Genomic DNA, 55,252 nt, shown 5'->3' with positions numbered 1-55,252 from the left:
TAAACGAAGTTGATTTTAGCAAATCTATTTTGCTGCTAGATTTGCTGAAGTTTACACTAAAAAAAGGGTCTGATTTAGGTTATCACTATATGTTAGAATCCCACTTTTCTAAGGTATAAAAATATTGTTGAAACAGTTTCCTTTATATAGCCTAAGCATCATAGTATTAGAAGAGTAAGATAAAATCATATTTACAAAGAAAGAGAGTAAATTGCTCAGACAATATTTTTTTGGATAAGTTGAAAAATACCCTTTTTATTAATCAATTAATTAAATTTGCCTCTAATTTTATATTTATTTTAAACATACCTCTTTTTATATATATTGTACCTAAAATATCCTAACATAAGAGAGTCACATAGAGAGTATCTTGAAGTGACAAGGGCAAAATTGGTACAATATTTAAAAAAAGAGGTAAAAATGATAGACTTTAAAAAAGAGAATAAAATAAAAGAGTGCAATATAAAAGGGTATTGAGTGTAATTTTGACTTTGATATTGGACCTGAAATAAATTGCAATTGTGAATATTTTATTGTGGACGTACAATAATGGTAAAATTTAGAAAAATACTATTTTTGTAATTCTGGTATTAACTTGTATGAGCTCCAAATCTAATAATTGGTTGATGTTCCAAAAGAGTTCTCATAATCTATGAGCAAAAGTACTCATTCAATTTTAAAATAAAACTACATTTAGCAAATTCATTTAACTTTTGAAAATAATGTTTAGTGAATATGAAAATAAAAAGGTGTTATTTGGAATTATGATCTCATTGCTTAGGTATTGATGAAAATAAAAGGGTAATCAGAATTTTTTTTCCATTTAATATGTACTAAATCATGCCCCTAAACTTTTTTTGCCGTTAAAAATTTCTCCTAAATTATTGAGATGGTTAGACTTAAGGACTTTTGTTTAATTTCATTCAATTTTGATTGTTTATGTGCTAAATCATACTCCCCAGACTTTGATATCTACTAAATCATGCACCTCGAACTTTGATATGTATTAAATTATACGCCTAAACTTTGATCTATGTTAGAATTTTTTTAATTAAAATTAGACAAAAATCCTTAAATTCAACAATCTTAATAGTTTAGGGAGCATTTTTAACGATCTTAAAATTCGGGGGCATAATTTGATAGATGTCAAAATTTAGGAGAAAAAAATCTTAATTAACCGAAACGAAAATATCCAAATGGAACTGGTAAAAGAAGACAAAACGAATAATACAATTTGTTATATAATTATTTAGGATCAAGCTGTTGTTTCTATCGAAAAAATAATTATTTAAAATTATTTTAATCTATATCATTATTTAACTTTGCAATTGAATCTACCATCTTTTTGTTCAAAAAAACACTTAACATTTTGATTTTTCTCTTAATTGATTTTATTAAAATTCCAACAAATATAATACCATATGCATGAGCGTTGCTTGGAATTATGATCTCATTGGCTACTTATTGATGAAAATGAAAATATTCAAATGGAACGGTTGGTAAAAGAAGACAAAAGGAATAATACAATTTGTTAAATAATTATTTAGGATCAAGCGTTATTTCCATCGAAAAGAATAATCATTTATAATCTATATCATTATTTAACTTTGCAATTGAATCTACCATCTTTTTGTTCAAAGAAAAAAAAAACAAAACAAAACCTAACATCTTTATTTTTCTCTTCATCCTTTTGTTCTTTGCTCTTTATTTTTCTCAAATAATTATCACTATTAATAACCAATTCTTCATGTTTGAGAAGTAGTTAGGTGGATTAAACCAGCAGTAGAGCAATCTTCTGACAAGAACACAGGCACGCACAATGGAAAATGCATCACGAAAGAGGTTGTTATGGCTAGACATTTATTTCAAGATCCTTTACATTTCCCTAAAATCCCCTGACCAGAGTACCTTTTTTCCGTTTTCTCCCCTTTGATCAGATATGCAGTAGTTACAGGTTCAAACAAAGGAATTGGATTTGGGACAGTGAAGGAGTTGGCTTCAAATGGGATAGTGGTGGTGTTGACTGCTAGAGATGAGAAAAGGGGTCTTGAAGCTGTTGAAAAATTAGCAGAGGCTGGCCTCTCTCAACTAGTCATTTTCCATCAGCTTGATGTGACTGATCCTTCTTCCATTTCTGCTCTTGCTGATTTTGTCAAAACAAAATTTGGAAAACTTGATATCTTGGTATCATATCTTTGAAACTTAATTTATATTCTGCTTATCCCCTAGTTAATACAAGTCAACAATAGAAAAATGTTGCCTGAGGCTTGAACAAAAAGAACTTAATGTAAAACTACTTTGATATGATTCTAATTTAGTAACATGCAAAAGGCCAAAAATGTTACAACAATATTCGGTTTGCAACTTTATTATTGTGATACTTTCAACTTTCTTCACATTTTAATGAATAATGAAAGTTTTACAGATAAACAATGCAGGGGTACCTGCAGGCAAACTAAACCCTGAAGCTTTTAAGGCTGCCCAAATAGAAAAGGTACATGTTCAATCAAATATATAGTTTATTTCTTGGCAAAAAATGTTCAATTTCAATATTTGATAACCATGCTTTTTATATATTTCATTTTCTCAGCTTATTCTAGAAGGTTAAAAGATAATGAGCTTAATAAACTTTCTTTTAGGTTTAATGTTTGTAGAAGGAATTACAATAGAAGTAAACACAAATTATGTCTGAACTTCTATAAAATAAAAATAAATGATTTGAACTTTGAATTACATGCTGTCATATAGCACACCAACCAGTGATTTGAACATTTAAAGCAATGTACATGTATCATTTTTCTTCAACTTAAGAGGATCACAGTTTTTAATGTTTAATGCAGAAAGGGGCAGATATTAAAAGTTGGGGTAAACTTTTGACAGAAACTTATGAATTAACTACGGAATGTGTCAAAACCAATTTCTATGGTGCCAAAGCAGTGACAGAAGCACTTCTTCCTCTCCTCCAGCAATCTGATTCACCCAGGATTGTGAATGTTTCTTCCTATGTCGGAAAGTTAACAGTAAGAGCAACAATAATTCTTTTGAACACAAATTTCAAGTTAACCAACATTTTAGCACAGCATAAAAGCTTGTGAAACACTTGCTTATTAGTGAAAACAGTGAAAGAGATTTTCTTAAACAAACAAAATGGAAATAATGTCTTAAATGTAGCACGATTCCTGGATTTGTTTCAGTTTATACCAGGTGAATGGGTCAAAGGGGTGCTTAGCGATGTTGAAAACCTTACTGAGGATAAAATTGATCAAATGTTGAACGAGTTTACAAAAGATTACAAAGAAGATTCTCTAGAGAGCAAAGGTTGGCCAACTTCTTTTTCTTCATACATAGTCTCCAAGGCTTGTTTGAATGCTTACACAAGAATAATGGCCAAAAAGTATCCCAACTTTTGCATCAATTGTGTAAGTCCTGGTTATGTGAAGACAGACATAAATTGCAATGCTGGGGTGTTGACTGTTGAAGAAGGTGCACAAAGTGTAGTGAGCTTAGCTTTGCTCCCTAACGCCGGTCCAAATGGCTTGTTTTTCAATCGACATGAAGTTATTCCTTTTTAGTTTCGCTTTTTATTTTAGTGTTTTCATAATTATAATTAGGTTACCTTTCCTAATTACCTTAAGCATATGAGACTAGAGTGGTGTTCTCGATATACCTAAACAAATGGTGTGATTACTACTGTTTCTCCCTTTAAATTTTTACTCTTTCCAGGAGTAGAAAACTCCTGTGCTGTTTCTATTTTTTTTCTTTCTCAAATCATCCATATACCAAGTAATCCGCAACCGCAATGTTGAACATTAAGCTTTGTTTTGGTTACCTTAATCTGATAAATGACAAATATATTAGGCTTTTGTTTATAATCTCCGCCGTGTGGATTTTCATGGCTGGCTTAAATCTCTCCGTACGGCATCATTTGTCCACACTGTACTCGATAAATTGTCTTTGCGTGGTTTCAGAGGAAACTCAATCATTACTAATCTCAACTTAAAAACGACAAGATATATCTTATAAAATCATTCCTTTGACAACTTTATTTTATATATCAAGTAAATGGGACCAAAGGGGTGCTTATAAAAGCATCGAGCGAGAAGGTTCCAAAGCAGATATAAATTGCAGGCTGGGGTTTTGACTATTGAAGAAGGTTCTGGAAGTGTAGTAGTGGGATTAAGCTTAATTTGTTGCCTGTCAAGGATGGTCCAACTAGCTTGGTTGGTGTTATTCGATCTCTATGAAGTGTCACCGTTGTGAATCACTGCGTGCATTGCATGCTGTTAAGTGTCAAGACTCTTCCCAGACTGACAGCATATATTCAAGTTATTCTCGTTGGTAGTTAGATAACATTAAAGATTGATCTATGATTGCTGAAAATAATAATAAAAGAAGTCAATTTGGCTAACTACAACACTTTATATAGGTGGCGCTTTACTTGGTTTGCAATATTTTTTAAAAATTATTTTTTTTTTAAATTATATGAAACTGATACTTAATTATATCAATTACGGTATCTGCTAAGATTTCTCAACTATAAATATATATTTTCACTTGGCTCTGTATATATTGAATAATTGGGTTCCATCATTTTGAATTTTCTTAGTCTCAAAATGGCTCTAGACTTCTAGTGTGCAACAAAAAGAAAAAGAAAGTATTACAGTGTAGAAAACAAAGAATAAGAAAGAACTTTATTGATTGGAAAATATGTGATTGAAAAATAGAGCAGTACTAATGGTACAGTATTTATATACAAGGAAATAGAACTAAAAGGACCAATCTACCCTCCTAACTAACTAACAGAAAATAACGGTCTAAGAGGCCCCCTCAAGATGAAGTGTAAACATTGTTGATACTCATCTTGGAAACTAAGCTATGAAACTGTGTAGGGAACAGGGGTTTAGTGAAGATGTCTGCGATGTTAGACTTGGAGGGAACATGGTTTGTTTTTATCTTGCCATTGTTGATTTTTTCACGGATTAGGTGACAATCTATCTCAACATGCTTCGTACGCTCATGGAATACTGGGTTTTCTGATATGTGAAGGGCTGCACTGTTATCACAAAAAAGAGTTGATGGACGCTTGAAGCTGATGCTGAGTTCATTCATGATAGAATGAAGCCAAGAGAGCTCACAAGTGGCATTGGCCATGGCTCGATATTCGGCTTCAGCTGAGGAGCGTGAGACAGTGTGTTGCTTCTTTGATTTCCAGGAAATGAGGGAGTTGCCAAGAAAAATGCAATACCCTGAAATTGAGCGTCGAGTGTCAAGGCAAGCACCCCAATCTGCATCTGCAAAGGCGTGAAGTTGAAGTGGTGTTGGTGCAGAGGCATGGAAGAACAAGCCTTGGCCGGGAGTGCCTTTGAGATATTGGAGAATTCTGGTGGCAGCATGAAGGTGAGGTTCTCGAGGTGTTTGAAGAAATTGGCTTAATTTATTGACTGCAAAAGATATATCTGGTCGTGTAATTGTGAGATATATTAGCTTGCCAATGAGACTACGATATTGTGTAGGATTTTGTAGTTGTTTTCCTGTCTCATTGTTGAGTTTAAGGTTTGTTTCCATGGGAGTGGAAACTGGTTTGGTGCCAATGGTGCCAGTATCTGTTAATAGTTGAATGGTGAATGGGCGTTGAGAAACAGAGATTCCTTTTGTGGAATGGGAAATTTCAAGCCCAAGGAAGAATCGCAGTTTGCCTAAGTCTTTAAGTTTGAATTGCTTGTCGAGAGTGGTGACAAAATCAGATAGTTCTGTAGTGTTATTTGTTGCCACTATGATATCGTCGACATAAACGAGCAAGGCCATGAAGAACCCTGCTTTTTGTTTAATAAACAGAGTGTTATCATTTTTTGATTGTTTGAATCCATGAGCTATGAGTGTGGTGCTTAACTTTGCATACCATTGACGGGATGATTGTTTTAAGCCATAGAGGCTTTTCTTTAATTTGCATACAGCATTTGATGGAATGGTGCCTTTGGGGGTGTATCCTTGGGGCAATGTCATATAGATATCTTCATTGAGATCCCCATGTAAAAACGCATTGTTGATGTCCAAATGATGTAAATGCCACTGTTTGATTGCAGCAAGAGCAAAAAGTAGTTTGAGAGTGTTAAATTTTGCAACAGGAGCATAAGTGTCGAAGTAATCAACACCTTGTTGTTGTGTGTAGCCTTTGGCAACCAAGCGTGCTTTACATCTTTCAACAGAGCCATCTGAGTTGTATTTAATTTTATAAACCCATTTATTACTAATTGTGTGTTGTCCAGGTGGTAACGGAACAACAATCCATGTTTCATTAGCCTCTAAAGCATCGATCTCATTATCCATTGCATTGTTCCATACTTTATGTTTGCATGCTTGTGCAAAAGTTTTGGGTTCAATGATGTTGGCAGTAGCCAGTATTGCTGCTCGAAAAGATGCAGATAATCTATTATATGACATATATTTGGATATTGGATAATGAGAACTTGTTGTATTATTTGTCATATTGCAAGTGTAATCTTGCAAATATGTAGGCTTGATATGTGGTCTGCCAGATTTTGTTGTTGCAGGTGCAACTTTATTACTGGTATGGATAGTTGTTGGTGTGGGGTTATCAGAGGCAGTAGTTGAATCCAAAACGTCTGTGGACGGTGTGGTGATGGATTTTTGAGGGTGTTGAGGGGCTGGGGAAGGTATTGTAATGGGAGTGTTGTTGTGTTGTTGCTCAGGGAAAAAATGACGTATTTCAGGATTAGTGTTGTGAGTGAGCAAGGGATATATATTCTCATAGAAGATAACATCTCGAGATTGGAAAATGTGTTTAGTTTCGAGATCGAGTAATGTATAGGCCTTCATGTGGTCTGGATAGCCTATGAAGATACATGCTCTAGCTCGAGGAGCAAATTTGTTTGGATGTCGAATGTGGGATGCATAAGCTAAGCATCCATAGTTGCGAAGATGCTGATATTTGGGGATTTTATTGTATAGCAATTCGTGTGAAGTCTTGTCTTTTAATAAGACTGAAGGTGTACGATTGAGAAGGTACACAGCAGTGTGAACCATGTAACTCCAGTATTGGAGAGGAAGATTAGATTGAAATGCAAGTGCTCTTGCAATGTTCAAGATGTGTTGGTGCTTGCGTTCCACTACAGCATTTTGCTGAGGTCGACCAACACATGAATTGTGATTTATTGTTCCTTGACTGGAATAGAAGGTTGTTAGTTTTAACTCTTTAGCATTGTCAGTCCTAACAGCCTTGATTTTGGCTTTGAAATGGACATTAACATAGGTAAAGAAGTTTTGAATGATGAGTGGTGCTTCTGATTTAGTTTTTAATAGATGTAACCATGTGTGCCGAGAATGGTCATCCACAATGGTTAGGAAATATCGATATCCTTCAATTGAAGGAATGGGATAAGGACCCCAGATGTCAAAATGTATGAGGTCAAAAGGAGCCTCTGAAAAATTATTATTGGAAATAAAGGGTAATTTCTTTTGTTTAGATAGGTGACAAGTTGGACAATTATGAGAATGATCAACAGGAAAATTCAGTTGTTTATTTAATTTGTTTGTAATGGTTACAGATGGATGACCAAGGCGTGTATGCCATTGGTTTTTGTTGATATTTACATTACAAGCAACTGAATTGACAATATCCTGTTTGATGTAGTAGAGTTGTCCAATTCTCCTAGCTGTCCCAATCTTCAAGATCTGAAGGGGGTCCTGAATAGAACAAATGTTAGAAGTGAAAGAGATTGTATGATGAGAATTAGCTAAATAGGCACTAACAGAGAGTAAATTGTATTGAAATTGAGGCACAAAGAGGACATTGTATAATGTAATGTTAGCAGTAAGTCTAACAGTACCAATTTTAGCAATATTGACATTTGTTCCATTTGGGAGAGTAACAGATTTATTATTAGGTGTTGCTGTAAAAGAAGAAAAGCAAGAAGTGTGACAGCAAACATGGTGCGTTGCACCACTATCAATAATCCAAGTAGTGGGGGAAAGAGGATCGAAAGTACCTGTAAAATTGTTTATTGCAGCAACATCCGATGTTGATGCATCAGTTGTTGGTTGCATGGATTGAGTGAGTAAAGAAATCAACTGTTGGCATTGTGCTGGTGTGAATTGTGCTTGCTGTGATTCATTCTGAGAGCAAGATGCTTGCATGGTTTGGGGAGGCATTCTTGAGTGGGAACCATTGTCAGACTTGCGGTTGTTTGTATGTGTTGGTTCATTTGTTCTTGGTTTTCCATAACCAGGGGGAATCCATGCAAGAAGTAGCATTTATCTTTGTAATGCCCTGGTTTCTGGCAGTGTGTACAGTGGGGTCGAGGCCTTTTATTTTTTGATGTATGGTTAGCCATTGTATCAGTAGATGGTGGGGTAGGGGTGGTAGTGGCTGCTGCAATTGTGGGAATGGTTCTATGGCCCAAAGTTCTTTGCCTTTCTTGGTGAATAACCATAGAGAAGACTTTATTAAGTGAAGGGCAAGGATCAAGGAGGAGAATCTGGTCACGAACAGCATGAAAAGATTCATTGAGGCCCTTCAAGAATTGAAGAACTTGGTCATGATTGAGGTGGGCATGATTTTGTGTTGCAGCTGCACAAGTACAGGGAATCTTGGGACGAAGTTGATTAATTTCATCCCAAATGGCTGTAAGTTTTGTAAAATAGGCTGTGACCGAGTCATCACCTTGTGTGAGGTAGGTGAGATGTTCATTCAATTCAAAAATCCGAGGGCCATTCCCTTGGTTGAATCGATTATTTAGAACTGTCCACATCTCAGATGCAGTATCCAAGTACATTATACTGCTTTTAATTTCAGGTGACACAGAGTGTAGAATCCATGACATTACCATTTGGTTACATCTCATCCAAGAACTGTAAAGATTGTCAGTAGGAGAAGGTTGAGGGAGAGTACCTTCAAGAAAAGGGGTTTTGTTTCTGGCGCCAATAGAAAGTTTGAAGTCTCTTTGCCATGGCTGGAAGTTTCGATCTGAGAGAACAGGTGTTGCGAGTGCCAAGCCTGGATGATCGGCGTTGCTGAGGTAATATGGAGATCTGATATCTTCATATGCTGGTCGATCTGCAGCTGGAGGAGCTCGAGGAACCTGGAGAGATTCAGATCGAAGAGATGGATCTGCAGAATCCTGAGAAGGATCGATTTGAGTTTGCGTTGGTGCGGAAGTATGAGATGGTGGCTGAGCTATGGTGGCATCGACCACGGGATCAGTGGTGGTAGCTGATGTAGTTGCTCTGGTTCTCACCATTGTTAAGTTCTTTGAAGCATTCAAGGGAAATCTTGGAGCTTTATGTCATCTGATACCATATTACAGTGTAGAAAACAAAGAATAAGAAAGAACTTTATTGATTGGAAAATATGTGATTGAAAAATAGAGCAGTACTAATGGTACAGTATTTATATACAAGGAAATAGAACTAAAAGGACCAATCTACCCTCCTAACTAACTAACAGAAAATAACGGTCTAAGAGAAAGACCCAGTATAAATATATATTTTCACTTAGTAATCATGACTTATAGCATTTCTCAACTATAAATATATATTTTCACTTAGTAATCATGACTTTTTTTAATAAAGAATAAACAACTATGGTGGCTCTGTATATATTAATAATTGGGTTCCATCATTTTGAATTTTCTTAGTCTCAAAATGGCTCTAGACTTCTAGTGTGCAACAAAAAGAAAAAGAAAGACCCAGTATATATTAAATCCATTTTGCAGCCAGATATGCCTGAAGTTTCCACTAAAAAAAGGTCTTATTTAGGTTATATGATCTCATTGCTTATGGACTAATGAAAACAATAACCTTTGAAAATCATGTTTAGAATATGAAAATGGAGCAGTGGATTATGACCTCAATGCTTACATATTGATGTAAAAGAAAATATTTAAAAGGGAACAGTTGACAAAAGTAGTAATACTATTAATAACAAACTCTCCATGCTTGAATCAGTAGTAGAGCAATCTTTTGACAAGAACACAGACACAATGGAAGAAGCAGTACAAAAGAGGTTTTTAATGGCCAAACATTTATCTTCATGATCTTTTACATTTCCCTAAACTCCCCTGACCAGAGTAGTTAATTCCTTTTCTTCCCTTTGATCAGATATGCAGTAGTTACAGGTTCCAACAAAGGAATTGGATTTGGGACAGTGAAGGAGTTGGCTTCAAATGGGACAGTGGTGGTGTTGACTGCTAGAGATGAGAAAAGGGGTCTTGAAGCTGTTGAAAAATTAGCGGAGGCTGGCCTCTCTCAACTAGTCGTTTTCCATCAGCTTGATGTGACTGACCCTTCTTCCATTTCTGCTCTTACTGATTTTGTCAAAACAAAATTTGGGAAACTTGATATCTTGGTATAATATTTGAGAGCCAATTTTGATTAAAATTTATTTAAAATTATGCTTATTCCGGTTTATGCAATTCAACATTAGATAAATGTTGTCTAAGACTACAAAAAGAACACAAGCGTGTAAAACTAGTCAGGTTTGTCAAAACTTTTGGATTTGATTCTAATACAGTTTGACATGCAAAATGCCAATAAAAATGTTGCTTAAGTTTTGTAACAATCTCTGGTTTGCCTTTTTAGTATTATGATAATTGCAAACTTTCTTCACGTTATAATGAGAAAAATGAAACTTTTGCAGGTAAACAATGCAGGGTTACCTGGAGGCAAACTAAATCCTGAAACTTTCAAAGCTGCTGCTCTTGAAAAGGTATATGTCTGGTGTTCAATATGTGATTCATTTCTAGGTATAATATTAATTTAATCTAGAGGTTAAAATTAATGAGATATTTCTTCTGAGAGGTTTAATGTTTTCAGAAGGAATGAAATCAATGGATTATAATACAATCCATTTGAGGCTAACTCAAGTGGCAAAAAAATTCAGTGATAAAACACAACATGGTTTAACAACTCCATAATCACTTCAAATATAACATGTTGGTTTCTATGTCACTGTATTCTATCTCATAAGTGTGTTGCCAACCTGTGATTCAGGGCCATTTCTTCACTTACTGAAACCACATTCAGAGCAATAACATTTATACAATTTCTTCTTTCTTTGATTCAAAGAGAACAAGTTTTAATGTTTAATGCAGAAAGGGATACAGCTAAAAAGGGCAAGTGAATTTATGACAGAAACTTATGAATTAACTTCGGAATGTGTCAAAGTGAATTTCTATGGAGCCAAAGCAGTGACAGAAGCTTTCCTTCCTCTCCTCCAGCTTTCTGATTCACCCAGGATTGTGAATGTTTCTTCCTACCTTGGAAAGTTATCGGTAAGAAAACAATATTTATTGGAACACAAATTTCAAGTTAATCCTCATTCTTAAAACATGTTTGAAATGTCCCCTTTATTTCCATAAAATAAAATAAATGAACCAATAAATGATAAATGTGATAAATATTAAAATGATCCCTGGATGTGTTTTCAGTTTATACCTGGTGGATGGGCCAAAGGGGTGCTTAGTGATGCTGAAAGCCTCGATGAGGATCAAATTGATCAACTTTTGAGTGAGTTTCTAAAAGACTATAGAGAAGATTCTCTAGAGAGCAAAGGCTGGCCGGCTTCTGTTTCTTCGTATATAATCACAAAGGCTTGCTTGAATGCTTACACAAGAATTGTGGCCAAAAAGTATCCCAACTTTTGCATCAATTGTGTAAGTCCTGGTCATGTCAAGACAGATATAAATTGCAACACTGGGGACTTGACTATTGAAGAAGGTGCTCAAAGTGTAGTGAGGTTAGCCTTGCTGCCTAATGCTGGTCCAACTGGCTTGTTCTTCAATCGCCATGAAGTGATACCTTACTAATTACAGTTCATTAACTTCGTACTTGTATTCCCCCACCAAACAAGTACCATTTAGCATTTTCTATGTATTTACATGTCTCCTGTTTCATTCATATTGAATAATAATCTATTGCCTCTTCCCCTGTTTTATTTTAGTTGTTCTCATGATAATTAAGATTACTTTACCTATCATAATTACCATAATCATATATGGGACCCGGCTATAATAGTGTTACTTTTTAATAGGCAATAGGCATACTAGAAACAATTGTTTCATGAGAGTCATTGGCTGATGATTGAAATATTTGGGCCCTTTTTATATAAATAGGCAATAGGCACACTCGAAAGACAGGTCCTTGTTAGTTTCTATTTGAAAAAGGTATGAGAAATTTCCTTTCCTCCCGATGAAGTTGCAAAGTCCAAAAAGTACTGAAATGGACTGAGAAACCATCTTCCTTGAACATTCACTAACTATAGTCCAATTTTGTGGTGGATACAACCTCTAATAGCGGCTTCCTAACAACACCCGAATGAGTACACTAACTCAATGATTTGTTTGTTTGTTGGTTTTTTCTTTTCCAATGGTTGATAAAGTTACGGTATATCACTGAAGTGGATTTTTTGTACATGGGCAATATAACACCCATGCTCCTCGACCAAGTTACGATATCTGATCATGCACATTGCACACTCACCACCAAACTTATGTCAACATAAAATTCTATATTTTGGCATAAAAAAATTAAAAAATAATAATAAAATTATATTAAAATAGTTTAAAAGAAAAATTATAAAATTTGAAATCTTTTTTCTCTGAAACTTGACTATTCTAACTCTCTCAAATTTCTTATCTTTGTTTGGCCCAAAAAAATAAAATTCTTATCTCAAAAAAAAAAAGAAAAAAATTCTCTTCTCTATTACGGTATTGCCCCATTCTTATCAGGAGCTGCCATTGTTGAGTTCTCTATACTATTTTCAATTTTCTTTCCGTTTAGGTCTGTCAAGTTTTTTTTTTCCTTTTAATTTATGTATTTATAATTTTGATATACAAACTAGCGCCGATTAGGTCTGTGTTATTTCCTTTTCATCACTAATTTCGTTTGTTTTTCTTATGCTACACATATAAACTCCAGAATATTCCAATACTTTTTTTTTCTATGTGACAATGCATAAGGGATGATTGTATAATTTAGTAACGCAATCCCATATGTATAATAACTGGTTTTGGTTGAGGATTTACAGCAGAGGAAACCCCAGATTTTGATTTTCTAACTGATCTTGTACTATTGTATATATATGATGCCTTTGATTTAAATTTTGTAAGCATGTATTCTTCCTTCTAATGACTTTGATTGAAACTATATAATGCCTTTTAGATTGAACAGATGAGGTACATTCGTATTTACGTTCACTTTTATCATCACTGCTCATAGGAATGTGAATACTTTGATTTAAACTGCAACTGCAAGTAATGATAATGTGTACTGAGCACACTCAATTTACGTCAACACACCTTTGTCTTAGTTTTTGATTTGTGTAAAACAAATAATATATCTCATTTAAAAACAAACAAAATACTATACCGCTGGTCATTGTATGTAATCCCAGATCTGGAAGAGTAGGTTTATTTTCTTAATGTAAATTTTCCTTAAATATTAAAAAATTTAATATAATAATCCAAGTTAGGGAAGAGTCATAGTATGGGGAGATCTACCGTAACCGCCTACCAATATAAGAAAAAGGAATTTGCTAGGCAAAGTCAAGATGTTTCATGATTTGGCCAAAAACTAACGGTTCAGATGATGGAGTACGGATAGGTTAGAGGGAAATTTTATACTTTACATATATACTCTTCTGTAGAAGATCCTTAATATTTATGTCAAAGGAAAGGATGTCTTATTATTCTGGACAGAGTGGAGGAGATGCGAGACCTGTTTAGACTAAATTAGCAGATTTAGATTTTGGTGTGCGTGTGTGACTCTGTGTGGGTGACCCAATTCTAAAATGGGCGGGTCTGGTTTCCGACCCGAACTAATACGAATATTCTCTATTCAATGGTTGTCCACGTATTTGCACGGATCTCCATATCTAAGCTCTCCTCTCACTCTGAAGCTACTGTACCCCTCACCCCTCACCAATCACCAATCTATATAATCCCCCCTACACTCTCCCACTAAACAAGATCTGCAACAAGTTCCCCAACTCTCAACTTTAGCTTTCTCTTTTGTAAATTCGACTTTGCTCTTTATTCACCTTACCTCTTTACGTTTCTTTTGATTTCTTCGTTTTCGATCAAATTAGTCTAATATATATTCCGTGTAATTCAAAGTTCAAAACTTTTGGACTTGCAGCTGCATATACTTGATCTTGGATTGCTATTTGCCATAATAACATTGTCGTAATTGTTCCATTTAGCAGCTTATTGATAATATTTTCAACCAGAGAGAATGGCATTGAGGAAACCTGGTGTGATTGCTTTGTTTGATGTTGATGGCACTCTCACAGCTCCAAGAAAGGTAATTTGATATTTCAATTTTCCACTCAGATTGGTTTAGTTTTAATTCTAGTGGCTCTTTTTATATATTTATTTTATGGGCAATATTTTTAGGAAAAAAATCTTTAATAATTATGTTCCCGTTAAATTGTAGGAGGCTACTCCCCAAATGCTTACATTTATGCGTGAACTCAGAAAGGTACATGATCCATTTGTGTAACAGTGTGAAGTTTCATTTGGGTCTCTTTTGTTGTTATGAATTTGTGGATAATGAGACAACCTTATTATTCTGCAGGTCATCACAGTCGGTGTTGTAGGGGGATCTGACCTTAGCAAGATAACAGAGCAACTTGGAAAGACAGGTATTTATGTTAGTCATTAGCCATACGCTATTGTCTCGTTTGTGAATGCAGAATTCTTCTTCTTCCAAGTTTAATACCTTTACTATGCTTTTGAATATGAGCTATAGTGGTTGAAGTTCATCTTTTCATACTCTTTATGTAGACGAGGACCACTTTATTTACAATTAATCTCAGTAATGAATATCGATACACATATACCCTACCATTATTGTTGCAACTAGATCTATTAATTCTTTGAGGGGAACAAAAGTTGATCTTGATTCAGTTGATCTATTAATATATGCTTATTGTTTTGTTGCAGTTATTGATGATTATGATTATGTTTTTTCTGAGAATGGCCTCGTGGCTCACAAAGATGGGAAGCTAATGGGCACCCAGGTATAGGTTGATGAAGTCTGTATAAACAAGTTGTGTGTTGTAGTATGTTGATTTTCTTAGATTTATAAATAAACCTAGTAGTTAGTGGGGGTAGTAGTGGTAATAGGTGAGAATTGTTGAAATTGGTTCATACTCAGGTGGTCCCAAGAAACAAATCATAAGGTTATTGTCCGTTTCTGATCGGTTTATTTTATGGAAACAAGAAATAGAAATTAAATATACTTTTTGATGCCCTGCATGTGAGCAAAAAAGAATAGTTTAGTGTAAAGGTGGAATCTTTTGTTCTAAAAAAAGTTATCCAAAGTAATAAATGATATTAGTTAAAACGTTCTTATCGTTGTTCTCAAAAAAAAAAAAAAGTTCTTATCGTTTTGTGCATCTTTAGAGTTGTTATACGTATCAGTATGAACCTGTATATACAGACTGCATAGCACGTACTAGAGATAATTCACCTGCGGTAACTTGCATGTTTACAACCTATAACAAAGTTTTGTTGACTTTCTTTCTTATTCCCTTCTAATAGTTTGTTTATATAGATTCAATTTAATTAAATTCTAGAGAAATTTTCACTTATGTTTTATGCATTTTTCTTTGCTTAGAGCTTGAAGTCATATCTTGGAGAAGACCAGCTAAAGGTATAACCCTCTCTATCTTCTGCAACACCTTTTAATTTATAGAAGATACCTGCGGGTAGTATGATATGAACTCTGGAAACAGATGGAGCCGATTTAGTACATATTTTGTTCGAGTTCAAGAATTTAGTGATGAAATTTTACCATATACAGTAACATCATGAAATCAAAAGCACAAACTGTTGAAAAGTTTGAAGAATCTATTTGTTTCCAACTTGTTCTTGGGAAGTGGTGTTGTTGTAGTGATATTTCTATAGGTTCAGAGTTGTATGGCCAATTGTAGAACATATTCAATATGCCTTTTTTTTAATGAAATTTCAAATGGCTGCAGGAATTTATCAATTTTACTCTTCATTATATTGCTGACCTGGATATCCCAATAAAAAGGTTTGTTAATTGATAACCACTATTCCTTTTCATGTACTGAAATGGTTTTTAGACTAACTTGCTTTCCTTATTGTACATTAGAGGAACATTTATAGAGTTTCGAAGTGGGATGATCAATGTCTCACCAATCGGGAGAAACTGCAGCCAGGAAGAAAGGGATGAATTTGAAAGATATGACAAGGTAAAAGCTTCATCTTCAACTACATAACATTTTACTAAAAAAAGAACTTCAATGACCAAAACAATGATTTGGCGAGGAAATATTGTTCTTGTTTAATTTGAGTTTATTGGTTTCAGGTTCAAAATATACGCCCAAAAATGGTTTCAGTGCTAAGGGAGAAGTTTTCTCATCTCAACCTGACATTCTCCATAGGTGGACAAATTAGCTTTGATGTAAGTTACTTATTGTTTATGACTGCTGGTAGTATTGCAGTTAATCTTCAAGCACAGACACCTATTGCTTGAAATTTATTTTATTCATGTTACATGTCATAGGTCTTTCCCCAAGGTTGGGATAAAACATATTGCTTGAAATACCTTGACGACTTCGAAGAAATCCATTTCTTTGGTGACAAAACTTACAAGGTTAGTCTGCAATTTCAGTCCTTAATTTTTTGCATGTTGCCATAAGTTTGAATTTATATATATATTTTTAACTATTTTATAAGATTACATGATTTGGGTTTAATGTTTTCACATCCCTTGTCTGGCCTTGCAAACAAAAAAGATTTAAAGTATTTAAATTTTAATTATGGATTAATTTTCTTGTTCGTGTCTGTCAGTAGATCAATTACACTGATTCAAGCATAACTTATGCTATGTTTTATTTTACGCAGGGTGGAAACGACCATGAAATTTATGAGTCAGAAAGAACTGTAGGTCACACAGGTAAAGCTCTACTGTTTATCTCTAATTTACACAATCATATTTTTCATATATCCAAGTTTAAAAATGAACAGAATTCCTAAAACAATACTCGTACAAAAGGATTCATTTGTCATATGTCTCAAGTCTTCAGACTCATTTTATTGGCTTTATGAAAAATAATTGAGAGAGTAATTGATGGAGATGGATAAAAAAGAGACTGCGGAATATTGTTGTTGTTCTTGTATATTCACTATTATTTAAACAATTTGCTTTACTTAATTTTTTTTTTTTTTGTGCAGTTACTAGCCCTGAAGATACAGCTGAGCAGTGTAAAGCTCTATTCCTAGCTTAACCATGAGATTGAGCTAAAGCTGTTGGTTCTTCAAATACGTGCCATTTGTGATTTCCGTGAGAATAAATATCAGGCAGAAATCTAAAATGTGTAATTTTATATCATTTTCTTGAAAAGGGACAAAAATTGTGTTGATTGAGAACTTGCCATTGTAATTCTTTTAGTATCTTCATAATTATTCTAATGTATCTGTTTTTATCTTATTGAATAAAGCCATTCTCATTTTCATTGCTTTTTAAATTTGTTCCCAATTCAGATGTTCTTTATTACAGTAATGTCGATAATGACTGATGATTATTATGTCAAGACTAAAATGTATCTCTTCTAAACAAATTGAAGGAAATAGTGTAAAATTGAGTCTCATATTTATTTACACTTTTATGCGTATAGTTCTTCCAGGAATTTGAGAACTGCGCTATTATTGTCACACATGTAAATGTAATATTAGTGATTTTTCCTTTGATATTCATATACTCGTATCCATTGCTCGGATGAAACCTTTTCTTCTTTTTTATACAAATGAACGCCCTAAGCTAATTTCGTATTTATTTCTTATAATATAATAAACGAAAATAATATTGAAGAATCTACCCGCGCTTTTAAATTAAAGTTTTGAGAAGCCACAGACCTGGACGGGATTTAAAGGAAGCTTCCGGCGGAAAAGGCACCGTCGATTATTTGAATTTGACATTTCACAAATCAGGATTGATCGATGGCATTGGATCAAGTCGAAGGAGATCAAAACCCTAGGTTCTTCGTTGCAGTTCACGTAGGCGCGGGATTTCACTCGCCGTCCAATGAGAAAGCCCTCAGGTCCGCCATGAAACGAGCTTGTCTCGCTGCTTCTTCAGTTCTCAAGGTTTCGTCTCTTTTTAATTTATTAGGTTCATGGAAATCGTTACCTTATATCTTATATACTGGTTATGCAGCTTTATATCGAGCTTGTTCATAAATCCCAAAAAGTTTAAGCTTTTGTTTATTTGTTTATCTTGCTTAGGACTCTGGTGGATGTGTCGATGCTGTTTCGGCCGCCATTCAAGTTTTGGAGGTACATTTATATGAATTTATAAGTATTGAGTAGGGACTAAGTGCTCCTTATCATTACGGATGTTTTTCATTGAAAAAAACGAATTTGATGTAGCATTCATGATTCGAAATGTTACATCTTTTTGATAGATTACATATTTTATAGATCTTTGTTAGAATTATAGCTTATAGATTCACTTTGATTTTTTTTTTTTTCCAATGTAGGATGATCCAAGCACCAATGCTGGCCGAGGCTCCAATTTGAACGAAGAAGGTTCGGTGGAATGTGATGCCAGTATTATGAATGGTGATACTGGAACATTTGGAGCCGTTGGAGCGGTTCCAGGTAATCTCATTATGGCTCTGATGCATATTCTATTAGTTATATTGTGAAGGCTGATATCATTGCGTTCGTTATTGGTTTGCCTGTTTCATTTTATCAATATATTAAAACTGTTGGTAGTGTACTCTCTTTTAATGTATTACTGAACATCCACTGCAAATGTTTTAGACCAGGCGTTAAAAACGCAATCCAGATTGCAGCTTTACTGGTGAAGGAGCAAATGAAGAAATCTACTTTGCTAGGTCTAATACCTCCCATGTAATTAAATACTGTCTTCTCTCTCTAATTTTAGTTTACATGCATGTTTTTACGTTTCTAATTACGTCTCTTGTAATAAATAAGCATGCTTTGAACTCTGCTTAAAAGAATTGCTTCTTCTAATTTTGTCAGTTGTCTTTTCCTTTTTATCCTTTTTAAGCAAATGTGTACTTGAGTGAAGTGTTTCTGCCTACAATTTGTATAAACATCATCAGTTCAACTTAGGACTGTCTGCTGTTGACTTCTTATATGCTTCTCTTTACAGACTAGAATAGATAGATTAGTAGGCGTGCCTATTCATTCATTTTATTTTTGTTTTACTTAGCAAACTTGAAAACAACGTTTCTTATAACACAGGTTCTTGGTTGGCGAAGGTGCTCGTGAATGGGCAAAATCCAAGGGTATCGCTTTGCCAGTTACTTTGAAAGAGGCTGACGAGGTCCTTATATAATTTTCTTTTCCCATTGTGAGCGAATTATTCAACTTCTTATATCTTAGTATTGTCTCAACTGACATTGTGAATTTCGATAGTGGCTGGTGACAGAAAGGGCAAAAGCACAATGGAAAAAATACAAAGCTATGATGATTGATGCAAAATCTGGAACAGATAAATCTTCCTTTGAGTCATGTAGTCTACAAAATTTAGGTACCTTACCTCATCTTTCTTTCTATTATTCTACTGATATTACGTGCATATTGCTTCAGAAAAAAGAAGCTAAACCTTGTTGTCCTTCAGAAAGGGATGTGCCTGAAGCAGATTGCGTCATGGACACTGTTGGTGTTATTTGTGTGGACACTGAAGGACATGTGGCATCTGGGGCCTCAAGTGGAGGCATTGCCATGAAGGTAATGGACTATTATAGTATAGACTACTATTTTACTCACCATCTATTTTAAGAAACCCAACATTTTGTCTGTATATTGTTAATAATAATAAATACACACATATATTACAGGTGAGAGGACGTGTCGGATTAGCAGGACTTTATGGTTCAGGTTGTTGGGCATCTTCTAAAGGTCCTTTTGGAGCTCCATTTGTGGTTGGTTGTTGCGTAAGTGGTGCTGGTGAATATCTAATGAAAGGATTTGCAGCCCGAGAGTGCTGTGTTTCTTCATCAATGTATGACTGCCTTTTAATTTCTCCTTTTTTTTTCTTACTTTTCCATCACATAAGATCTGTTGCTATTGACTCCTCTCTCGGAAAGTATGTTAAGATTCAAAAACTATTCTCTCTAGGAACGCTGTCATTAGATTAGTAAAATATGTAAGGATTTAGGGGTAGAAAAACTCAACGATTTTGTTACCGAATGATTTTGTTTCCTGCTTTGGATTATGTTGAGATGGCAAAGTTGAATACACTGCTTTGTAGAAACTTAGCTGAACTTAGATTTTGCCCCTGCTAATTCACAGGCAGACTCTGTTTTTATGTCTGACACAGTCGTATACATTGCATAGTTCACAGGTTGGTCCTGCCTCAGCTTGTAACAAAGTTTTACGGTCTTTTATGCAAGAGAGTAACCATAATGGAACGGACAAAAGTGCTGGAATTTTACTTGTACAAGCGGACACAGGGGTGAGTTCCAGGCTCTTGATTGGAACATTTTTTAGTTTAGCTTGTCCGAAAACAGTTATGTAGTAGATGTTTACTTTAGATTTCTGGAAGTACTCCGAAACTGAAAGCTATTGAGATTGCGGCTGCTTATTCTTCTTTATCCTTTGGGATAGGATATTTTGGAAGCTCCATGGAACGCCCCAAGGTACTGCTAATTTGATCATTTTTAGCCGTTTGATGGTTTTATCTTTTCTGTACTCGGGGTTTAATATGAATCTGAAGTAATTGAGATGCAAAGCCGGAACCAGTTAACCGTTTATTCCATTGATAATTAATATTTTTTAGTTATTGATAGCAATGTCATAACTGATTTCTGGCAACATTTTGAGAACCGTAGTAGTTTTCACAGTTGAAGCTTTTCTTTTTTTCCCAGGTTTCGATTCTAAGGAGTAAAAATCAGCAAAACAAAACAGAAATAGAACGTTTTGAAGCGAGAGTTGATCTTTCTTGTGAAAAACGACTTTGACTGCAGAGAATTCTGTAAAATGAGCCAACACTTTTAAGTTAAGTGGAGTGGGTGAAGTTTAACAGTTGAGGCTTCGTATATGTACCTTTTTCTTTTATCTGTAACTTAAGAAGAGTAATGATATGTGTTCACACACATGTTACACACAAACATGATCCACCTTAAATGAATATGAATGGTTGAAAAATTACCATAAGTTTGCAAATATCATTACTTGTATCCAATGTTGATGTTGTGTGAATCGAATATTGGTTCGGAATAAATTGGCCATTAGGTTTTCCTCATATTATTTCTCAATAATTTAGACCTAGACAACCAAAGGTGAAATTTTGGAACTCAAGGTTTTGTTCCCACTTATATAGTAATAGTATGGATGAGACAATTTTTTACCGTAGGCATGGCACTCGAAATTCGATGATCTCATTTTTTTTTATCTCAACAAATCAATTGTATCATTGATTTGATCGCCACAAGCTCAGGTGTGCTAGTTCGCAATTTAAATCTTGTATAAGTTGCCCCAACAGTCATTTACAACTTAGCAAAATCTTTAATTAGAAAAGGAGGGAAAGATTGAACCATAAATGCATACATATGCGAGATTAATGGTGCTGCAATGTTACAAAAATACCAACCTGTATTCTATCGCAATAAGGAAATGAAAAAGCAGATGCTCTGTTTACAAAGAGCTCTACAATATTTTCTAATATAAACTCAATTATGGGAAAGGAATAAATATTGCATCAAAAAGTAGGCAACTATCAGCCTTGTTATTTACAATCAGGCAACTTGCGAAACCCAATTATCTGTTTTAGATCCTCTCTTATAAAATAGAAAAATAGAAAGTAATACAGAGAAGCTCATCCGTAAGGGGTTTAGAAAAGCTGCTAATTGAAAATTTTGCTCAAGGACCACAGATTCTGAAGGTCTTACTTGAAGTTATATGCCCTCTTAGCTGAGATGAGCGTATTATCAAGAAGCATGGCAATCGTCATTGGACCAACTCCCCCTGGAACTGGAGTGATGGCTGAAGCTACCTTGCACGCTTCTTCGTAACACACATCCCCAACCAGCCTATAACCTCGAGGGCTCTTAGCATCCTATTAGAAGCAATAATTACAATATTTTGCTCAAAAACATAGAATCTTCAACTTGACTTATAATAAGACATGAAATTTAAATCCAAATGAAGAATTCAAGTTTATATAATAATAGAAACTAGACACTGCGGCATCTAATTCACATGCTTCAGCGAAGGAAAAGAGCAACAACTCTAGACATAACCACAAGGGAAGGGAGAACAAACAAGCTCACCTCAACTGGATTAATTCCAACGTCAATAACGACAGCACCAGGTTTTATCCAATTACCCCTCACCATATTTGGCACACCCACAGCTGCAATTACTATATCTGCCTGCCTGGTTAGCTCCTCAGCATTCGGGGTACGGGAATGGACTATACTAACAGTAGCATTTTCATTCTACAATATTGAAATGTCAAGTCATTCAAATAAGCTACAGAGCGAATTAAAAAAGATCAATATTAAGTAAATGAAATATCACCTGCAGCAACAAAGCAGCTGGCATGCCAACAATATTGCTCCGACCAACTACAACTGCCCTCTTGCCTTTGATACTGACGCCAGATCTATGCAACAATTCTATGCATCCTTTTGGCGTACAAGGAACGAACATTGGTTCCCTATCACGCATGGCTAAACAACCCATGTTAAGCGGGTGGAATCCATCAACATCTTTCTCAATGTTAACAACATCTAAGATGTTTGTTTCATTCATATGCTGGATACAATAAGAGAGGGGAAATAATTGAAACAATTGAAGTCATAACCTTCCAAGAAAATAGAACAGACCCAACTAAAATTCATACAGTAAACAATATTTAAGGCATCTAATAACTCGATCACGATTTAGATGAATCTTTTTCTAGTTTCTTTTGGGGGTCGGTGAAGCAGCTCCATGAATGCATATTTCAAAAGACCAACCCTATAACTTTATTTAAGGTAGTAGAATGAGGTAGTAATACATCAATGTCAAGTTAAAAAACCATTATGCATTTTTAATTCCTGTATCTCATTCTCCTCATACAGACTAAATGGCAGTTCTTTTAAAAGTCGTTACTTTACACGTCAAATCACTTTGTCTTGAAGTAAGCCATAATCTGATCCCACTAAGCTCACAATTCACGATTTTGCTTTTTCTTTTCTAATCATTATCAAAAATTCAAGTTTGAAAGTAAGAAGCTTACAGAAGGCAGGGGCAACTGAACAAGAATGCCATGAACAGAAGAATCATTATTGAACTCTGAGATATGGTTGATTACTTCTTGCTCAGTGGCATCCTCAGGCAAACGAACTTCAAAAGAGATGATCCCAACAGACTCACAAGCTTTCCTCTTGTTCCGAACATAAGTCGCTGAATCCTTCCTGTCACCAACAATTATAACCGCTAACCCTGGAACAACACCTATTGCATCCTTCATCCTCGCCACCTCAACACTTATTTCATCCCTTATTTGCTTCGCAATTGATTTTCCATCAATCACTTTGGCTGTAGCTGATGCCGATGTCGATGCCTCCGTTGTAAATGAAGCTGTAACAACATCAAATACATGAGGGGAAGACGGTATTCTCACAACCCACAAAGAAACTAAATAAAAAAGCTCAGCCCGAAAATCGTTCAACACAATGTCTCGATGAATAGAAAGCTAAAAGCGATCAGAGACTTGTCTGTAGGAACATATGGGTTCTAAAAGATCGAGAGTCATTTCTCAGTGCAAATATGCAGCACACATATTATCTTAAGAAATGTCTCGATACGTTAGAAAAAGAAAAGCACACGTAAGTTTGATTAGATGTAGAAAGCAGTATAAGTGAGGGAGAGGAGAGTTCTACCGGTGACACGGGTGGACGGTGAAGGCGAAGACGAACCAAAGGCGAGTGCCCTGCGGGGACTGGGCAAGTGTGAGGGTGTCAGTGTCACAAGACGCCGGAGGAGCACCGTGCCGTCTCTGAGGCGGAAGAGTGGGTTTCGGGTGAAAGGGAGAAGACGAGCTGTGGTGGACGATGAACAGTCGGTGAATATCATAGACGCCATTGATGTACCAGTTGCGAAGCTCAAAGGGTTTTACACAATTAATCAATTTCAAGTTTTAGGACACAAGGGTTTTTAACTAAATACTACTTTTTTATATATATTATTATTAACATTAATATATAAAAGGTTTATTTGAAAAGCAAGGCTCTAAATTATATAGATTTTAGAAAGTGGTCCCTAAATTTTATCTTTTAATAAATTGGTCCCTAAATTTCACTATGCTCCTTCAAGCTTAAACAATGAAACAAACACTATATACATATAGAGAAATTCATTATTCACAAGTGTCCCTAAATAATTTGCCTAAATACTAATTTGGTTTAGTAATTTTTTTTTAATTAATAAATGAATAAGCTTTATTGTTTCACTCGACCATTTTCAACCCTTTTTCTGATTGTTCCGCTCTAGATTTTTGTTTTCTTTTTCTGAAAAAAGTAAAAAACTAAATTCATCTAATATAATGTGAACTATATATTTCCAACTAAAAGTCAATTTATTTCTAAACTTTGAATGCATTTCTCCCTTTGACCATTTCACATGCTTAGCTAGCAAACAAAACGATGATACTGCGATATTTTTATTTTACTTCAAAATTAAAAAACGGAGAAGGACAAGGTCATCTAAAATTCTGAAATCAGAGCCCCCAATAAAACAGACGGGGCCTCTGTTTACACGAAAATTACATGTTTATGAAGATCAAAATCTATTAATCTATTTAAATAATAAAAATAAATAATCAAAAATGCTTTCAGTCAAATGTCAGCTGAACTATTTTGTTTCTTCTTCACTATGTTCCTGTACATTTTGTCCAATGGAATATGGCAATCTGCTTCTATACAGTTCTTGAGTTTGCTTTGCCTCAGCCAATTTTTATTACTATGGTTTTTGTTGGGCATGTGTTATTGTTATATTGCCAGTGTTCCATCAGCAATGTGGTTTTCATCTGGGGATTCTGAAGGTGGAACTTTGGGGGTTTTACTTATGACCCGCGAAAAACCATAGCCAAGGGAACTTCCACTGGTTTGACACAGCTGTAGACAGAAACAAATGTTAACAGATTATTAGTTCAGATGAAAAAACAATACGAAGATTGATTGTTTCCATATAAAATTTATGGACACAGAGCCAAAGCTTCCCATGCTGAGTACCTCAGCTAGCTCGGACAGGTGGCGAGAACGAAATTCATTTATGGTTGCAGCAATCTCAGACATTGGTAGTTTAGCCTAAACACAAAAAAGATGTTAAAAAATTTAGAAAAAGAGAAATATGTTGGAGCAGACAATAAAAAACTTCCTAAAAAATAACAGAGCTAATAATCTGTCAAATTTCAGACTGATACCCACACCAATGAACATCATGATTCTGTCCATAACAAACCGGATAAATGAAGACAATGGCAAAAGTAAATCACTTACTGAGAAGGTGATGCAATCTCAAGAGAACAATAACGAACAGATATATAGTGAGTTTACAGAGCAATATTATGAATAATCATCAAAGTTATCCATCAAAACCGAGCTCATAATGGTCATAATAAAAAATATTAGAAGTGAGATAATAAAACTAAATGCAAATAATAGTACAAGTGGTAAATCAGAAGAAGACCAACTAATTCGCATGATGGGCACTAAAGTCAAGTAAAAAGCCTTAAAAAAATGACCAAACAACCCTTAATAAATCAGGATTCAGGTAAAGGAATCTTAAAGTTAAACAAAATGTAACACTTTTAACATTTAAACATTTTTTTTCCGAATTTTAATGGAAACATGTTAGTAAATTCAGTGACCATATCATAGAGATGGCCAGATGGGTTTTGGCGCATATTTAAGCAACCTCTAAACTTCTTGTAAAGTACGGACGAGAATACATTCAAGAATTTTAATTACTATCTTTCAAAAAAAAAAAAAATACTACTTTAGTACCACTTGACCAAATAAATATTTTTGTAATACCACACCAAATATATGTTTTTAAAATACCACGAGCTTCTAGATAAACTAGAAAAGGAGAAATCGTGTCTCGCTGTGAGTGCATGGTTTTGCCCCCAAAATTTAAAATATATGCAAACATATAGCAAAACAAAAAGATCTACATAAAAATAATAATAAAAAAATATTACACCAATGTAAAGCAATTATAAAAGTACATTTTATACCACAAGAATAAAATTTAAATCAATATATGCATTGCTTCAAGTTACATGCTCCAAGCAATTAGTCAGATACTAGTGACATAAATTATTTACCTGGGCCAGAACAGCAGCTGCCAACTGTAGACTAGGTTCCAAGGTCTCCGGGACAACCTGGTAGGATTTTTAAGGGTGAGTGTACTCAAATAAGCATTATAATTTGTACAGGAAAGGCACATGGCTAATCACTGCTCTGATTTAAGATACTAAGAACTACTACATGAATGAGTCAATAGCCAAGAGATCAAAAGATGACAAAACAACATAACAACAAATATTCGAAGTCCACCTAGATGGGAATAATTGAAAAGTAAATGCATAATCAGTATCTGAATACTAGGAGTGTTACCGCTGTGGCACCAGCCTTCTCCAAATTAAGGCCGTGATCAACATCGTGAGCGCGAACAAAAGTTTTCACATTGGGAAAATACTTGCTCAGAGCCCAAACAGTTCTATAATTTGCACCAGGTGTATCTAATGTTATTGCTGCTGCACATGCTCTTTCAGCACCAACCTTGTGGAGCACCTAATCATCCAGTAGAAAATGAATCAAAAAATATATCAGATCATACACACTACAACTTTCTGATTTTGTTTTTTTTTTTTTTGTTTAAACTAGGCTGCTCGCCTAACCCTACAATATTTGGAGGCCAGGAAACTACAGCAATTACTATGTAGTACCCAGGAGGGACTCGAACCTCAGACCTTGTGGGAGCAAACCACATGCCTGACCATTTGAGCTACCCCTCTTGGGTAATACAGTATTCTTATTTGTTTCATTACCTCTCTACTGCCTGCATCTCCAAAATAAACAGGAAGGTCTAGGGCACGGCCAACAGCCACTCGATCACTGGACAAGGGAAAGAAAATAATGTGACAATTAGTAATTTCTCTAAGCACTGTATGAGAGAGGGAGGAAAAACAATCAACTATTAGTTGTCAGACCAGGGGATTTACAAATTTATTATCTAAACTAGCTGAATAGGGTAAAGCAAAAAATCATAAAACACACTCCTTTTATACTGTATAACAATATGATGTTTTCCAAAAATACAGGTGAAAATGGACAGTATGACCATCCAAATAACTAATTTATATTAATAAAGTCAAGAAATGACTCATTTTATATTAATAAATAATGCACATAGCTTCAATAACTGCCTAGCTTTTTTATTTTTCTAGCCATTAATCAGGAGTCTTACCTCCTCACATCAAGAGCTACAAATGGAATTAATCGCTCTGAAAGAAGCTGAGCAATTATCTGGAACAAAAAGCAAAAAAATAATAACAGCAATTACTTAATATGACAAATATTTGTACCTTCACAAGTCTGAATTCGAACAATTTCGCAATTAATTTGTAAAGCATAACTCTGAAAAAATAATACCTGGCCAACTCGTCCAAATCCACAAATAATTATATGATCTTGCAAATCATCCGTCTATAAATTGAATCAACCAATCAGAATAAAAAATTAGTGAATAAAATTTTATCAATATGATAGGAATTTCCTATCATTTTGGGTATAATCAGTAGCAAGATAAAAGAAAATAGAGCCAAACAGTAGAAACAATAGGAAATAGCAAGTATATTGATATTAGAGTGACAAAGAGAACAAGTTGCTGGGTATTCGAGAGACCCAGCTCTCTCCCAAGAGCTAATGCTCACTTTAGCAAAATAATTCTCTCCCCTTCTACCCTCCTTACTCACTCATATATATAGCATCAATCCCTCCCATTACAATTACCCAATTACCCTCTTTATTTATACCCTAAGGCCTAACAATACCGGCCGCCCGAAATTCACCTTGTCCTCAAGGTGAAGAACGTGAAGCTTCAACTGCCAACCTTGCTCATTCTTAGTCCAAGAACCCAGCAGAAATCTCATTTTGAGCAAGCTGTGAGAGAAGCGCCAAGTTTTAGCAAGTCGACCTCTCTCGAAAAACCAGTCCAACAAATGCATTTTGCTCTTCAACTCCTTGTTATGCCCCTGAAAAGTGATGTTGATGAGCTTGCCTACTGCAGTTTTCTTCTTAACAAAATACTCCAACTCTGCTGAGCATTTTCTAAATTCTTTTTCTGCCGAGGGAAAAGTGGTTTTGCCACTTTTTATATCATTATCGTAAGCCCATGAAAGCTGAAGCCACTGTTGAAGAAGAATAAGAAGAATAGGAGAAGCCTTGTTGACCCTCCAGATGAGAACATCAAGTCCTGGAAACATCATCAGTGAAGGAATAGTACCAAGCACAACAATAGCATCAACACTTAAAATTAAATGTTGGATGATTTGTCTCAAAATTCTTGATGGATAACCCCCTTTATCATCATATAACCAAAGTGAAAATAGAGGATTAGCAAGAATTGGCCTTATCCGATAAACATGATGAGTCACCATTGGAGAACTAAAGAATGACACGTATCGGTAATAGTGACTATTAATTAAAATCAAATGCTTTCTTTGCCCCATTTTTCTAATGACCCAAAAGGTGTAGTGTAAGCTTGGCCATATAAAAAACTCTTGAGAGCAAAATTTTCTTCCTCTATCAAAAATCCACCAAATAAATTTGCAATTTTTTCTCTTCCATACCCCAGTGCTTTGTCGCCCTTCATCAACCCAAGAAGCCCCAAACAAATAAGAATAAGATGGTACTATTAAGATGAGGCAAATAGTCATATTTGAATTATTGCTTCCATAAATTCTGTGTGGAGAAGAAATAGAAAGTCTTACTTTTCCTCTGTCAAAGACCCCTCGGATACCTTTATTCTTTGCCAAGATCTTCAGTGTTTTCAAGAGTAAAACCTGAAGAAATGCTTGGCACATCCTTGTCCAATTTTGATCTGCCAATAAGTCTCCCATGGAATGCTGTTGGAACGTATCCCTTTTACTTGTAGAAGAATAAATTTCATGGGCCTTCTCAAGGCCCCAATGGATAAGCCCAATTGTTGAAATAGATAGGACATGCACTTGAGTTGAAGAATAAATGGTGACATGGGTCTTACCAGGATCCCAAAGGGCCGGCTCATACACTTGATTAATTAATTTTGGACTTTTGTTTATGTGGGCCTGGTCTAGGAAGTGACTCCATGGCTTGGGCCTCTCCTGGTAAGGTTGTAAGAACAAATGAGACAATAACGTAATATTGTAGCTTCTCTGGTCAGCCGTCTTCTTCCTATACGCGACTTTCTGTTCGTCCAGTGAAGGCAGCGATTGCTTTCTCTCCACGATCGGCCACACCCGCTCCCTCGACGTCTTCTCACGCTGATGGTCATTCGACATCGGCATCGTTTCCCTTGTGCTGGTCTTTCGTCGATCAACCCCAGGTGCGATTTCCCTTGTAAGTGGCAAGATCGACTCCTCCCTGTCCAGCACTGGCACCGTCTCAAGCATCGGTCGATCGATCTTTATCTCCGATGTAGCATGGCTTAATATATTCTCCCCTTCTTTTTCAGAGAGAAACTCCGATTGAAAATCATGCTTTGATCCTTTGATTTCCACCATTTCCGTTGGAGACTCGAGAAGATCAACAAATTGTTCCCTATTATTTTGCAACTCTTCCTCCTGTGTGCTAGTTTGATGACAGAACCTCAGCTGTCCTTCAACGAAGAATGCTTTGGCGATGACTTCAGGGAGTGTTCTCAGCTTATATTCACGAACCTTCTTCTTCACCTTGACAGGAAGATTCCCAATAAACATGTCACAAAGCAAGGTTTCGGGAATGTCCGGCAATCTTGCTGCAATTGGAATGAACCGAACCCAGAACTCTAGCACTGAATTCTCAAATCGGAGAGCCATCAATTCGTCAAACGGATCGTTATCAATTTTTGAGCAGCAATTGAATAACGAGATGCGGAATTCCAACCAATTTTTGATTGGATCTTGCTCCTCCACTGCTTGAAACCATCTCCAAGCAACACCCTCCAAACACGCTTGAGCCACGACAACCTTCTTACTTTCTGGGGTTTGATAAGCTTGGAAATATTCTTCTATGCGAAGAACCCAGCCATACGGGTCATCTCCATTAAAGAGCGGTAGTCTTGGCGCCATTACGGAAGTCACAAGATCATGCTCTGATACCATTTGATAGGAATTTCCTATCATTTTGGGTATAATCAGTAGCAAGATAAAAGAAAATAGAGCCAAACAGTAGAAACAATAGGAAATAGCAAGTATATTGATATTAGAGTGACAAAGAGAACAAGTTGCTGGGTATTCGAGAGACCCAGCTCTCTCCCAAGAGCTAATGCTCACTTTAGCAAAATAATTCTCTCCCCTTCTACCCTCCTTACTCACTCATATATATAGCATCAATCCCTCCCATTACAATTACCCAATTACCCTCTTTATTTATACCCTAAGGCCTAACACAATACAGATGAAAATAACATTAATCAATACACATCAGGGTTTCTGTCTAAATCATGCATCAACAGAAGATACCAATTCGACACATTATATTGCTACTTGTGTGTCTTCAAAACTTCTTTCCGTAGTAGTCTAATGAAGAAAGACAAAATGTCTTTGCAAAACAATATGTTGCTACTTAGTCAATGTTTCACACAAAATCATATATATATATTTATATAGATATAAACATTTCTAATTATATTTGCATCATCGCAAACTCATTAATCTACTAAAAACTTTATTGTAATGTTTTGTAGATCAGTAGCCAAAGTGATTAAAATGACTAATGAGCCAATATTTCTGTAGCTTCTGTCTAAAATAGTAAAATGTAGTAAAATTATGCATATTTGTTTTTTAAATTTTTGTAGATTCTGCATAGAAAGAAGTGCAATGCAGTGGAAAGCATGATTCACACTATAAAATAAATAATTCATGCACCAAATCCCTGAAAATTAATAAAATATAAGCAATAGTGATTTCTCATGATTTGTTACCTCACTCTCGACAGGTAATAAACTTCGAACATCGTGCTGCTCAAAACGAGATGCAATTAACTGGCCTCCAGCAGCAAGCCATGGTGTGAGGGCCATTGAAATACCCACCACAAGAAAAAGTAATGAAGAAAATTGTGCAGACATTATACCCTGGACAAGAAACAATTTAGCTAAGTAATACAAGCAAGTAAAAGTACTATTGTAAAAATATTCTTTCATTTCTGTTAAAAGAGTTCAAAAAGAAACAAAGGGCAGCAACAAACAACATTTGCAGCCACCATTTATGTATGCATTTATTTCTCTGGGAGGAGGTGAGGAGGGCAATAAAAATAGGCATTCTCCTTTTCTTTTCTTTTTTTAAATGGATAAACATACGCATTAAAATGCCTAAAAACAGAGGCAGTCTTCAACTCATATGTCATTCTAGCACAAGCAACTAAGAGATCATTAGACTTGCCCAAATCATTTTTAACTACACACATATATATACAGAGAGAGAGAGAGAGAGAGAGAGAGAGAGAGAGAGAGAGAGAGAGAGAGAGAGAGAGAGAGAGGAGAAAGCGTGTTCAATGTTCACTGGCAACTTCCACTTGCCAGACACAAATGTGTAAAGCAGTACAAACCTGATTAACAGCTTCACCAAAAGCAACAAATGCAAACTCTCCACCAGGTGCAAGAAGAAGACCAACTCTTATTGCTGATATGATTGAAACACCAAATAGTCTACCAACTATAGCAACCAATAAAGTCTTGCCACCAATTAAAAGAGCCAATGATCCAACAATGACAGGGAAGTTTGAAACGAGAAGTTTTGGATCGATGGACATTCCAACCTGCAAAAAGATAATATAATCATTATCAATTAGTAAATATTAAGCACCATTTTTCACAGTATTCATGGAACACATTGATGGCATAACTTGTCCAAAATGCTTCCTACTTAAAAGTCTAGTATGAACAAGTTAAATTCAGCATTTTTCTCTTCACATTTAATATAAAAAGAAGGAAGATTACAAGATTTTAAATGGACACCAACAATAATAATACCACTTACAATTTTCTGGGATTTTTCTTCTACAATATGTTAAAGATTTCATCTAAGAAATTTTTATACAAGAGATGTATTACCTAAAAAAAATCAATTTGAACCAAATGAAACATTAAGAATTGCCAATATGAAGAACGTACCGTCATGAAAAAGAGACCCAACAAAAGGCCACGATATGGAGCAATATCAGATTCAACCTGCAAGGAAAACTCGGTTTCGGCTAGGAGCAAACCTGCCAAAAATGCTCCCAGCGCCATCGAAAGTCCAGCCTGTTCAAGAGATAAATATATTATGCAACTTCAAGACGAGACAAATAACATAAAAATTCAGAGAATGCTACCCTGGCAGTAAGGAGACTAGTTCCCAGAATAACAAGCAATGTGTTGGCAGAGAAGATCTCTGCATTTTGATTTTCAGCAATTTGCCTATAAATTGGGCGAAGCAACTGAAAAACCACACAAAAGGAAGTTAGGTCTGGCATAAGACATATTGACAGCAAAAGCTAAGAGCGCCTAGTATTGAAAAATAAAAAGTACAAATTTAATGCTCGAAGATTTGAGTTAAATACTATCCACCTTTCCCAATACCACTTTTTCATAAAACTTGCTTATAGATGAACTCAAATACTATGCTAGTTTCAGTCTATAAAGTTATTTCATTTATGACTTCCAGACCCAATAGAATATACCAAGATTGAGTACTCTTGAAAATATACCACGGCATCAGTGAGCACTAACAATAACCATTTCAAATACCAAGGATAATAGGATATTTATGCATACTAAATCAAAGTTTTTCACAGGTGAAAGAAATTTTTCTAGTATTAAATAGAAACATAGCATGGATACCACTCAATTTAAATTTCCTAGCATTCTCAAATTGTGAACCATTACTGCCAAAATTCTGAAGGCCATAATATTTGTAAGTTACACTTACAAAAATCATCATCGTATTTTTTAACAAATCTTATCAAATACGCATATGCAGAGAACTCTAGGCAAGTTTGTGCAATAACTGGATTAATGAATAATAAAACTGCAGCAGTATTTGCATAAACTTAGTTTTCTATCAATTTTGCAGTCGTGAAAATAAATGTCTTGAGTATACAAAGACTTACCAAGCGACCACCAGCTATAATGGCACTGATGGCAACAACAGCTTTAACAGCAGCAAGTCCAAGAGCTTCAGCAATGGCTTGAAAACCAACCTAAAGAGCAAAGAAACAAATATTTAACCTTCAGTAAGATGAATTCTCGCATGATATTCCTTCTTTTTTTTTTATTTGTGTGTGGTGAGGGTGGGGCACCTTACCTATTACTACAATATTTGAGGAAAAAAAAGACTAAAACAATTGCTATGCAAGTACCCAAGAACTCGAACCTCAGACCGTATATTAAATTTTTTTTCTCTGCTCTCTCGAGCAGGTATTTTAATTTCCGTTTTATTATAGTAGTCTGTAATATATAGCTTAACCTTTATCATATTACTTCATACATCTCAATCAAATTTTTTATTGTGTTGTTCACATTAACACTTCTAGAAAATATATCCTAGCATCCCAAACCTGTCATGCTCTGTAGGCTTGCGTTTCAAAGACCAGTTGCCTATTATGTGGCTTAGTGTGACCCAAACGTATGGAAAAATAATTATAAAATCTTAGAAATACTATATAAAGAGTAAACAGCCAAAAAGTCAATCTGTAAAATTAAAAACAGAAACATTAAAGCAATGTTACCCCTCCTTTGGATGAATTTGGTGAAATAAGCGGTATAAGTATAAGAAGAACCACAACAGCTAAATCCTGAAAAGAGCCAGATATAAGGAAATAATCAGTTAAGCTTCGGGTGTAGCAGCAATATGTATGCATATATTAACAAAATATAACCATACGTAAAAACAGGAGATAAGTGTCACTATGGATGGAAATACATTCCATCAAGAATGAAGATGATCACCAAATTAATAGAGTACATATATAAACATGAATACTTTTGAATAACACACTAAATTCAACTCAAGAATACTGGGAGGGACACATTACAGGATGGTATACTTTAATGGCGCATATGGTAGAGACATGACATATGATTATTTTATAGTACTTCTGTAAGGAAATAAACATGTGAAGACTGAGAACTATACAGAGTTATATGTCAGCTTGTGCCAAAAGATATCTCTTTTCAGTTGAGAAATTATGAGTAAGCACCATCCTGAATTTCCCACTGAACTCAATTCAAAATCTTACTTTTAGAACATTAGACTAACCTGAAAGAGTAGGACAGAGAATGTAGCACGACCATGCCGTGATGTACTCTCCCCGCGTTCTTGCAGTACCTGCAACATAACCGCATGAAATTAATCCATTTCACCTCTACAAAGGACATACATCACTGAAACTTGACAAGTTAAGCCTCAGACCAAAAACCACATAAACTTACAAGTTCTTCTGTCCATAATGAGGTTTAAGATTTTGAAAAATTCATCATTACACATTGGATCTTTCTTCTATCAAAGATTGAAAGTTGAGACTATTTCAGAACCCTAAAGAAATTAATGATAAATTTCTTAAAGCAATACCTGTAAGACAACTGCAGTAGATGATAAAGCCAAGCCATTTCCAATGACGATTGCCGCGGGACCAGCTTGTCCACAAACATAATGAATAAATAAGCCAACCACCACCGCAGTCACCAAAACCTGCAAAAGCATAAAGATCCCAAACTTGCAAATTAGTAGCAAGGAATAGTGTTTGACTATGGTGGACAGCATGATGAAACAATAGAAGTTTAATAATCACCTGGGCAGAGCCTAGTCCAAAAACATATTTCTTCATGGAACTCAATCTTTCAACGGAGAGCTAAAAAAATGAAACAAAGTATGAGAATGGATTTTTTTTCACTCTTATTCGTATAGACTGCACATAATTTTCCATAAGTTAAATCAAATTTAAAATGGAAAGATACAGAAGCATATTTAAAAAAAGACCCCACCTCAAGCCCAATATTGAACAGAAGAAAAACAACTCCAAATTCTGCAATTGCTTTTGTCCCATGCACATGACGTATTATGGAAAGGCCATAAGGGCCAATCAAAATGCCAGCAGCTAAATACCCAAGAACAGGACTGCCTAAAATTTGAGGCAATAAAAGACGAGCCATCAGTGAAAAGAAAAATTGTACTGAGATATATAAAGGCCATAAGGGCCAATCAAAATGCCAGCAGCTAAATACCCAAGAACAGGACTGCCTAAAATTTGAAGCAATAAAAGACGAGCCATCAGTGAAAAGAAAAATTGTACTGAGATATATAAAGGAAATTTTTTAAATCAGATATACAATAGTGAAGGATGATCAAATGCAGATTGCACTTAATAAAAGGAATATCATCATTTTTTTTATATACATAATGGGGACTAGAACCACTCCGTGCTCTCACACATACTCATACCACTTGAGCCAGCCTTGAGTGCAAGAACATCATCAATTTTTGTTATCAAGTAGCCAATGGTTGATGAGGTGAGAAAGGCGGGGTATAGCTAAAAATTAGAACACGTAGATGACATAAATCGAGAAGAAAAAACTAAGCAAGACAGCTACTAATTTAAGTACTATATTACAAGTTCATGACACAACAGAGGTTTGCAGTTTGTTTTGGGATTGAATAAAATGAAATGTTAGCATCAAACGGGAATATGAAGTTCAAGAAACAACATATAGAAATCCAGCTACCTCCGGGAATTTTCTGAAATATAGGCACAAAAACTACACTTGCTAGCAATAGCCATAACATGTCAAAAAGGGAAGCCTCCTCCTCATTCACCTGATAAAAGTTTAAAGAGAAAGTTAGACAAAAAGGAACAGAGCACATCAAACTGAAAAATAATATAATTGTTATAAAATATAACAACATGCCTCTTGATGAGGGAGCATCTCAATTAAGTTTTTAATTCTTTTAGGAAGCCTCTGTAGTTGTCGAACTATGGGCTTTGCACTTAATGAGACTTCTTCAATGCTGGAGGTGATAACATCTGGCTGTTGTAGCAACTGTGCCCCCCTTTCTGCTCGATTGGAATAAAATGTGACCCTGTGATGGTACAAAAACATTTGTGAAATTGAAAAATATTAGGTGCATAATAAAGGTAAAAAATTGTAACCTCTTAATTGGTTTTGCAAGAGAAGCACTTACAGAGCATGTTAAATAGGGCCACACACTATTACATTATTAAATTTCTACAGCCCTAACGTTTGATTAAGCAACTAAGAAAACTTCCTCGAAGAGAAAACAGGAAATTGTGTAAGCTAATTTAGCTAAGTAATTCAGTCTCAAAAATGTTTTGCACTTAAATAAACAAAGTGAAGGCGCATTTCTGAGCAGAAAACAGCATATTCTTGAATCACCTCATACTGTTATTATTTTTTAAAGTTGAATAGTAACACATACCCTGCTCCAAATAGAACGAGCCCAAAAATGAGTTTGGGCCATTGATTCTTTACGGACTCCATAACACCATTAAATACTGATGCTGGTGTGAGCTCGGCTCCGTCAACAGTAAAAGAGAAGAATGATGCTGAAAAAAAGCGAGAAGATTTATTTAATGATGCTTTCGGAGAGTTCAAGGGTGAGGCCTCCCTTGTCAGATCCTTTTGAGTTTCCTGCTTCTTAGAATGCACAGTTTTTGACTTTTCCACCTCTGTTTCAGCTTCTTTTAGAGAATCTAAACTGAGTTTTCCATTATCGTGATCACTCAAATATTCAGCTTCCGTGTCTACAAAACTCTGGCTTGTTTTCTCAGATAGAATATCTGATAAAGGCTTGGCAACCAAAGAACCATCGAATTGAACATCTTTGTCCCAATCAACTGTAATATCTGCAGAATTTCCTTGAATCAGGCCTTCCTTCTCTTCGACAGCAGTATCATCATCACTAAACAACAGCTCGGTTTCTGTGTGATCAACATGAAAGTCTGTGGAGAAAGACTTCTGTGCCTTTTGCAATGCAATTTCAGCATCATTCACACGTTGTGTAGCCTCGAGCTCAAATGCAACAGCTTGCTCAGCCAAAAGCATTATGTTCGTTACATCTTCTTCTGCTTTTAAAGCATTCATCTGTGTCTTCTCTGCAATCTCATTCAACCTATCCACTTCTTTTTGCAACTCCTCCCTTTTACTTTGCAATCGCCTCAGTTCTGCCATACAGCTTTCCAAATTCAACTGGCATTCCTTAATGTCTTCCTGGGCAACCTTTTTTTCATCTTCTTCTATATCATCCTTTTCAAGACCACTAGCTTCTGAACTGTCTGGAGATTCAATTTCTTCTTTTGCAGCCTCTAAAGATTCTACTACCACTTGAAGCCTAGCCTCTGCCAGCGAAAGAGCCATTGTTGCTTTTTGGACAGCTTCTTTTGCTATAGCCTCTTCATTCACTATCTGCATAATGTTATCAAGAGTAGAATTAACATCGTTCCGAGCATTCGCAGCCTCATCCTGCAGGGCTATCGCAGCTTCTGATATTTTCTGAGCCTTTTCCTCAAACATTGTACTGTTGAGTCGTGCAACTTCCAAATCTGTCATAGCTTTATGCAGAAGTTCCCTCAATTCATCCAAACTAGGTGTCTCCGATACTTCTTGATCTTTCCCTTCTTCAGTAGAAACACTCAACTCCACACTATCATCAGACCCCATCCCTGAGCTATCCCCATTAGTTTCGAAGAATTCGGGATTTGACCCATTCCCATTCAAGTATCCCAAAGACTCATTATTCTGACACCGCAGCCAAACTCTTCTCGACCCTTTTTGCACATTACAAAAACTACCAAACAAAGATATTCTAGGATTTAAACTTAATCCTTGAGAATCCGATTTCTCACAGCCACTGAAACAGATAGTTTTCTTAACCTTCTTACCACTACCCGTTCTCAAAGCTGTCCGTGAATTACCCCGAAAGTTGCAGCTAAAATATCTATTTCTTGACAAGATGCGTGAATCAGAACGGTCGAACGTTTTATAACTAGTTCCTTCACCATAGCATAACACATTTGACTGCCCAAAACTATACGCCAGATCCATAACTCCCCACCCCAATTAACACAGCCTCTTATAAATAAAATACGGTATCGCTATCTGCAAACCATCTCATAAACCCTCAATTCTCTCATTCGTCATTAGTCAAACACCTGAAACACACAATACCGTTGTTAACGACATAAGTATAAACCGATTCCAATCATAATAATATTAACAAACCAATAACCCTAAAACCACTGATATAAATATCATACGTGTTTGTCTCTTTGTGTGTGTGTGCATTTTTTCTTCATTTAGCGCTAAAAAAATTAACATATTCAACAACGAATACAGACGAGTGACGACTCGACACACTTGAAGTAAATAGCAATTTCTTTTGAATATTCATGTATATACGCATATTCATGTATAAGTAAAGGCAACGAATGGCGGCAACTGCCAGTGCATGCATTATTTGTACGTTTGTAAAGGAGACGGAGAAATCGAATAGTGATGGAGCTAAAATAGAAGACGAACTGAGAAATCAAAGGCGGAGGTGGAGAAAGGTAAGAGAAAGGTGACGGAACTGATACCTAATTGAGTCTGAGGAGTGAGGTTAAGAGGTTCGCTAGCCCAGCTTTCGTTTGTTTGGTTGTACGAAATGAAATTGCAGCTCAGGGCTCTTTCTCTCTCTGGGGCCTGGACCTGAGAAGGGGGAAATACAAAACCCGATTATTTTTTTTTATAAATTAAAATTAAAATTTTTGTTTTAGTTTGTGAATTTTTTTATTTTCAAGAGAGTTACTAAAATGGTTACCAATATTATATATGCTATGGGGATATTCTTTTCTATAAGCTGTCTTATACTCGCGATCAAGCGCGTGCAGAACAAGTATCCAATCATAGCTTTTGTAGCCTTGTCAGATGGGTCCCACTCGAAAACAGTTTGGAACACGTCATTGTTGTCTTTTTATATTATTATTTTATTTGTGTTGATAAATTATTACAACATCATAATTTAAGAGAATATTGGATGCTAAAATAATTTTATAGTTAATTAAATGTAATAATTCAGAATGACATGTAAAAACCATCGTTTTTTATTTTGCATTTGTTATTTTTTGTTTTTGAAAAATTGACAGTTGTTATTAATTTTTCTTTTCGTTTGCATTTTCTATTATCCGTTCAATTTGCCTCGTTCCCTAAAAAAAAAAAAAAAAACTTGCCTCTTGACAATATTAGAGGGACAAAGAAACAAATATAGAAGAATCTCATTTTTTTAAAAAAAAAATAAGACACTTGATAGTTGAGATTCCTCCATCCAACGAGGAGTCTACGATGATTAGAGTATCTCATGGGAACTAAAAAGAAAGTACAAAATATCATAAAAATCAGTGGAAATCCGTGTCTAAAACGAAAAAAAATCATACATTTCTTGACCAAAAACATACAAAAACAATAAAAAAGAATCAATAAATAAATATATCTCAATTCATATATAATTTTCTTAAACAACATAATTAAAAAGGAAAATCTCTCAAAACTAGCTTAACAAGCTCAAAAATCCATTTTGCTGAACAAGTTAGACATGAATTTGGAGAGGAAATATGGGAGAGACACTGACACGTGCGGTGGCACCCAATAAAAACTTCCATTTTCTTCTTGTGTATGGTATTAAATAGAACTTTTCTCTGAAAGTCTAGTCGTCGGCAACAGGGGGCTCCGACACCTCTTCGGTGGGTTCGGGCGGTGGAGTGGCATTTTTCCGGTGAGCAGCCGCTTGGAGGACGTGGCTGTAGTTGCCTTTCTCCATGAAGAGCTGCTGAAAGTGGTGCTTGCAGTAGAGCACTCCATCAAGAGCAGCATAGGAAGAATGTGTCAGTGGGCACCCTCCATGAGCACACCTAAAACATGTCTTGTGGTAACACTCTCCCTCGAGTGATACCTATCAATTATCATCATCATCATCATCATCTTACTTAATTAATAGCATAACAATATCCTAATTAATTATTAATTGTTAAGTATAAATCAAATAATGACGCACCTTCTCCAGTGGATAGACCGTTTTTGAGCAAGTGGCACATTTGTCTTGGGTTCCAGAGAACATGGATGAGAGCTTGCTAGGGGCCCTTGACTGTACAAGATTACATCATAAATTAAATTGTGTAAATTTAACATTATGGAGTGGAGTAGATATATCATATATTATTATACAATCATATGCATATTTATATTATTTGTTTAAGATCTGATTTGTAATATTTTATTTTGGTGGATATTTTTGATGCATGTATCAGTAATCAATAAATAATTTATTCCTATTGTTTTCCATCCATTTGAATGAAATGATTTTATATATGAGACATACAAATATAAATATACTAAATGAGAAACATATGAGCAAGATGTAGGAAAGTAAAATACCAGATCATGTTGCCTGTCAGAAGACTTCGCTGAGACAAATTTTCACCAAAAAAAAAAACATATTGTCAGCTAAATCATTTTCTTTTTTTTATTATTATTTAAAAAATAATAAGGAAAAGAAATCTTCATTGGATATAAGATAGTTACCTGACTGGAAATTCTTGCTAAAATTTCCAGATTCCTTGAAAAGCTGCTCAAAATGAGGCTTGCAATAGAGAACTCCATCCATGGAGGAGTAGCTGCTCATCTGTAGAAGCATATTAGATTGAAATTTTTAGAGATCAGATCACATCGTTGGATTTCAGCGTTACATAATCAATCTCATGTACAACAACTTTGGTAATGTCTATTGTGTAAATTTTTGTACTTTTGATACCAAAAACTGACATTTTAACTACCTAGTAAGAGCATGCCACATACATAAACTTATTATATGTCACTAGATCTAAAATGTAATGATTTGAAATCATGTTATTGATCCTAAAATATATACTATTCATGTAAATATATATAGACAAAGAAAATGGATAATTACCGAAAGAGTTCCTTTGCAGTGGCTACATTTGAAGCATGCTTTATGGTAAAACACTCCTTCGAGAGTCATGCTGTCCACCACATAAACAGTCCTATCACAAGCCTTGCATTTATCCAAAGTTCCTGTAAATGCCATTTTTTCTTTTCTGCTTTCCCCCTTCTTCAGAAAAAATCAAAAGGGTAATAAGGCAAGATATAAATGTGTATATGTTCTTTTGATTATATTTCAGGTGACTAAGAATAATAAGAAAAAATGACAGGTTTCTTATAAGAGCAAGTACTTGAGACAAAAAGATTGAAACAAATTTTTGCTCTGTCTAAAACAGAGCCAATTTTATATGTTGGATTATAACAAATTTCAGGAAAAGCAGTAAATAAAGGACAAGTGAAAGAAGATGCCAATATGTGAAGTAAATATGGGAAATGGGTGCACGAAATTTGTGGGTGTTATCCGATTGAATTGGAGTAAAAGAAGGTGTGGAGTTCTGACCCTTTCAAGGGGTGAAAATAGTTTCAAGTTAAACCCCAACTGTTTTTTGCTATTTTAAGTAAATTGCAAATCACAAATATGGATATGTCATATACATTTGTATTTGGAAAATTTTTAAAAATTACTATTTTTGACTCTCTCTCTCTCAGAATAACCACCAGTTTTACTAGGCGTTTCTCCCGTTGCTTCTTCTGTATGTTTGGTTGAACAATGATTGCTATCAACTTTTGGGTTGGAATTTCTGGAAAGCTTTTCAATTCAATCCTTAGCTATTTTTTTATTTAACATCGTGACAACATTAATCGAAAAAAGAATTACAAACATAAAAAATTCAGAAGAACAAGCTAAATAACTCTAGACATAACAACTTACTGGCCTATTGAACCAAGTTATTATGAGCACTTACCCTTTTGCAATTCAATGTCCAGGAAGGAATTATTTCTATATGCTTCTTTTTAATAATCTCTTCTTGCTGTAGTCGGTTCCTTTATTTCTCTTTTTACTCGGTCTAAAATATGATAAAGGGTTCGGTTGGCAGATCGTATTGTAATGTATTGTATTAGTATTATTTAATAAAATACAATGTTGGTTATTGACTTGTATTAATTGATTGTGTAAAGTTATAATATATTTTTAATACACTCGATCCCAACACCAATTATGGGTCCGGTCCCGAGTACCGGGTCCACGTCCCAGGTCCAGGTTCGGGTCTGGACCCGAATCCGAGTCCCAGTCTCGGTCCCAAGTCCGGGTCGGAGATTGACATTGACCCCAAATCCTTTGTAAATATTATAATACAAGCTAATACGAACCATTTATTATATATTAAATAATATAACATACATTGTATTAAAAAATTTAGTCGTAATAATTAATATAATACATTGCTTAATTTAAATATAGTGTTATTTATTATTTAATACAATACGACCTTTATACGGCGTAGCCCAAATACGTAAATAATATCTATAAAAACTTTATATAGATTCATATGCATATACCTCGTACAAAGTTACATAACAAAGATGAATATGGTTGATATCTCTACCTTACCTAGCAGTATATTGGAGAATCAGCTAAGATCATTTGTTGTAATACACATTATTAAAATTAATTTGATTGTACAAAAGGTTATTACAAAATAAAAACTTGGAACAACCTCATCAAGGAGGCAGCACTACTTGCTGGCATAATATCAGATCCGAGATGGTCTTTCCATGACGATCAATTCTTCTAGAACAGTTGACGCCGCCATCTAGTATGTTCCGAACCACAACATTCAAAGAATGAATTCCTTTTACTTCATAAACTTCCACCTTAAAATGTTCATCCTGCCACTTTTTTCTCTTGTTAATGGCATCCGAATCCAAATTTAGATAAGAAGGGTAGTTTTGGAGAGCCGAGACTACACCCTTAACCCACTCAGCAGTTATGATTAACTTCAATCTCTCAATATCAGAAGGGAAATGTGGGATAATGGAAAAGTTCAAGTCATTCCCTTTGTCTCCGGCCCTGCTATGTGCTATGTCATAGAGTGGAATTTTTTGGCCTGAGGGAGCAGGAGAGATGTCACTTTCAGAAAGTGAAACATCTGCTATGGATCCATGAAAAACAGGAGTTTTTATATGGTTTTCACAGCTAACTTTTGAATGATTTGATTTCATTTCTACAGTGCGCTTTACTGATGTCCTCCAAGAAACATGTTCACGATCGACCTGAATGATCGGAAACAGAGAAACACAACTCGGAAGTTCATATTGTGGTGTGGAAAAAGGAGATATCAAGTACTAAATTTAAAAATTGAGAGAATGACATATGATATATGATATATGGTAGAGAGAGTATTACCAATTGTTTTTCAAGAATGACCTCTCTCTTGTGTCCAACACTGTAATGAGAAGCAAATATAAAAATAGTCAGTGGAAAATGATCAATCAGATATCAGGGAATACAAATCTCATAATATAAGGTGAATACAAAAAGGTCAATCCCTATTAAATATGTCTTTAGGATTTGATATTACAAGGACACTGATCAGTAAGTAACTAACTTCATGAGCGTCAAGAGCAACATATGTGAGTTCAAGAAACTTCTCATTCGCTTTTTAGCACAGGAAACCAATTGTTATGAAAATAAAGAACCAAGATTTATTGCTACTAGTACTAGAGATGAATCTAAGTATAATTAATCATCAAGAAATGTCAAAGTTCAAAGTAACTTGGGAAATAGGTTCAGAAGCTGATAAGAACTTGACTTGACCTGATACCACCACCCCCAGCTGGTCCATTCGTATATAATGCTGTAAACTCTCTAGTAAATAGGATAGCATGTTCTTTCAGCTCAAATAATCCATCCATACGCAATCTTACATCATTACGAGCCGCTAAAGATGAAGTCTCATCATCAATGCTAGTTGCTTTCAGACTATCTAAGCCAATTATATAAGAAAATACAGAACTGCTGATGCCAGGCAATATTTCTTCTAACCAAGATCTGACCTAATAAATCATCAAAAATTAAAGTAAATCAATTATGACTTCGAGGCTTTAATAAGTATCTTCAAGGGAATATTAAGACTATAACAAACGCTTCAAAATTCAGTTTTTCTTCCCTCATTTGAATAGGCTATCATATACATAAATAGCAGTGGCAAAATCTTGAAACATATCTACCAGAAACTCTGCAGCCTCTGCACGTTTAACACACTCATATCCTCCATAAGATATCTCACCCCATCCTTTCCAACCACAGTCCTGAAAATTATGACACCAGTATAACCACAGCACATTAGTATAACCACAGACCAAGGAACACAAAAATGGTTTCCAATAGAGTCAAAATATGGTTAATCTTGTAAAGAAAAAACAAGATCACTAGTCACTATGCTCAAATAGTGAAGGCAAAAACACTGATAAAATTTCAACTCCTCTAACCTTATGGAATATGACGCTGGGTAAGATTGTAAAAAAAAATAAAAACAATCGCTCACTTTAAATGACTTAAATAAAAAATGCACAGAAACATTCTAAACATGCAACCACATACACAAGATACGGTATTCATGCTAAATTAACCAAGAATCAAAGACCATAGGATATTAGTACCACCAAAGGATATTCTGTTGGAGCTTAGAGCGGTCTTTGACCAAAGCAAGCAATGAGAAATAACAAGGGTGGCTACCATCATTGTATAGGCTTAAAAATCAAATTTCATTGGTAGCAAGAGAAAGATAAGCTCTCTTTAGTGATTAACTACGCACCCGAGCTCCAAATAAAACTTTTAAGCACAAGCATGGTACATGGAGAGAATGATCCTCCTCCATTTACTGCTTATGAAAAATTTATAAATATTCACCTTTGGAATCAACTGCAGGAGCTTTTCAGGAACCAAACCAGCAGAGGATTCTGCTCCAGCACAAAGAACCTTGCAACTAGATAAGGGAGAGAATGAAACATTTTGAAGATCAATAATCTGCATTCAAGGACAAACAGACAACCATACCTGTCAATTATTGTTCTCCTATTTCATTCGGAATAGAGCTATATGTACACAAACTTACCACATCAGGGGTGACATAAGAGCTGGGATCCCCAATTTCGTATAGAAGTTGTTGAGCACAAGTGCTGAAATTTAAGACCCCACCACTATGTTCTGCCTTTGCCACACATACTCTTCCATCAGAACTTATTTCAGCATAAGGATGTGACAAATCAAGGAGTTGAGACAAAGACATGTCCCGTCGTTTGTCCCCTAAACAAAAGAAAAAAAACAAAGCACTATGACCATATATATTATATTTATATAAGAAGTTACGTTTTTGCCTTCAAATACCCCATATTTTATAGGTTGATTAAACTGAGTTCACAAGTCACCTGGATGCATGAAGTATCCCCCAGTAAGTTGACAACCACACTCTAGAAGATGGCCAGCCAGAGACCCCTGCGCTAGTAGTTCTAAACTGTCCCAGTTCCAACCTAGTTCATATATCTTTTCATGTAGCAGAAGAATTCTTTAGAAACTAAGCATAACTCTAGCTATGTAGCTTACAATACAATCAAGAAATGGAATGGAATTTTAAGATAAAATTACCCATTCATTGATCTCACTACCCAATATTACATCATTTCTAGATGTATAAATTTGGTGTGAAATCAATACAAAAATGATAGAATTCTAACACCAAATCCTTTCTATTCCAATTACAACACTAAAAATTATACTAAAACTATAATTTTTTATTATTATATTATTTTATTTAAATTATAAATAGACACATACAAAATGTTTATTTATAAATATATTTATTTAAATATAAACACTAATAAAAAAAGATTTGGTGTAGCCTATAGTGTCACAATAGTGGGACACTATAAACAATGTTATATATTGGATAGGTTTTAGAGTGTGGTTAGAATAAATTTAGTGTGAAATCTCAACAAATTTGACATTTTAGTGTTCCGTTGGAGTTGGCCTAAGAAAGAAAGAAACACTCCTACATTGTATGCGCACCAGAACATTATACACAGTGAATGTGACACTGCTTTTAAAACAGTGGGTACTATCTGGAATGAAAGTGATTGTATGGAAGAACACAAGAACTCTTTTCATACTCGGCAAAACTTGGAAATCTCTTAACAGAATTATTAATTCCTTCAAAAAAATAATAACTACAGAATATTTAATTTTGTATAAGAACAAACAAAATGCATACCATTGGCGCCAAAAATAGGGCAGCATCTGCAACACGGGAAGTTATTACTACATTAGGCTGGTGCTTTTCCAAACATTCAACAATGGGAGCTGCTCCAAGATATGTGCTAATACCCTTCACCAATTATACTAAAAAGGTAAGGTCCAACATCTCAAAAGATCACAGAAAGATGAAAATAGTATAAATTGTTAATGGATTACAATCTTAATTTACAGCAAAAAATAGATACTTCAGGAGGAGGAGCATACATCAGTGTACCACAGACTACACACAATGATATCAAATTACAGAGATGCAAATATTATTTACTAATCAAAGTTACAATTAGAGGTAGTAGAGCCTTACACCTTCCATGTTATGTGATTTTTCATGAGGTGATCCTGACCCTACACAGACAACAAAATGTAAATTTGGTCAGATAAAGAACTAAGTTTTATCCAATTAAAATAAAGACATGATTAAATCATAAAACAATCCTTGATTTAATTGAATGTTGTGAAGCATTTAGTGTTTATAAAATCTCAAACGTATCATCTCCAATTCATCCTCCTAAAAGTGACTACAAATACCTGTTTTGCTGACAAAAACCTCATAAGCAACACCCACAGATACGTTCAGTCCCAGGCTGCTGGCTATTTCTACAACTTTCTCCTGAGCACCACATGGATCCACTGCCCAGAAAAAGAAACAATAATAAGAACATTTATCTAAACTATTTCTTTTAAGAAAAAAAAAAAGTTTGTTGATTGCATAAAATTTTATTTAGTAATCTTACTTGCACCCATGTTTGTGATTATGCAAACTCCTCTTTCCATAGCTATAGGTAAAAGCACATGCATCCACTCGGAAACTACACATTCATTGCAACAAACAACCAAGAGATATCTAGGATTACCAGACAAGTCAATCTCTGTTTATACTTGTTGAAAGTTGAAACATGGAAATAGAAAAGAAAGGAGTTTACTAATAAACAGGTTCTCCTTCAGTAGTTCGTAATGTCTCTTATTTTCACAATTTACAAGTTATTAAGATTCCTTGACTATTCTAACATTTAAGAACTCCCAAATAATGCGTGTTTATAGCATTGCAAGGAAATACAAGATTCAAATTTTTCTCTCCTATACACAGCTGACTAGTTAAAGTTATGAATAAGAGTATGACCATGTATAATAGAGCACACCAGAGTAAACATTCAAAAAGACCAACCTACTTTTACACAATGGAATGAAGTCTTCATTTAGATGTTTTCTATGAAATATAACAATTTCAGTTTTCAAGAACAGACAAAACTTACAGAAGAAAAACACATCATAACTGCTAAAATTAGCATAGACTTACTCCTGGAATCGTAACCATCACCTCCTGACACCATAACCTGATACCGATCAGCAAGGGTGCGCTCCGCTAGGCATTCAAGTACAAGATAATTCAGTTCTTCAACTCTTTGAAGCAACTTAAGAGCGCCCAAAATCCTGTCACCTCCAAAGCCAGCTCCGCAGCCAATGTACACCTTGTCCCTTCGTTTCAAGGGATTTTCTCTCTGTAGTTCAATCCCAGACATAAAAAACTTACACTTCATTCAACATGAGATCCAATTCATTTAAAACTGTACTGAGATTAAAAAAAATCACCAGCTTAATCACACAGTTGTGAATCTCATCTTTGACATGGGTTTCCATATTTACTGATACTCCCCCTAAAGAAGCTGATTCCATTAGCTAACTCAATAAACTTCTATTCAAAATTGCTATGCACAAGCACAACTGATGAAGGTTTTAGTACGACTGTCCTGACAAATACCCACTAGCATTAACAGTAATATTGTAAACGTGAATGATCCACAAATTCCCAGAATCGCTACACAAAATGAAAAGAAGCGAAAAAAAAATAATCAATAAGACGGAAGTGTCAAAGTTTTTTTAGAACTAATCCAAAGACTCATTAATTTATGTTTCGATCAGAAAATTAGAACCATTTATTAATGATGAGTTTACAAAGGAAACATACAAGTATTAACCTTTGCGATAAACATTAAAATAGGGAAAAATATACAAAGCAAAAGAAAGCAATAGATACCTGGAAATTCAGAGGATGGATTATGGATAGTTCCCGCACATACCAAACAACAAACTTTTTTACTTTCTCTTTCTTTGTCACTAAATGTCATTGGAATTGGTTGATACTATGGATAACTACGTGTCTACGTGTACTAAAGAAAAATAAAAAACAAATAATAACAATATCTTTATTTGAAAATACCAAAAGCGTATAGATTCGTTATTTGATATTTTTATTTTTTAAAAAATATAAATATAAATAAAGGAGTTAGGTCATGAGTATTTGATATTACCCTCATCATGGGCGGCGACTCTAGCTACCCACCAAATCGGAAACTTAAGATGATTGAGGAGGAGAATGATGGTGGTGCATCTAATTTTAAAATTATGGACGGCATAAGTGATGATTTACTCTTCGAAATACTGATACGATTCTCCGATCAGCGGTTAACCACTATCCAATGCAGCCTCGTCTGCAAACGCTGGCGTGGTCTGATACTGAGTGATGAATTTGTTCGCAGAATACGTTCTGCTACAACGCTCTTGATTCAGGTGGATTCGTCCATGAATACACGAAGAATTATGAGGCCCCGTCCTCCTATTGTTGACCGAAAACCACTGTCGTCGTTTAAGAGTTATTTTAATTTTATTCCTGAGCCAGGATCAATGACTGTAGAAGCTTCTTTCAACGATTTATTACTTGTGACAACCGATAGTACTCCTACAAACTTGTATATCTGCAACCCGTTTACCCAACAATGGTTCCTTCTTCCCAAGCCCCCATTACCATCCATCTGTGGTAGATATGGATTGTCATGCGAGGAAGATAAGAAGAACAAATTATTCAAGTTCAAGGTTTTGCTTGTTCAAGATATGCTCAGAAGAAGCGAAGCTGAACCTTTTCACTACATTGTGGCCATTTTCCGTTCGGAGACTGGAGAATGGAGACGATCAAAGCAGTACTCATCACTAAAGCGTATTCGTAGCACATATAGAGACGAGGTCGTTTTCTCCAACGGGAAATTTTATTGGCTTCAGATTTCTTCTAAAGGCCTCATTCTCTTTGCCTTCGAACCGGATGTCGGCCTCGGCGGCAGACGTCAACATCTTTACCTCCCCAAAGACATTGGCGCCAGAACCACACCCGATCCCTTCCTGGGAGTGAGTGAGGGTCGTCTACGGATAGTTAAGGTAGATCACGATAGAAATAAGCAGGAACAATCGTGGAAAGTTTGGGAAAGTAAGGAGCGGAAGAAGGGGTTGTCTTGGAGTTTGGTGCACGAGAGGAGTTACAGTTACAGCAGTAGGGAAGAGGAAGGGAAAACATCGGTGAAGGACGTAGAGTTCGTGTGTTTTCATCCAGAGAATGGCGACGTTGTGTTCACCTCTTCAGACGTGTATAGACGAGTTTTTCATTACAACCTTAGAAAAGGAACGGTAGAAGAAATATTGGACGTAGTCAAAAGAGATGATGTTGTTAATTTTCGTCGGATTGCCTCAGTGGAATTGGAGGTCACCTTATCTAAAGGCGGCTGGCCGGCTCCTATCCCTTTCCACCTTACTCGTCTCACCCCGCCAACTCCACTTCCTACCTTACCTTCTTCTACTTGATTAGTAATAGTATAGAATTTTCTTTTCATTTTCATTTACTACCTATCCTAGTCTCTATGTTTCTTTATTTTCTAATTTCTATTTATTTTTATGGTTAAAAAGATACACCAAGTTTATCAGTTGTCATTACTTTGGGAAAGGAACGCTGTATTTATGAATCGAGTTTGAGTATTCCAAGTCTCATCACACCTTGGCACACTCATCTCTACGGGCAAACTAATAGTACTAGTACTACACAAATTTTGCTTAATCATAAAACATTGTTTGATTTAATCTTCTGCTGACAGAAACCTCATACGCAACCCAACAAATACAATAAGAAATACTTTAATATTAAGTTTTTATTCCCTCATAGCGCCAAACAAAATCTTGAAACTTATCTACCAGGAATTCTGCAGCCTATTCATATCCTTAGTATAAGTATAACCACAAACCAAGGAACGGAAAAATGGTTTCTAATAGAGTCAAAATATAGTCAACTTTTACTCTTAATGGAAAGAAAGGAGAAGGAAGATCACAAGTCACAGGAGAATATATCCTTATATATTGAAGGAAAACAATTGTTATAAATTGTAAACTCTTTTCGGGTAGTATAATCTTTAAGGAATATGACACTGGCCAAGATTGTAAAAAATAAGAAAAGAACACCAGTCCTAAAATTATGACACCAGCACCAAGGAACACAAAAATGGTTTCTAATAGAATCGAAATATGGCTAATGTCGTAAAGAGAAAAAGAAGATCACAAGTCACTATGCTCAAATAGTGAAGGCAAAAACACTGATAAAATGTTAACTCCTCTAACCTTATGGAATATGACGCTGGCTAAAATTGTAAAAAAAATAAAAGCAATCGCTCACTTTAAATGACTTAAATAAAAAAAAATGCATATAAACATTTAAAACATGCAACCACATACACTAGATATGGTATTCATGCTAAATTAACCAAGAATCAAACACCATAGGATATTAGTACCACCATAGGATAATAAGTTGGAGCTTATGAGCGGTCTTTGACCAACGCAAGCAATGAGAGATAACAAGGGTGGCTCCCATCATTGTATAGACTATTAAATCAAGGTATTTCATTGGTAGCAAGAGAAAGATAAGCTCTCTTTAGTGATTAACTACGCACCCGCCCGAGCTCCAAATAAAACTTTCAAGCACAAGCATGGTACACGGAGAGGATGATCCTCCATTTACTGCTTATGTATTTACATTATTATAATACAAATCTGCCCGAAACTTTAAAAAAAATTCACCTTTGGAATCAACTGCAGGAGCTTTTCGGGAACCAAACCAGTGGAGGATTTTGCTCCAGCACAAAGAACCTTGCAACTATCCATATTTTTAGGTCGATCAAACTAAGTTCACAAGTCACCTGGATGCATGAAGTATCCCCCTGTAAGTTGACAACTACACTCTAGAAGATGGCCAGACAGAGACCCCTGTGCTAGAAGTTCCAAACTGTCCCAGTTCCAACCTAGTTCATATATCTATTCATATAGCAGAAGAATTCTTTAGAAACTAAGCATAACTCTAGCTATGTTGCTTACAATACAATCAAGAGATGGAACGAAATTTTTTGATAAAATTACCCATTCATGGATCTCACTACCCAATATTACAAAATTTCTAGTGAGAGTTTTCCACAGATGTATAAGAAAGGAAGAAACACTGCTACATTGCATGCGCGCCAGAACATTATACACAGCAACGTGACACTGCTTTTTAAAACAGTGAGTAATATCTGGAATGAATGTGATTGGATGGAACACAACAAAAACTCTTTTCTTACTCGGCAAAACTTGGAAATTTCTTAAAACGATAATTAATTCCTTCAAAAAAAAATAATAACTACGGAATATTTAATTTTGTATTCGAACAAACAAAATCCATACCATTGGCGCCAAAAATAGGGCAGCATCTGCAACACGGGAAGTTATTACTACATTAGGCTGGTGCTTTTCCAAACATTCAACAATGGGAGCTGCTCCAAGATATGTGCTAAAACCCTTCACCAATTATACTAAAAAGGTAAGGTCCAACATCTCGAAAGATCATAGAAAGATGAAAAAAGCAGAAATTGCTAATGCATTACCAGATGGATGTAATTTGACATAAGCTACAAATGTAATTTTTTTGCAGCCTTTCCTGGAAAATAGGAACACAATGAAAAGATGGAAATATGTGGGTTTTACCCCGGAGTTGCATAGGATATACTATAAAAGAGAAGACATTCCAATACCTAAAGAAGACCAGAGGGATGTGAATGTTCTATATCCATGGCCCTACCATAAGGTTCTGTATAGAAATAATGAAGGTGGAGTGCTTAGTCCTCTACGCCATGGTTGGATGATTTTTGGTGAAAGTTTGAGTTATGTGGAGTTTGCTGAAGGAGCAATGGACTATGTTCACCGAATTCCAATAATCGAAGAGGAGGGTGGAATATTTCAAAGATACTTCGAATTGACAGAGGAAATTAGTAACTACCGTTCATTTTTCAGGAGTCTCCATCTCCGTCTGTCTGCCATTACGGGTCATGAACTTGAATCTAGAAATCACTCTTCCCCTTCCCACTTAATCTTAATGTCCTGCAAAGAGGCTATGAAACCATTAAACTCAAGATCATCTTCGCCATCATCTTCGCCAACTAAAATCCATTCTTGTAATATTGGTTGGTTCACAGGCATTGGAGAGCCATCTTCTAAAGAGCGTAGAGTAAACTGTTGAAGAATCCATCGTGAGAAACTTGCCTCAATGCATTGATTAGTGAATTTGTTAGTTGGCGAAGATGATGGTGAAGATGATCTTGAGTTTAATGGTTTCATAGCCTCGTTGCAAGACATTAAGATTAAGTGGGAAGGGGAAGAGTGATTTCTAGATTCAAGTTAATGGCCCGTAATGGCAGACAGACGAAGATGGAGACCCCTCAAAAATGAACGGTAGTTACTAATTTCCTCTGTCAATTCAAAGTATCTTTGAAATATTCCATCCTCCTCTTCGATTATTGGAATTCGGTGAACATAGTCCATTGCTCCTTCAACAAACTCCACCTCACTCAAACTTTCACCAAAAATCATCCAACCATAGCGTAGAGGACTAAGCACTCCACCTTCATTATTTCTATACAAAACCTTATGGTAGGGCCATGGATATAGAACATTCACATCCATCTAGTCTTCTTTAGGTATTGGAAAATCTTCTCTTTTACAGTATAACCTATACAGCTCTGGCAAAACCCACATATTTCCATCTTTTCATGTGTCCCTATCGAAGCGAGATACCTCTTCACCATGTCTTAAAATAACCACATCTTTACTTATACTTCTATTTTTCAGGAAAGGCTGCAAACAAATTACATTTGTAGCTTATGTCAAAATAATAAAAAAAAATTACATTTATAGTTTATTAAGAAAATTGCATTAATAGATAATTTATAAAGAAAAAACAGAGGATATACCTCCCATGAAGAACCGTCCCCCCCTCCTTCCCCTTCCCTTTCCCCTTCTCCTTCCCCTTCTCCTTCTCCTCCTTCATTTTCACTGTTGTCTTCTGATTCCTCATCTAATGGAGGAGGATCCGTCCCATCTATTACCAAATATAGATATATCCATTTGTATAAAACAAAAATATATTATTACCAAATATATAAATTCTTAGAGCAACCACACTTAAGTAAACATAGTTCACCACACACCCGCACAAAATTCCCTCACACCTATTGAAAAAATAGGATAACTTACAAAGAAATATAAAATTCAGTCACTAGCTAGTGAGAATTTAAACATACCAGTGCCTTGAGCAGGGAGCACAGCTTCGCAACACACTATGCAATCCTGAAACAATCACGAAAGAAAAATAAAAAAAAAAAATTATTCTGTAGAAACAATCACAATGTTTAGCTAGCAAGGAAATTTCTATTTTCATCAACTTGTCTTGGATGACTTTTTGCAACTCTTATCTACTAAAACTAGTGAATCTTACTACTACTGCACTAATTTGCAATTGAAGGATTGTTGGACACTTCTCTCCTGTTATAGTTTTAATCTACCGAAAGCAAATTCCAATAGTTAATAGTGACTGACCAGTGACTTCTATAAACAAAAATGAAAGAGATGCATAGAGCTGAAAACTTCTTTCCCTTCTATTTCATTTCAATTGATTTGATACATTGCAATAAGAAGAATACTGAGATTAAAATTAACCTGATCATTTGTCAGAACATCATCAAGTAAGCTCAGATAAAACACGCCGAGTTGAGAGTGAGAGGAGAGTCCTCGAGAAAAGGATTGTTTGAGTCCATGTTCATGTATTGCAGTATTGGATCTAGAGAGAAGAGCAAATATAGAGAAAAATCACTTTTCAAGGTTGCAAACATAAATGTTCAGAATCAAAACCAGAAAACTAGTATCTAACTAAGCACTGATACTTCAATGTATTTTATGCACTTTAAAAAATTAGCATCGCTTCAATATTTTCATCTCTGGATTTTACTTATATTATCTCCGAACCAAACATTGCAAAATTCCACAGAGAAACAGTTCATGATCGATTTTAGAACTAAAATATAATAATAAGTACCTGAAAGAACTCATCATTCGTGGAAATGGCTGTGATAACATAATAGATGGTCTCGCCATTGATGAACAATAAAACGAAAGAGAAAGCAAAAACAGCGAGAGAAAGAGAAAAGAAAGAGAGAAGAAAAGGTATTGAAAGAGTTATCACAATTCATATAAATACCTGAATGAAGGGAAGCCGCTTAAACAACCAGCTCGGCTCAAAAAAATGTTAGAAGAAAATTAAAAGAGCGAGACACTGAGACTTGTTTGAGGAGAGAAAGGGTCGAAATGGCCCTAAAATCTGTTGTCTCATTTCCTTTCCTTTCCACTAAACACCTGTCCTATGGATTACTGAAAAAATTTATATATATAATGAAAAATAGGTCACACCTTTTCAACCATTTTATTTCTATGTAAATAGTGAACATACAATTTATTTTCGGGTAAATACCATTTTGGACCCTGTATTTTGCAAAAATTCCAGATTGGACCCTGAGTTTTGTTAAATGACAAAATAGACCCTGTATTTTCTAAAATAGTAAGAATAAGACTCTGAGCTCAATTTTTGACAACTTTTTTTTAATACAACCAACATGAAGACAATGCTTAATACGAACAGATACAAAAAATG

General features: G+C 35.2%; 9 protein-coding genes across 26 annotated transcripts; 4 read left to right on the top strand and 5 right to left on the bottom strand.

The window, feature by feature from the left end:
* The first annotated feature begins 1,427 nt into the window (after positions 1-1,427).
* On the top strand, positions 1,428-3,752 carry LOC133037220 ((+)-neomenthol dehydrogenase-like). Of its 2 annotated transcripts, XM_061114104.1 has the most exons (5): positions 1,443-1,842; positions 1,938-2,184; positions 2,426-2,494; positions 2,841-3,020; positions 3,195-3,752. In XM_061114104.1, exons 1-5 carry the CDS (start codon positions 1,820-1,822, stop codon positions 3,570-3,572), a joined length of 897 nt encoding a protein of 298 aa, XP_060970087.1. In that variant the 5' UTR covers positions 1,443-1,819; the 3' UTR covers positions 3,573-3,752. The 2 variants fall into 2 exon arrangements, with proteins under 2 accessions (XP_060970088.1, XP_060970087.1); XM_061114105.1 differs by lacking the exon at positions 2,841-3,020 and having other exon boundaries at positions 1,428-1,842.
* A 6,145-nt stretch (positions 3,753-9,897) lies between these two features.
* LOC115704489 ((+)-neomenthol dehydrogenase) lies at positions 9,898-11,950 on the top strand. Its single transcript, XM_061114088.1, has 5 exons — positions 9,898-10,021; positions 10,117-10,363; positions 10,655-10,723; positions 11,109-11,288; positions 11,445-11,950. Exons 1-5 carry the CDS (start codon positions 9,951-9,953, stop codon positions 11,820-11,822), a joined length of 945 nt encoding a protein of 314 aa, XP_060970071.1. The 5' UTR covers positions 9,898-9,950; the 3' UTR covers positions 11,823-11,950.
* A 654-nt stretch (positions 11,951-12,604) lies between these two features.
* On the top strand, positions 12,605-17,512 carry LOC115706546 (phosphomannomutase). Of its 7 annotated transcripts, none has more exons than XM_061114125.1 (12): positions 12,605-12,795; positions 14,219-14,316; positions 14,449-14,493; positions 14,590-14,656; positions 14,958-15,034; positions 15,634-15,669; positions 15,998-16,053; positions 16,135-16,234; positions 16,351-16,446; positions 16,549-16,638; positions 16,890-16,941; positions 17,220-17,512. In XM_061114125.1, exons 2-12 carry the CDS (start codon positions 14,248-14,250, stop codon positions 17,270-17,272), a joined length of 741 nt encoding a protein of 246 aa, XP_060970108.1. In that variant the 5' UTR covers positions 12,605-12,795; positions 14,219-14,247; the 3' UTR covers positions 17,273-17,512. The 7 variants fall into 7 exon arrangements, with proteins under 7 accessions (XP_060970108.1, XP_030490092.2, XP_060970111.1 ...); XM_030634232.2 differs by having other exon boundaries at positions 12,737-12,755; XM_061114128.1 differs by lacking the exon at positions 12,605-12,795 and adding an exon at positions 13,485-13,617.
* A 119-nt stretch (positions 17,513-17,631) lies between these two features.
* LOC115706544 (putative threonine aspartase) lies at positions 17,632-21,266 on the top strand. Of its 3 annotated transcripts, none has more exons than XM_030634224.2 (11): positions 17,632-18,131; positions 18,270-18,320; positions 18,524-18,644; positions 18,815-18,899; positions 19,257-19,338; positions 19,431-19,545; positions 19,636-19,745; positions 19,856-20,019; positions 20,355-20,472; positions 20,552-20,656; positions 20,885-21,266. In XM_030634224.2, the coding sequence occupies exons 1-11, from the start codon at positions 17,985-17,987 to the stop codon at positions 20,975-20,977; spliced, it is 1,191 nt and encodes a 396-aa protein (XP_030490084.2). In that variant the 5' UTR covers positions 17,632-17,984; the 3' UTR covers positions 20,978-21,266. The 3 variants fall into 3 exon arrangements, 2 of the variants coding, with proteins under 2 accessions (XP_030490084.2, XP_030490083.2); XR_004009601.2 differs by having other exon boundaries at positions 17,641-18,131; positions 20,362-20,472; XM_030634223.2 differs by having other exon boundaries at positions 17,641-18,131; positions 19,431-19,745.
* Positions 21,267-21,547: 281 nt separating this feature from the next.
* LOC115706545 (bifunctional protein FolD 4, chloroplastic) lies at positions 21,548-24,214 on the bottom strand. The gene is made up of 5 exons (XM_030634226.2): positions 23,888-24,214; positions 23,242-23,585; positions 22,539-22,775; positions 22,289-22,456; positions 21,548-22,074 (listed from the first exon to the last, which is right to left on the bottom strand). The coding sequence occupies exons 1-5, from the start codon at positions 24,087-24,089 to the stop codon at positions 21,904-21,906; spliced, it is 1,122 nt and encodes a 373-aa protein (XP_030490086.2). The 5' UTR covers positions 24,090-24,214; the 3' UTR covers positions 21,548-21,903.
* A 421-nt stretch (positions 24,215-24,635) lies between these two features.
* LOC115706542 (K(+) efflux antiporter 2, chloroplastic) lies at positions 24,636-39,017 on the bottom strand. Of its 2 annotated transcripts, none has more exons than XM_030634220.2 (21): positions 38,819-39,017; positions 36,664-38,395; positions 36,135-36,306; positions 35,952-36,042; positions 35,214-35,350; positions 35,021-35,080; positions 34,801-34,920; positions 34,489-34,557; positions 33,959-34,024; positions 33,341-33,430; positions 32,564-32,668; positions 32,364-32,492; positions 31,799-32,008; positions 31,176-31,325; positions 27,665-27,718; positions 27,480-27,538; positions 27,061-27,127; positions 26,627-26,803; positions 26,335-26,391; positions 25,238-25,312; positions 24,636-25,120 (listed from the first exon to the last, which is right to left on the bottom strand). In XM_030634220.2, exons 2-21 carry the CDS (start codon positions 38,286-38,288, stop codon positions 24,995-24,997), a joined length of 3,639 nt encoding a protein of 1,212 aa, XP_030490080.2. In that variant the 5' UTR covers positions 38,289-38,395; positions 38,819-39,017; the 3' UTR covers positions 24,636-24,994. The 2 variants fall into 2 exon arrangements, with proteins under 2 accessions (XP_030490080.2, XP_060970013.1); XM_061114030.1 differs by having other exon boundaries at positions 38,707-38,999.
* Positions 39,018-39,634: 617 nt separating this feature from the next.
* On the bottom strand, positions 39,635-41,654 carry LOC115706541 (LIM domain-containing protein PLIM2b). Its single transcript, XM_030634219.2, has 5 exons — positions 41,188-41,654; positions 40,800-40,899; positions 40,653-40,681; positions 40,273-40,362; positions 39,635-40,170 (listed from the first exon to the last, which is right to left on the bottom strand). The coding sequence occupies exons 1-5, from the start codon at positions 41,320-41,322 to the stop codon at positions 39,925-39,927; spliced, it is 600 nt and encodes a 199-aa protein (XP_030490079.1). The 5' UTR covers positions 41,323-41,654; the 3' UTR covers positions 39,635-39,924.
* Positions 41,655-42,628: 974 nt separating this feature from the next.
* LOC115706539 (uncharacterized) lies at positions 42,629-52,294 on the bottom strand. 8 transcript variants are annotated; one of them, XM_030634215.2, is made up of 16 exons: positions 52,158-52,294; positions 51,958-52,071; positions 48,464-48,543; positions 48,019-48,083; positions 47,726-47,927; positions 47,163-47,237; positions 46,957-47,058; positions 46,733-46,773; positions 46,388-46,501; positions 45,549-45,663; positions 45,236-45,426; positions 45,031-45,147; positions 44,349-44,429; positions 43,936-44,174; positions 43,525-43,564; positions 42,629-43,391 (listed from the first exon to the last, which is right to left on the bottom strand). In XM_030634215.2, the coding sequence occupies exons 2-16, from the start codon at positions 51,981-51,983 to the stop codon at positions 42,840-42,842; spliced, it is 2,040 nt and encodes a 679-aa protein (XP_030490075.2). In that variant the 5' UTR covers positions 51,984-52,071; positions 52,158-52,294; the 3' UTR covers positions 42,629-42,839. The 8 variants fall into 8 exon arrangements, with proteins under 8 accessions (XP_030490075.2, XP_030490076.2, XP_060970025.1 ...); XM_030634216.2 differs by lacking the exons at positions 48,464-48,543; positions 52,158-52,294 and adding an exon at positions 51,319-51,552 and having other exon boundaries at positions 48,019-48,244; positions 51,958-52,093; XM_061114042.1 differs by lacking the exons at positions 48,464-48,543; positions 52,158-52,294 and adding an exon at positions 51,319-51,806 and having other exon boundaries at positions 48,019-48,244; positions 51,958-52,089.
* A 970-nt stretch (positions 52,295-53,264) lies between these two features.
* On the bottom strand, positions 53,265-54,979 carry LOC133037236 (uncharacterized). Its single transcript, XM_061114142.1, has 5 exons — positions 54,641-54,979; positions 54,265-54,385; positions 53,850-53,895; positions 53,520-53,647; positions 53,265-53,403 (listed from the first exon to the last, which is right to left on the bottom strand). Exons 1-5 carry the CDS (start codon positions 54,697-54,699, stop codon positions 53,317-53,319), a joined length of 441 nt encoding a protein of 146 aa, XP_060970125.1. The 5' UTR covers positions 54,700-54,979; the 3' UTR covers positions 53,265-53,316.
* Positions 54,980-55,252: the final 273 nt, after the last annotated feature.

The sequence above is a fragment of the Cannabis sativa genome, chromosome 1, assembly GCF_029168945.1.
Source record: "Cannabis sativa cultivar Pink pepper isolate KNU-18-1 chromosome 1, ASM2916894v1, whole genome shotgun sequence".
NCBI classification, from domain to species: Eukaryota; Viridiplantae; Streptophyta; class Magnoliopsida; order Rosales; family Cannabaceae; genus Cannabis; species Cannabis sativa.
This window is presented reverse-complemented; position numbering and strand designations above follow the sequence as displayed.

Bases quoted from the DNA above. Each gene is read 5' to 3' on its own strand.
- LOC115706539 (XM_030634215.2), bottom strand. From the start codon at position 51,983: ATGCTGCCCTATTTTTGGCGCCAATG. The intron at 45,664-46,387 runs GTATGCATTTTG...CTACATGAAAAG, and splicing joins CCCTATTTTTGGCGCCAATG to ATATATGAACTAGGTTGGAA. The intron at 44,430-45,030 runs GTGAATATTTAT...CATAATTTTCAG, and splicing joins TCCTGCAGTTGATTCCAAAG to GACTGTGGTTGGAAAGGATG.
- LOC115706545 (XM_030634226.2), bottom strand. From the start codon at position 24,089: ATGGCGTCTATGATATTCACCGACTGTTCATCGTCCACCACAGCTCGT. The intron at 22,776-23,241 runs GTAAGCTTCTTA...TATTGTATCCAG, and splicing joins TTCAGTTGCCCCTGCCTTCT to CATATGAATGAAACAAACAT. The intron at 22,457-22,538 runs GTGATATTTCAT...TCAATATTGTAG, and splicing joins CAGCTGCTTTGTTGCTGCAG to AATGAAAATGCTACTGTTAG.
- LOC115706542 (XM_030634220.2), bottom strand. From the start codon at position 38,288: ATGGATCTGGCGTATAGTTTTGGGCAGTCAAATGTGTTATGCTATGGT. The intron at 32,669-33,340 runs GTAAGTCTTTGT...GTGGTTTTTCAG, and splicing joins TTATAGCTGGTGGTCGCTTG to TTGCTTCGCCCAATTTATAG. The intron at 32,009-32,363 runs GTACGTTCTTCA...ATCTTTTTGCAG, and splicing joins TGGGTCTCTTTTTCATGACG to GTTGGAATGTCCATCGATCC.
- LOC115706544 (XM_030634223.2), top strand. From the start codon at position 17,985: ATGGCATTGGATCAAGTCGAAGGAGATCAAAACCCTAGGTTCTTCGTT. The intron at 19,746-19,855 runs GTAATGGACTAT...CATATATTACAG, and splicing joins GTGGAGGCATTGCCATGAAG to GTGAGAGGACGTGTCGGATT. The intron at 20,657-20,884 runs GTACTGCTAATT...TTTTTTTCCCAG, and splicing joins GCTCCATGGAACGCCCCAAG to GTTTCGATTCTAAGGAGTAA.
- LOC115704489 (XM_061114088.1), top strand. From the start codon at position 9,951: ATGCTTGAATCAGTAGTAGAGCAATCTTTTGACAAGAACACAGACACA. The intron at 10,364-10,654 runs GTATAATATTTG...AAACTTTTGCAG, and splicing joins TTGGGAAACTTGATATCTTG to GTAAACAATGCAGGGTTACC. The intron at 11,289-11,444 runs GTAAGAAAACAA...ATGTGTTTTCAG, and splicing joins CCTACCTTGGAAAGTTATCG to TTTATACCTGGTGGATGGGC.
- LOC115706546 (XM_061114125.1), top strand. From the start codon at position 14,248: ATGGCATTGAGGAAACCTGGTGTGATTGCTTTGTTTGATGTTGATGGC. The intron at 14,657-14,957 runs GTATTTATGTTA...GTTTTGTTGCAG, and splicing joins AGAGCAACTTGGAAAGACAG to TTATTGATGATTATGATTAT. The intron at 16,447-16,548 runs GTAAGTTACTTA...TACATGTCATAG, and splicing joins GTGGACAAATTAGCTTTGAT to GTCTTTCCCCAAGGTTGGGA.
- LOC115706541 (XM_030634219.2), bottom strand. From the start codon at position 41,322: ATGGCATTTACAGGAACTTTGGATAAATGCAAGGCTTGTGATAGGACT. The intron at 40,682-40,799 runs GTAACTATCTTA...AATTTGTCTCAG, and splicing joins TAGCAAGAATTTCCAGTCAG to CGAAGTCTTCTGACAGGCAA. The intron at 40,363-40,652 runs GTATTTTACTTT...AATCTTGTACAG, and splicing joins CTGACAGGCAACATGATCTG to TCAAGGGCCCCTAGCAAGCT.
- LOC133037220 (XM_061114104.1), top strand. From the start codon at position 1,820: ATGGAAAATGCATCACGAAAGAG. The intron at 2,495-2,840 runs GTACATGTTCAA...TGTTTAATGCAG, and splicing joins AGGCTGCCCAAATAGAAAAG to AAAGGGGCAGATATTAAAAG. The intron at 3,021-3,194 runs GTAAGAGCAACA...GATTTGTTTCAG, and splicing joins CCTATGTCGGAAAGTTAACA to TTTATACCAGGTGAATGGGT.
- LOC133037236 (XM_061114142.1), bottom strand. From the start codon at position 54,699: ATGGCGAGACCATCTATTATGTTATCACAGCCATTTCCACGAATGATG. The intron at 53,896-54,264 runs GTTAATTTTAAT...TGATTGTTTCAG, and splicing joins ATGTTCTGACAAATGATCAG to GATTGCATAGTGTGTTGCGA. The intron at 53,404-53,519 runs GTATATCCTCTG...ATTTGTTTGCAG, and splicing joins GGGACGGTTCTTCATGGGAG to CCTTTCCTGAAAAATAGAAG.